Raw genomic sequence first — 72,089 nt, forward strand, 5'->3', positions numbered from 1 at the left:
TGCAGTGTGGTTTCAACAACTACTTAACGAGAGCTTCAAGATAGAAGCTAGGGAGAGGCAACCAGGAGAACACCTTGGAGCGGCAGACACCGTCTCTACAACCCAGACCCAACTTGTAGGCCTAATGCAGTGTGGTTTCAACAACTACTTAACGAGAGCTTCAAGATAGAAGCTAGGGAGAGGCAACCTGGAGAACACCTTGGAGCGGCAGACTCCGTCTCTACAACCCAGACCCAACTTGTAGGCCTAATGCAGTGTTGTTTCAGCAACTACTTAACGGGAGCTTCAAGATAGAAGCTAGGGAGAGGCAACCTGGAGAACACTTTGGAGTGGCAGACTCCGTCTCTACAACCCAGACCCAACTTGCAGGCCTAATGCAGTGTTGTTTCAGCAACTACTTAACGAGAGCTTCAAGATAGAAGCTAGGGAGAGTCAACCTGGAGAACACCTTGGAGCGGCAGACACCGTCTCTACAACCCAGACCCAACTTGTAGGTCTAATGCAGTTTGGTTTCAACAACTACTTAACGAGAGCTTGAAGATAGAAGCTAGGGAGAGGCAATCTGGAGAACACCTTGGAGTGGCAGACACCGTCTCTACAACCCAGACCCAACTTGCAGGCCTAATGCAGTGTGGTTTCAACAACTACTTAACGAGAGCTTCAAGATAGAAGCTAGGGAGAGTCAACCTGGAGAACACCTTGGAGCGGCAGACACCTTCTCTACAACCCAGACCCAACTTGTAGGCCTAATGCAGTGTTGTTTCAACAACTACTTAACGAGAGCTTCAAGATAGAAGCTAGGGAGAGGCAACCTGGCGAACACCTTGGAGCGGCAGACACCGTCTCTACAACCCAGACCCAACTTGTAGGCCTAATGCAGTGTTGTTTCAACAACTACTTAACGAGAGCTTCAAGATAGAAGCTAGGGAGAGGCAACCTGGAGAACACCTTGGAGCGGCAGACTCCGTCTCTACAACCCAGACCCAACTTGTAGGCCTAATGCAGTGTTGTTTCAGCAACTACTTAACGAGAGCTTCAAGATAGAAGCTAGGGAGAGGCAACCTGGAGAACACCTTGGAGTGGCAGACTCCGTCTCTACAACCCAGACCCAACTTGTAGGCCTAATGCAGTGTTGTTTCAGCAACTACTTAACGAGAGCTTCAAGATAGAAGCTAGGGAGAGTCAACCTGGAGAACACCTTGGAGCGGCAGACACCGTCTCTACAACCCAGACCCAACTTGTAGGTCTAATGCAGTTTGGTTTCAACAACTACTTAACGAGAGCTTGAAGATAGAAGCTAGGGAGAGGCAACCTGGAGAACACCTTGGAGTGGCAGACACCGTCTCTACAACCCAGACCCAACTTGCAGGCCTAATGCAGTGTGGTTTCAACAACTACTTAACGAGAGCTTCAAGATAGAAGCTAGGGAGAGTCAACCTGGAGAACACCTTGGAGCGGCAGACACCTTCTCTACAACCCAGACCCAACTTGTAGGCCTGATGCAGTGTTGTTTCAACAACTACTTAACGAGAGCTTCAAGATAGAAGCTAGGGAGAGGCAACCTGGAGAACACCTTGGAGCGGCAGACACCGTCTCTACAACCCAGACCCAACTTGTAGGCCTAATGCAGTGTTGTTTCAACAACTACTTAACGAGAGCTTCAAGATAGAAGCTAGGGAGAGGCAACCTGGAGAACACCTTGGAGCGGCAGACTCCGTCTCTACAACCCAGACCCAACTTGTAGGCCTAATGCAGTGTTGTTTCAGCAACTACTTAACGAGAGCTTCAAGATAGAAGCTAGGGAGAGGCAACCTGGAGAACACCTTGGAGTGGCAGACTCCGTCTCTACAACCCAGACCCAACTTGTAGGCCTAATGCAGTGTTGTTTCAGCAACTACTTAACGAGAGCTTCAAGATAGAAGCTAGGGAGAGTCAACCTGGAGAACACCTTGGAGCGGCAGACACCGTCTCTACAACCCAGACCCAACTTGTAGGTCTAATGCAGTTTGGTTTCAACAACTACTTAACGAGAGCTTGAAGATAGAAGCTAGGGAGAGGCAACCTGGAGAACACCTTGGAGTGGCAGACACCGTCTCTACAACCCAGACCCAACTTGTAGGCCTAATGCAGTGTGGTTTCAACAACTACTTAACGAGAGCTTCAAGATAGAAGCTAGGGAGAGTCAACCTGGAGAACACCTTGGAGCGGCAGACACCGTCTCTACAACCCAGACCCAACTTGTAGGCCTAATGCAGTGTTGTTTCAACAACTACTTAACGAGAGCTTCAAGATAGAAGCTAGGGAGAGGCAACCTGGAGAACACCTTGGAGCGGCAGACACCGTCTCTACAACCCAGACCCAACTTGTCGGCCTAATGCAGTGTTGTTTCAACAACTACTTAACGAGAGCCTGAAAATGGAATTTCAGGACAGGAAACCAGGAGAACAGCACGGAGCGGCATACACCGTTAGTAGGCCCCAACCCAACTAGTAGGCCAAATGCAGTTGTTCCATTTAACAAATATTTAACGAGAGCCTGAAGATTGAAGCTCAGGAAAGGCAACCAGGAGAACACCTTGGAGCGGCAGACACTGTTAGTAGGCCCCAACCAAACTAGTAGCCCCACTGCAGTTGTTTGATTAAAAAACTATTTAACGAGAGCCTGAAGATTGAAGCTCAGGAAATGCAACCAAGAGAACACCTTGGAGCGGCAGACACTGTCAGTAGGCCCCAACCAAACTAGTAGCCCCACTGCAGTTGTTTGATTAAAAAACTATTTAACGAGAGCCTGAAGATTGAAGCTCAGGAAAGGCAACCAGGAAAACACCTTTGAGCGGCAGACACTGTTAGTAGGCCCCAACCGAACTAGTAGCCCCACTGTAGTTGTTCGATTAAAAAACTATTTAACAAGAGCCTGAAGATTGAAGCTCAGGAAAGGCAACCTGGAGAACACCTTGGAGCGGCAGACACCGTCTCTACAACCCAGACCCAACTTGTAGGCCTAATGCAGTGTGGTTTCAACAACTACTTAACGAGAGCTTGAAGATAGAAGCTAGGGAGAGGCAACCTGGAGAACAGCTTGGAGCAGCAGACACCGTCTCTACAACCCAGACCCAACTTGTAGGCCTAATGCAGTGTTGTTTCAACAACTACTTAGGCTACTTTCTCACTAGCGTTAACTGCAATCCGTCACAATGCGTCGTTTTGCAGAAAAAACGCATCCGGCAAAAGTGCTCGCAGGATGCGTTTTTTCCCCATAGACTTGTATTGATGGCGCATTGCGACGGATTGCCACACGTCGCATCCGTCGTGCGACGGATGCGTCGTGCTTTGGCGGACCGTCGGGAGCAAAAAACGCTACTTGTAACGTTTTTTGCTCCTGACAGACTGCTTTTTCCGACCGCGCATGTGCGGCCGGAACTCCGCCCCCACCTCCCCGCACCTCACAATGGGGCAGCGGATGCGTCGGAGAAATGCATCCGCTGCCTCCGTTGTGCAGTGCATTAAACGCTAGCATCGGAATCTCTACCCGATGCATTGCGACGGGGAGATTCCGATGCTAGTGTGAAAGTAGCCTTAACGAGAGCCTGAAAATGGAATTTCAGGACAGGAAATCAGGAGAACAGCATGGAGCGGCATACACCGTTAGTAGGCCCCAACCCAACTAGTAGGCCAAATGCAGTTGTTCCATTTAACAACTATTTAACGAGAGCCTGTAGATTCAAGCTCAGGAAAGGCAACCAGGAGAACACCTTGGAGCGGCAGACACTGTTAGTAGGCCCCAACCAAACTAATAGCCCCACTGCAGTTGTTTGATTAAAAAACTATTTAACGAGAGCCTGAAGATTGAAGCTCAGGAAAGGCAACCAGGAGAACACCTTGGAGTGGCAGACACTGTTAGTAGGCCCCAACCAAGCTAGTAGCCCCACTGCAGTTATTCGATAAAAAAACTATTTAACAAGAGCCTGAAGATCGAAGATCAGGAAAGGCAACTAGGAGAACCCCTTGGAGCGGCAGACATTGTTAGTAGGCCCCAACCAAACTAGTAGCCCCACTGCAGTTGTTTGATTAAAAAACTATTTAACGAGAGCCTGAAGATTGAAGCTCAGGAAAGGCAACCAGGAAAACACCTTTGAGCGGCAGACACTGTTAGTAGGCCCCAACCGAACTAGTAGCCCCACTGTAGTTGTTCGATTAAAAAACTATTTAACAAGAGCCTGAAGATTGAAGCTCAGGAAAGGCAACCTGGAGAACACCTTGGAGCGGCAGACACCGTCTCAACAACCCAGACCCAACTTGTAGGCCTAATGCAGTGTGGTTTCAACAACTACTTAACGAGAGCTTGAAGATAGAAGCTAGGGAGAGGCAACCTGGAGAACAGCTTGGAGCGGCAGACACCGTCTCTACAACCCAGACCCAACTTGTAGGCCTAATGCAGTGTTGTTTCAACAACTACTTAGGCTACTTTCTCACTAGCGTTAACTGCAATCCGTCACAATGCGTCGTTTTGCAGAAAAAACGCATCCGGCAAAAGTGCTCGCAGAATGCGTTTTTTCCCCATAGACTTGTATTGATGGCGCATTGCGACAGATTGCCACACGTCGCATCCGTCGTGCGACGGATGCGTCGTGCTTTGGCGGACCGTCGGGAGCAAAAAACGCTACTTGTAACGTTTTTTTGCTCCTGACAGACTGCTTTTTCCGACCGCGCATGTGCGGCCGGAACTCCGCCCCCACCTCCCCGCACCTCACAATGGGGCAGCAGATGCGCCGGAGAAATGCATCCGCTGCCTCCATTGTGCAGTGCATTAAACGCTAGCATCGGAATCTCTACCCGATGCATTGCGACGGGGAGATTCCGATGCTAGTGTGAAAGTAGCCTTAACGAGAGCCTGAAAATGGAATTTCAGGACAGGAAATCAGGAGAACAGCACGGAGCGGCATACACCGTTAGTAGGCCCCAACCCAACTAGTAGGCCAAATGCAGTTGTTCCATTTAACAACTATTTAACAAGAGCCTGTAGATTCAAGCTCAGGAAAGGCAACCAGGAGAACACCTTGGAGCGGCAGACACTGTTAGTAGGCCCCAACCAAACTAGTAGCCCCACTGCAGTTGTTTGATTAAAAAACTATTTAACGAGAGCCTGAAGATTGAAGCTCAGGAAAGGCAACCAGGAGAACACCTTGGAGCGGCAGACACTGTTAGTAGGCCCCAACCAAGCTAGTAGCCCCACTGCAGTTATTCGATTAAAAAACTATTTAACGATAGCCTTAAGATTGATGCTCAGGAAAGGCAACCAGGAGAACACCTTGGAGTGGCAGACACTGTTAGTAGGCCCCAACCAAACTAGTAGCCCCACTGTAGTTGTTCGATTAAAAAACTATTTAACAAGAGCCTGAAGATCGAAGATCAGGAAAGGCAACCACGAGAACACCTTGGAGCGGCAGACACTGTTAGTAGACCCCAACCAAACTAGTAGCCCCACTGCAGTTGTTTGATTAAAAAATTATTTAACGAGAGCCTGAAGATTGAAGCTCAGGAAAGGCAACCAGGAGAACACCTTGGAGCGGCAGACACTGTTAGTAGGCCCCAACCAAACTAGTAGCCCCACTGCAGTTGTTCGATTAAAAAACTATTTAACAAGAGCCTGAAGATCGAAGATCAGGAAAGGCAACCAGGAGAACACCTTGGAGCGGCAGACACTGTCTCTACAACCCAGACCCAACTTGTAGGCCTAATGCAGTGTTGTTTCAACAACTACTTAACAAGAGCTTCAAGATAGAAGCTAGGGAGAGGCAACAGAGAGAACACCTTGGAGCGGAAGACTAAGTTTGTAGACCACAAAGAAACTTGCGGCCCCAATGCAGTTTTATAATTCTGACAAGCTGAAAATCAGCCTTTTTTTTTTTTAGAGGAGGACAGCTGTATTAAGTGGTGCAGACAGACACTGCTAGTAGGCCTTACACCACAAAGTAGGCTCACTGCAGGTTGAAAAAAGTTACATGGGTACACGGTCGGCATTGGTGTGCTCAGCGGAGGACAAATGGAAGGAGGAACCGCAGACAGACTTATTAGGTCCAAAATTTTAAAATATAGGCTCAAAGCAGTTTGAATTATCTTGCAGGGGTACACAGGCAGCATTGGTGTGGTCAGCGGAGGACAATTTGAAGGAGGGACCGCAGACACACTTAGTAGGCCTAAAATAAAAAAAAAATAGGCTTAAAGCACCTTCGATTATGTAGCAGGGGTACACAGGCAGCATTGGTGTGGTCAGCAGAGGATGATTGGAAGGGGTGTCTGACACAGTTAGTACTCCAAAAAAAGAAATAGATATTAATGTCTCGCAAAACAACAAAACCCCCCAAAAAAGGGTGGCATACTTAGGTACAGGGGTGGGCTCCTCTGCTGAGTTTCAGACATAGTAATTTGGTGCTAATGATTTACTGTTGTCAATATAGGACACTGACCCTGACTATTTTAACTAGCATCATACATGTCAACAAATTGGTATTGTCAGTGCCAGGCATTGAAGGATGTCAGCGCATAGACTAATCATTGGTGGAGCTGTGAGAGATAATTTAGCAAGTGGTAGAGCACTGTTTGAGCTGGGGGGGGGGGAAACTCTCTTGTGGCCGGCGGTACAGGCCCAGGGCCCCTCATGTTACAACGGCGTGTCTGACGTTGGGTGCGCGCCACCACCGCCAGAGACACTTTATTGTACTATGAAGGACCCAGTGGTAGTGCCGTCGACCAAAAGCGGGCACACCCACCTCTTCAGACAAACAGCACTCTCACGGGTGCTTGCGCCAAGTGGCGAGACCACGGCCCCATGGGGGGAGTTAGCCCATTTAGGGAGGTGTAAACATGTTGTATGCTGGACAAACAGCTGCTGCAAATTAAGAGATTGGAACAGTCAGTAAGACCAGTCCACAAGCAAGACCTTTTTATAGGAAAGCTAGGTGTCAGCCGGGAAAGGTGGGGCAAAATAATTAGAAATCCATGAGTGGTTCATTTTAATGAAGGTTAGATCATCAACATTTTGGGTAGCCAGACGAGTCCTTTTTTCGGTCAATATTGAATGAGCAGCACTGAATACTCTTTCTGATAGCACACTAGCTGCTGGGCAAGCAAGCTCCTGCAATGCATATTCTGCCAATTCAGGCCAGGTGTCTATTTTGGACGCCCAGTAATCAAATGGGAATGACGGTTGAGGGAGAACATCCATAAGGGATGAAAAATAGTTAGTAACCATACTGGACAAATGTTGTCTCCTGTCACTTTGAATTGATGCTGCAGTACCTGTCCTGTCTGCGGTCATTGCGAAATCACTCCACAACCTGGTCAGAAAACCCCTCTGTCCAACGCCACTTCTGATTTGTGCACCTCTAACACCTCTGCTTTGTTACCCCCTGCACCTCGTGTGAGAACCATCACCGGCGCTGTGTTCTGGGAATGCCTGAATCAAACGGTCTACAAGACTTGCTTGTTTGGTTGCTAATATTTGTTCGAGGTTCTCATGTGGCATTATATTATGCAATTTGCCTTTATAGCGAGGATCAAGGAGGCAGGCCAACCAGTAATCGTCATTGGTCATCATTTTAATAATGCGTGGGTCCCTTTTGAGGATACGTAAGGCATAATCCGCCATGTGGCCAAAGTTCCAGTTGTGAAATGTGCGGTTGTGCTGGGTTGAGGGGCAGTTTCAGGCAAATCTACGTCACTTGTCTCCCTCCAAAAACCTGAACCCGGCCTTGCAACGCCACCAGTTGCTATTGGCCCCGGAGAAGCTTCCTCATTCAAAAAATACTCATCCCCATCATCCTCCTCGTCCTCCTCCTCTTCACCCGCTATCTCGTCCTGTAGACTGCCCTGACCAGACAATGGCTGACTGTCATCAAGGCTTTCCTCTTCCTCGGCTGCAGACGTCTGTTCCTTTATGTGCGTCAAACTTTGCATCAGCAGACGCATTAGGGGGATGCTCATGCTTATTATGGCGTTGTCTGCACTAACCAGCCGTGTTATAAATAAACTCACAGAAAAGAACATGGGTCCCATGAAATGCTCAATTACAGTCAAATATGACTTAAATACATATGCCCATGTATAGAAAAGGGACTAGTAAGTGTATACTCCCAAGATACATATAACCACAGAGAAAAATGGAGTTCCATACACATATATAAAAATAGTAAACTTTATTGAAAACATATGAAAAAACATACAACAATATAAATGAAGAAAGGACAGAAAACCCAGTGGGAAACAAATAAAGCCTCGGCACAAAAATATCGGTACAAAGTATGTACTGGTAAGAAATAATTATATGGCACTCAATGAGTCAATAATTATATAGTAATTATATGGCACTCAATAAGTCAGCGTTATAGATATCAAAGACATCATTGGATGCAAAACATGCATCCACAGAATGAATCAAGGTACCAATGGAAAATCACTGAGTGCTGGCATAAAAATGTGTGTTTAAAGTGACTGTCATAATGACCAACACACAAAAAAGAAACAAAGCAGTACAACTTAATCAGGAATAGTTTCCTTACCCATAGTGGAAAGACGTAAAGTGCCGAGGTCCCAGGTTAACCCCCCTCTGACGCGCGTTTCGCGTAGGCTTGTTCACAAAGAGGGTAGTGAAGTGAGCCTCTAACGAACAGTTCCCCCCTTATATAGTGGCATCATACGTGACCCGTCTCATGTGCGCACGCGTCCCACGGCCGCGACCGGAAGCGGCGCACATACACAGCTGACCCTAATGAAGCGGACACGTCGGAAAGAAACCCCCCCTGCTGCCGTCACCAAAGGGCGTCTGTGTGTACTCTGTCCATAGTGCGCGTGCGCACCACCGCTATCGCGGGAGGTAACATACCCGCGTTGCCGGCGTTCATCAAGGACGCATGTCAGGGGAAATCCCCTCATGACGTCAAGAGACATGCGTACTCGAAATACTGAAGCCGAAGGCGCGGGGCCCTCCCACGAACGCAGGGCGCACGCGCAAGACAAGATACAAGATGCGGGCAGCAAGACGGGAGATATGCAAATAAACTCCAGCCAAATGTGAGCATATAAAGAAGAGAGACGCCCAGATTATAGCTTAGCCCCACTGATTGTATGAATACAAATATAACCCAATAAATACAGCCACATCAGCTGGAGTGGGGACCAGAACAAATGTACAAAAAATACTGAAAAAGAATAAAAATAAAAATAAAAACAAACAAAAATAACTTGACAAAACCAAAATAATACCAGTGCAATGGAGGACCATTATTATACATATACATGGCAATGTGTTGAAAGTGATACAGCTTAGAACATTGTTATACATATACATGATAATAATTAATAAAACCCATTAACCTTAAAATATCATAAAGATAATAATACCATATCAAAATATTGACATAATTGGCACAATCCATTGTACCACACCTATATCCGTACAGAATTTTTTAAAAGTGATGAAGTGCCAAAGTGCATACATATCCCAAACACACATAAAACATATATATATTTATAAAGGACTAATACATCGCTTCTCCTCCTTTAAACAGAACATCATCCCAAAAACTCAGGAGCGATGCATCTTCCAACGTGTGCACAAAACGCCACCTCAAGGATCAGAACCAGTGTGTTCTCCCGGCCCGCATAATGCCACGAAAAAAGGAAGAAACCACAAGCTGAGAGACTCAAATCTAAGGGTACAAATAAAAAACCATAAGTAAAGAAAAAGACACAAACAGTTTAAAAATATAATAAAATGCAATACTAGATCCACCAGGACCACTAATTGCTGCACAGGCTTGAGATACATGTAGGCAAAGAGAATCATAAGAATGAGGCGAAACTCAATTGCTCATTGAGTCCCACCGGGGTCATTGAGTTCAAAGTCACGATCCACCTACATTCCGTTTGAGCTAGCAGTCGTTTCATATCCCCTCCCCTACTACCACAGTGCACCTGATCGATTCCCAAGATGTGTAGACCCCTGGGATCGCATGCATGTGACATGCGAAAATGCCTTGGGAGAGTTTTTAAGGTACGAATATCCTCAACCTCCCTCGCATTAGCAATGTCCCTTACATGCTCCCTAACGCGAGTACGAAATTGGCGTGACGTAAGTCCTACGTATATCCTGGAGCAGGGACATGTGGCCACATATATAATATGCGTACTTGTGCAGCTTATATGGTGTCGAATCTGAAACCTAGTCTTCCCATCTGATGATGAAAAATGGGTACCCCTGATTAGATGGGTGGGAAGATCTGGCAAGCAATTGCTCCAAGGGCTTTATGGCACTTCTCATTAAATTGAATGAGTTAACCCTTAGTGAGATAGAAAAAGATATTGACAATATCCAGACATCTTTAAAAAGAGATTTAACATCGGAAGCATTAAAGAGGCTCAATGATGATCTGGAAAAAGATTTCTCTAAGTGGGAAGAGGAGATTAAGGCCACCAAAATTAAAAAATTCCAAAGAGATACACTTGATTTTCACAATAATCAAGTGTATAGGTGGAGACAGAGAAGAAGGAGGGGGCGATCTACTTCTAGAGCCCGCACTGGGTCAATGTCATCTGTGACATCAGGGGAGGACCGTGAGATGGATCAGGGCACAGGCCAAGCGTCGAATAGGCAAGGAGGACCGAGCTTTAAGCCCCCCGAATTAGGCAAGGGAAGATTCTCCGTGAAACGAAAAATGCCTACATCAAGTCAATCTGATGATAAAAAAAAGAAAGCGGATACTCTGGAGGTAATTAACCTATCGAGTCATAAACTGACCGATGCACAACTAGAGGTACTTTCGCTCGGTCTTACGTTTGTACCGACTAATCCATTTAATTATTTTTCAGCCGTAAAGGATGTGCACCTGTTTGCTCGTAAATTGGTGTTAAAAAAACTACATAATAAAAGGGAACATGAAGAGCATGGTCTGACCTCTATGGCTGAAAAAGAGGCATTGGATGTTCTTGTGGATTTATTAAAGGAGCAGGAATCTGATGAACAAGGTATGTTCCCGAAGTCAATCCTACCCAAATCAACGACATTCCCTCCCTTGTCTTTATGCCCACAAGTTGAGATCTTCACCAAGTTGGTGCTTGAGGATCTCAAAAAACTTCCCAGTTATGTTGTGAAAGACAACATCACTAAATCTCAGCGTCAGGCCCTTGGTGAACTGGGGGCACTTGATGACGTTGTTATTAAAGCAGCTGACAAGGGGGGGAATGTCGTTGTTTGGCCTACTATAAAATACGAGAGGGAGGTCTTTAGACAGTTGGGTTGTAAAGACACTTATACTAAACTGTCACATTGTCCTTTGGTCACTTATAAGGTAGAGCTGGACCGTATTTTACAAAATGCAATGGACAAAGGTATCATTAATAAAAAGATCTTTGATGGGCTATCGGTGAAATGTCCAAAAATCCCCACAATGTATTTACTGCCTAAGGTGCATAAAGATTCTAAAAATCCTCCCGGGAGACCTATTGTCTCCGGGATAGATGGTCTCTGTGACCCAGTAAGTAAATACATTGATTTCTATCTCAAACCCATGGTTGAGACTCTGCCATCATATGTGCGCGATACGGCGGACATGTTGACTAAGGTGGAGGGTATGGTTTTGGAGCAGGACATGTGGCTTGTCACAGCCGATGTCGAGTCTTTGTACACTTGCATATCCCATGATGACGGTATTGAGGCGGTCCGCTTCTTCCTGGGTAACAGCAACTGGGATGGCCAGGTCAGTGATTTTGTTGTTGAGCTGTTGCGGTTTGTGCTGACCCATAACATGTTCGTTTTTAAGGACAGATATTATTTACAAAAGCGTGGTACTGCCATGGGGGCAGCTTGTGCCCCGGCCTATGCCAACCTGTTTCTTGGTCTATGGGAGAGATCCCTTTTCCAATTGGACGGGGTCTCTTCCGTGGACCGAGTGCAGTGTTGGCATAGGTATATTGATGATATTTTCTTTATTTGGCAAGGCAGTGAAATTGGTATTGATGATTTTATGGGTCAGCTCAACCGCAACTTGCTCAACATCAGATTGACATACAAAGCTCATAGATACAGAATTGATTTTCTGGATATATGTTTAGAGGTTGATGAGATGGGGACGCTGCGTACGGATGTCTATAGAAAAACTACCTCAGTGAACTCCTTACTGCATGCGTCCTCCTCTCATACCGTACATACCATAAAGGCCATCCCAGTTGGGCAATTTCTCAGGATGAAGCGGATCTGCTCTACTGAGCAAAAATTTGAGGTACAAGCCGAAGATCTAAAGGATAGGTTTAAGGCTCGCGGGTACAGTAACCGCTGTATTAAACATGGATATTTAAGGGCAAAAAACACCGAGAGACATCAATTACTCTTTGGGAAGAAAGAAAAAGTAACATCTGACAATTGTATTAGGTTTGTTTCGACCTACAATTGTCAATGGAAACGAATACAGGAAATAATTAATATGCATTGGTCAGTACTACGTACTGATCCAACCCTGGCGTCAAATATTCCCGCAAAACCACAGTTCACGGCAAAACGTGGTAAGAGCATTAAGGATTTGTTGGTGAAGAGCCACTATGTGGCCAAAACCATTAATCCTTTAAATCCAAAGAATCGGGGCCCGACATGGGGATGTTTTCCCTGCGGGGACTGCCTTGCGTGCAAAGAGAAAAATCTAATCAGGGGTACCCATTTTTCATCATCAGATGGGAAGACTAGGTTTCAGATTCGACACCATATAAGCTGCACAAGTACGCATATTATATATGTGGCCACATGTCCCTGCTCCAGGATATACGTAGGACTTACGTCACGCCAATTTCGTACTCGCGTTAGGGAGCATGTAAGGGACATTGCTAATGCGAGGGAGGTTGAGGATATTCGTACCTTAAAAACTCTCCCAAGGCATTTTCGCATGTCACATGCATGCGATCCCAGGGGTCTACACATCTTGGGAATCGATCAGGTGCACTGTGGTAGTAGGGGAGGGGATATGAAACGACTGCTAGCTCAAACGGAATGTAGGTGGATCGTGACTTTGAACTCAATGACCCCGGTGGGACTCAATGAGCAATTGAGTTTCGCCTCATTCTTATGATTCTCTTTGCCTACATGTATCTCAAGCCTGTGCAGCAATTAGTGGTCCTGGTGGATCTAGTATTGCATTTTATTATATTTTTAAACTGTTTGTGTCTTTTTCTTTACTTATGGTTTTTTATTTGTACCCTTAGATTTGAGTCTCTCAGCTTGTGGTTTCTTCCTTTTTTCGTGGCATTATGCGGGCCGGGAGAACACACTGGTTCTGATCCTTGAGGTGGCGTTTTGTGCACATGTTGGAAGATGCATCGCTCCTGAGTTTTTGGGATGATGTTCTGTTTAAAGGAGGAGAAGCGATGTATTAGTCCTTTATAAATATATATATGTTTTATGTGTGTTTGGGATTTGTATGCACTTTGGCACTTCATCACTTTTAAAAAATTCTGTACGGATATAGGTGTGGTACAATGGATTGTGCCAATTATGTCAATATTTTGATATGGTATTATTATCTTTATGATATTTTAAGGTTAATGGGTTTTATTAATTATTATCATGTATATGTATAACAATGTTCTAAGCTGTATCACTTTCAACACATTGCCATGTATATGTATAATAATGGTCCTCCATTGCACTGGTATTATTTTGGTTTTGTCAAGTTATTTTTGTTTGTTTTTATTTTTATTTTTATTCTTTTTCAGTATTTTTTGTACATTTGTTCTGGTCCCCACTCCAGCTGATGTGGCTGTATTTATTGGGTTATATTTGTATTCATACAATCAGTGGGGCTAAGCTATAATCTGGGCGTCTCTCTTCTTTATATGCTCACATTTGGCTGGAGTTTATTTGCATATCTCCCGTCTTGCTGCCCGAATCTTGTATCTTGTCTTGCGCGTGCGCCCTGCGTTCGTGGGAGGGCCCCGCGCCTTCGGCTTCAGTATTTCGAGTACGCATGTCTCTTGACGTCATGAGGGGATTTCCCCTGACATGCGTCCTTGATGAACGCCGGCAACGCGGGTATGTTACCTCCCGCGATAGCGGTGGTGCGCACGCGCACTATGGACAGAGTACACACAGACGCCCTTTGGTGACGGCAGCAGGGGGGGTTTCTTTCCGACGTGTCCGCTTCATTAGGGTCAGCTGTGTATGTGCGCCGCTTCCGGTCGCGGCCGTGGGACGCGTGCGCACATGAGACGGGTCACGTATGATGCCACTATATAAGGGGGGAACTGTTCGTTAGAGGCTCACTTCACTACCCTCTTTGTGAACAAGCCTACGCGAAACGCGCGTCAGAGGGGGGTTAACCTGGGACCTCGGCACTTTACGTCTTTCCACTATGGGTAAGGAAACTATTCCTGATTAAGTTGTACTGCTTTGTTTCTTTTTTGTGTGTTGGTCATTATGACAGTCACTTTAAACACACATTTTTATGCCAGCACTCAGTGATTTTCCATTGGTACCTTGATTCATTCTGTGGATGCATGTTTTGCATCCAATGATGTCTTTGATATCTATAACGCTGACTTATTGAGTGCCATATAATTACTATATAATTATTGACTCATTGAGTGCCATATAATTATTTCTTAGCAGTACATACTTTGTACCGATATTTTTGTGCCGAGGCTATATTTGTTTCCCACTGGGTTTTCTGTCCTTTCTTCATTTATATTGTTGTATGTTTTTTCATATGTTTTCAATAAAGTTTACTATTTTTATATATGTGTATGGAACTCCATTTTTCTCTGTGGTTATAACTAACCAGCCGTGTGCATTCCTCAAAACACTGAAGGACTTGACACAGGTCTTGTACCTTCGACCACTGCACACCTGACAACTCCATGTCTGCCATCCAACTGCCTGCCCGTGTATGTGTATCCTCCCACAAATACATAACAGCATGCCTCTTTTCGCACAGTCTCTAAAGCATGTGCAGTGTGGAGTTCCACCTTGTTGCAACGTCGATGATTAGGCGATGCTGGGGAAGGTTCAAAGACCGCTGATGGTTCTGCATACGGCTGGAGTGTACGGGCGAACGGCGGATATGCGAGCAAAGTCTGCGCACTTGGAGGAGCAGGTCGGGTAACCCCAGATAACTTTTCAAGAAGCACTGCACCACCAGGTTTAAGGTGTGAGCCAGGCAAAGAATGTGTTTCAGTTGTGAAAGGGCTATGGCAGCCATAAAATTCCTTCCATTATCACTCACTACCTTGCCTGCCTCTAGATGTACGGTGCCCAGCCATGACTGAGTTTCTTGCTGCAAGAACTCGGACAGAACTTCCGTGGTGTGTCTGTTGTCGCCCAAACACTGCATTGCCAATACAGCCTGCTGACGCTTGCCACTAGCTGTCCCATAATGGGATTCTTCGTGTGCAACAGTGGCAGCTGCGGATGGAGTGGTTGTGCAACTGCGGTCTGTGGACGAGCTCTCGCTTCTGCAGGAGGACAAGGAGGAGGAGGAGCGGGGCGAACGCCTACAGCCAACTGTTTCCTAGACCGTGGGCTAGGCAGAACTGTCCCAATATTGCTGTCCCCTGTGGACCCTGCATCCACCACATTAACCCAGTGTGCCGTGATGGACACGTAACGTCCCTGGCCATGCCTACTGGTCCATGCATCTGTTGTCAGGTGCACCTTTGTACTCACAGATTGCCTGAGTGCATGGACGATGTGGTCTTTTACATGCTGGTGGAGGGCTGGGATGGCTTTTCTAGAAAAGAAGTGTCGACTGGGTAGCTCGTAGCGTGGTACAGCGTAGTCCATCAGGGCTTTGAAAGCTTCGCTTTTAACTAACCGGTAGGGCATCATCTCTAATGAGATTAGTCTAGCAATGTGGGCGTTCAAACCCTGTGTACGCGGATGCGAGGATGAGTACTTCCTTTTCCTAACGAGAGTCTCATGTAGGGTGAGCTGGACTGGCGAGCTGCAGATCGTGGAACTAGCAGGGGTGCCGGTGGACATGGCAGACTGAGAGAGGGTTGGAGTTGGTATTCTTGCTGGTGCCCTACATGCAGTGTTTCCTACTACGAACCTGGGGATTCCCTGACTGCTTTGGCCTGGCAACAAAACCTGCACATTTACTGCAGGTGGTGCGGGAAATGGTGGGCTTACAGTGAGGGAAGGGATGTAGCGTTGCTGACTAGCTTCATTGGCCGAGGGTGCTACAACCTTAAGGGATGTTTGGTAGTTAGTCCAGGCTTGCAAATGCATGGTGGTTAAATGTCTACGCATGCAACTTGCATTTAGACTTTTAAGATTCTGACCTCTGCTTAAGCTAGTTGAACATTTTTAACAGATGACTTTGCACTGATCATTTGGATGTTGTTTAAAAAAATGCCAGACTGCACTCTTTCTACTATCGGATACCTTTTCAGGCATTGCAGACTGAGCTTCTTTAACCGGATGGCCATGCTGTCCTACAACTGGTTTTGGTTTTGCCACGCGTTTTTGGCCAGATACAGGCCCGGCAGATGGAACCTGTTGCGATGTTGATGCCTGCTGCGGCTCCTCATCCTCCGCTTCAGAGCTACTGCCGCCTGCACCCTGTTCCCCCAATGGCTGCCAATCGGGGTCCACAACTGGGTCATCTATGACTTCCTCTTCTATCTCGTGTGCAACTTCGTCTGTGTCACCGTGTAAGCCGGTGGTATAGCTATCGTGACGGGGCACCATAGTCTCATCAGGGTCTGATTCTGGATCAGTACACTGCGAGGGCAATGTTCTGGTCTGAGTCAAAGGAACAGCATAGTAATATGGCTGTGGCTGTGCATCTGTGCACTCCATGTCCGATTCAAATTGTAATGGGCATGGCCTGTTAACTGTTTCACTTTCTAACCCAGGAACGGTATGTGTAAAGAGCTCCATGGAGTAACCCGTTGTGTCGCCTGACGCATCCTTCTCTGTTGTTCTTGGTGAAGAAGACAAGGAACCGACTTGTCCCTGACCATGAACATCCACTAACGACGCGCTGCTTTTACATTTAGCAGTTTCAGAAGAGGAGGCGAAAGAGCTAGAGGCTGAGTCAGCAAGAAAAGCCAAAACTTGTTCTTGCTGCTCCGGCTTTAAAAGCAGTTTTCCTACTCCCAGAAAAGGGAGCGTTCAAGGCCTTGTGTAGCCAGACGACGAACCTGGCTCAACAACTCGAGACTTAGGTGCTATATTGCTTTTCCCATGACCACCTGATGCTCCACCACCACTACCATCATTACCAGCTGGCAATGACCGCCCACGGCCACGACCTCTTCCACCAGACTTCCTCATTGTTTGAAAAACGTAACCAAACTAATGGTATTTGTTACTGTAAAACCAGTTACAAGGTGAACTCAAACTTCTGTTGGATTTATATATCCCTTTATAGGTGGGTGAGACTGCAGGGAAAATCAGGCCCAATGTATAACAGTACAGAGCTTCAGTGGAAGACAGATATGCCACTAACAGGACTGACGCAGATGGAGACACTACCAATAAAAATCTCCCCTTTTTATTTTTTCTGGGAGAATATTGAAGAAATGTGGCCAACTCTTATACAGTATATGTTCTGTGGCACAAAATTAGAGACAGATGCCAAACACAGCACTGGCAATGAGACAGAATTGCCAATCTTAATCTCCCACTAATTTTTTTTTTCAGGGAGAATTTAAAAGAAATCTGGCCCAGTATTACACACTAGGTTTAAAATGGCACAAAATTTGAGACAGGTGGCACACACAGGACTGGCATTGAAGCAGAAATGCCAATCTCAATCTCCCACTATTTTTTTTCTTTTCAGGGAGAATTTAAAAGAAATCTGGCCCAGTATTACACACTAGGTTTAATGTGGCACAAAATTTGAGACAGGTGGCACACACAGGACTGCCACTGAAGCAGAAATGCCAATCTCAATCTCCCACTATTTTTTTTTCAGTGAGAATTTAAAAGAAATCTGGCCCAGTATTACACACTAGGTTTAATGTGGCACAAAATTTGAGACAGGTGGCACACACAGGACTGGCACTGAAGCAGAAATGCCAATCTCAATCTTCCACTAATTTTTTTTTCAGGGAAAATTTAAAAGAAATCTGGCCCAGTATTACACACCAGGTTTAAGGAGGCACAAAATTTGAGACAGGTGGCACACACAGGACTGGCACTGAAGCAGAAATGCCAATCTCAATCTCCCACTATTTTTTTTCAGGGAGAATTTAAATGAAATCTGGCCCAGTATTACACACTAGGTTTTCTGTGGCACAAAATTAGAGACAGATGCCACACACAGCATTGGCAATGAGGCAGAATTGCCAATCTTAATCTCCCACTATGTTTTTTTCAGGGAGAATTTAAAAGAAATCTGGCCCAGTATTACACACTAGGTTTAATGTGGCACAAAATTTGAGACAAGTGGCACACACAGGACTGGCACTGAAGCAGAAATGCCAATCTCAATCTCCCACTATTTTTTTTTTCCAGGGAGAATTTTAAAAAAACCAGGCCAAGTATTACACACTAGGTTTTCAGTGGCACAAAATTAGAGACAGATGCCACACACAGCACTGGCACTGAAGCAGAAATGCCAATCTTAATCTCTCACTAATTTTTTTTTCAGGGAGAATTTAAAAGAAATCTGGCCCAGTATTACACACTAGGTTTAACGTGGCACAAAATTTGAGACAGGTGGCACACAGAGGACTGGCACTGAAGCAGAAATGCCAATCTTAATCTCCCACTATTTTTTTTCAGGGAGAATTGAAAAGAAATCTGGCCCAGTATTACACACTAGGTTTTCTGTGGCAAAAAATTTGAGACAGGTGGCACTCAGAGGACTGGCACTGAAGCAGAAATGCCAATCTTAATCTCCCACTATTTTTTTTCAGGGGGAATTGAAAAGAAATCTGGCCCAGTATTACACACTAGGTTTTCTGTGGCACAAAATTAGAGACAGATGCCACACACAGCACTGGCACTGAGGCAAAATTGCCAATCTAAATCTCCCACTATTTTTTTTTTATTTATGGGAGAATTGGCAAGAAATCAGGCCCACTGTTAGACTGTATGTTTTCTGTGCCAGAAAATGAGACACAGATGTCACACACAGGACTGCCACTGATGCAGATTTGCCAATTTTAATATGCACCTTTTTTTTTTTTTCTTCAGGGAGACTAGTGAATAAATCTGGGCCACTGTATTAGAGTATATTTTCTGTGGCAGAAAGTGGCTTGAAGAGATATAACGAAACAAAAAAAAAAGGACTGTCCTACAATTACTATCTCCCTGCAGTAATCTTAGCAAAGTATGGCACGCAGCAATAACAAGGAGTGGACTGCGGCACAAAAAAGTCAAAAGTGTGGACAAACAAACAAGATAGCTGTGCAGAAAGGAAGGAGCAACAGGATTTGTGCTTTGAAAAAAGCAGTTGGTATGCACAGCGGCGTACAAACAGCAATGCAGCTATCAGGGAGCCTTCTAGGGCAGCCCAATGAGCTACAGCGCTGAGGGAAAAAAAATGTAGCCTCCACTGTCCCTGCAAACAAAAGGTGGTGTTGGACAGTGGAAATCGCTACAGCACAAGCGGTTTGGGGGTTAATGTACACTGCCTAACGCTATCCCTGCTTCTGACGAAGCGGCAGCAACCTCTCCCTATGCTCAGATCAGCAGCAGTAAGATGGCAGTCGGCGTGCACACCCCTTTATAGCCCCTGTGACGCTGCAGAAAGCAAGCCAATCACTGTAATGCCCTTCTCTAAGATGGTGGGGACCAGGACCTATGTCATCACGCTGCCCACACTCTGCGTCCACCTTCATTTGCTGAGAAATGGCGCTGAACGCGTCATAGAAATGTGACTTTGGCGCGAAGGTCGCCGACCACGTGGCCGACCCCACACAGGGTTCGGGTCGGGTTTCATGAAACCTGACTTTGCCAAAAGTCGGCGACTTATGAAAATGACCGACCCGTTTCGCTCAACTCTACTAACCACCCCTAACCACTACTATCTATATGCAATTATAAAACTATGTATGTACAATAAATGATCAGTATTGATAGAATGTTATTGTCACAATGTTGTGCAGTCTCATTCTTGAGCGCTCAAAATACTCAGTCTTATTGGGAACGGCCGCAGCACACGGGATAGATTTATCCAACCCAAATTTCCATAACAAATGGCGCCTACTGCGAGGCGTGGATGAAACACACGGGGGACCCTGCTGACCGGAGAGACGGAGGTGTTGGCCACGGCCTTGGTTCACGGGATGGATACTGTGCAGCTCCATAAGAAAGGTAAGAAAATGTTATCATCTCACCTGAAAGTCCCCTGTGCCCAGTCCGGGTCTATACCTCTTGCCGGTCAGGTGTGGTCATTCCAAGGTAGTGTAAAAAGTCCAAGCCGTATCCAAAACCCTAGGATCAAGGTGTCTGCTGTGTGCCGTGTATGTGTTCCATGTTTGTGTGAGATCCGGGAGACAGTTGGATGGAACGGTGACTGTTTTGCTTGTGGTTGCTGGGTAACAGACCGCAGGAGGTCAAATCGCTCGATAAGTTATTGCAGGATTCCCGTGTATAGGAGGGGCAGGTAGTTCCGGGGCAGGTGGCTCCAGGCTCCAGGCACAGGTAGTGATAATTTAGAGGGCTACTGCAGATTCCCGTAGTTCCGGCAAGCCAGTCAGGATGACCGGACCGGGGTGGTAGATTTCCCGCTTGTGTTTCTCACTCAGGCGGCCCGGGCATAGGTGTGCCCAGTGCGATTGGCAGTAGTCTGTTCCCAGCGCAACCTGCACATGTCACAGAATAATAAAGAGGGTATATCGAGTCTTCTGGACGTCTGTATCTGTTTTTTGTCCTTGTCATGTATTGCTGCTTTAAGTTACACGACAGTTGTAAATGCATAAAATTGTAAAGGAAAGTTTTTTTTTCCTTTTCTGAACTTCCTCTTTTCTGCTGCTACAAAGATATATCTATTATAAATCACACTGTCACATCTGTTTTTTTTTCCTTTTTTTGCTAAGTTTCCTGTTTCTGTAGTGCTGGCTATGGTGTAGCTATTTTTGAAGAGGTGAAACTAAATGGTATCTATCATTTTTGCTGTGACATACTTGTTTTCAGATACGCGATTTTAGTGTCATTGGAGATAGCAGCATAAGAAAAGGGGAAGTGTGTGTCTGACTGCGTTTGAGCGCAGAGAGTTTTGAAAAAAAAAAAGTTTTTTTCTTTCTGTATCAAGGTTTTAAGCTTTTTTGGTCATGCACCAAGGTTTTTTGATGGTTTTCTATTCTTTTGGTTTCGCCTTCTTGCACCAACTTTTTGAAGTGTTCCTTTCTTTTTTTATTTTTTTTGTGTTTTTATATACCCATCTGTTTGAAGTTTTTTTGTTGTCCTTTTTAGTTTTATTTTTGCAATGGGAAATAAGATGGCCAGGCAACAGGAGGGTCTTTTACTTCCTGATGAGAAAACGGTCCCCAGAGAGTGGCAAAACATGAAGGTGTTAAGTATGTGAAGAAATTTGGAAGGTATAAAGTATGTGAAATCCACAAGAACGGCAGAATTCAAGATGCGGAGTGGCATGACATAAAAAGGAAAATAAGGGAAGTTAGCTGATGTTAAATTGCTGAATACTAGTACATGGTATAAAGTGGCAGCAGAGCTTACATCGTTTAGGAGGTACAGAAAGATATGTGAGCAAACCAGGAAGTGATTTTTGTGTGTATAAAATGGGGAAAAGTATTAAGCCATTAGCGCCTGGCTCTCAGCAGATTTCATGGTATAAGGAGTTTTTTTTTGCACAGTATGTGGTGAGCCCCACCCAACCTTTGTTCAGGGAGATGGCACTGTTGCTCTGACCATGCCGTCTCGGGCTGCATCAAAGAAGAAGGAATTCTCTTCTTGTCTTTCTCCTCCATCTTTCTCCTCTCTATCCTCCTTTTTCTCTGCCACTCTTTCTCTCCTTCACCTCTCTCACTCTACTTTCCTCTCCTCATTCTCCACACTTTTCTCTTCTCTCTCTCTCTCCCTTTCTTCTCTCTCTCTCCCTCTCTCCTCCACACATCTCTCCTCTACTCCTCCTTCTTCTCTCTTCTCCACACCTCCACATCTCTTTCCTCCTTCACTCACCCTTTTTCTCTCCTCCCTCTTCACTCCCCCACCACACCTATCTCCTCCTGCTCTTCCTTCTCCACACCCATCTTTTCTCCTCCTCTTCTTTCTCCTCCACACCTCCCATCTTCTCCCTCTGTTCCTTTTCCCTCACTCCTCACCTCCTCCTCCTATACACCTTTCATCAACCCCTCCTTCTTCTTCTTCTTCTTCTTCATCTTCTCCTTCTTCTCTGCCCCATACATCTCCTCCTGTTTTGGACTCTTCTTCTTCTGTGTTGCCGGCTGGGCCAACGCCCAATTCAAACAATGTGCTGCTTACAGCACAAGGCACCCCTTCTATGTCCCTGGCACAGTTTAGCCTTTGCCAGTTGTGATATCGTGGGAAGAAGGTGAAAATCCCCCTACACTCTATGCAGTAGGCAGCCCCCAGTCACATCAGGCAGCAGACAGCTCAGCCCTGGGTGCAGAGGGGGGAGGACTGACATCATCATCATCTGCTGATAATGTACAAATTCAGCACCGGTCAGAGCTGCCTACGTTCACACCATCATAGAACTATAAGCCTAATCCATCACAGCTTCAGCAAGGGTGGAGACATCATTACATATAAAGGCAACTTCTAAGTCCAAAATCAGCCAGTGTATGACCCCAGCACACGCTATCACAACTATTCCTCTGATGAGGATGAGGAGGAAACACCATACATGCTGCCCAGTACTAGTAAAAGAAACCCACAGGCACCAAAAATGCAGGGGCAGATAGAGGCACCACCATTACACTATGTGCACTTCACCCCAAGTCAGGTGACCAGCATTCTCAATAATCTTTCAGACCCAGGGATGCATCCCATGCCATTTTACCAAAGAATGTAGCAGAACCAGCGAACACATATGTAGCCACCTGGAATGATCTCTGGGCCATAAATGGAAATAAAAGCAGGTGATGCACTCTGGCCAATCATGAAGGAACAATTCAAACTTCCAGCAGAATTACATGTACACGCTTGGAAGTCAGGGTCACAGCTAACTGAACAGCTCAGAGAGTGGGCCAAAGGCAGATTGGCAGGACAAGCCCTCAGCTTACATGACATGAGCCAAGAAAAGACAGAGTCTGTAAGGAAGTTTCATGGCAGAGTAATGCAAGTATTCCAAGACTTGGGCTTCACCATTCATGACCAGATACACAGGCAAATGTTGGAACAGGCCTTTGTGCATGGACTGAGACAGCCAATCAGGAAACCACTGATAGTGGCTAGGCCCGACAACATGTCAATAGCAGTCGACTGACCCAGTTCTTTGCCAATTGTCACCAAAACTGCCGCCATCATAGCGCCACAAAGAGCGCGAAGAAGGAAACGGGTGCCATGCTGCTGAGAACGCCAGAAGGGGAGCCAGAGGTGAAGATGCTGCAAAGTGTCGAGCGACACACCGGAAGAACCGCTGCAGACTCCGCAGAGGAGACACCGACCTCAATAAGGTTAGCAAAGGGGAGAATCTAAGTCAAACCAGGGGGAAGAAGTAGCGGCAGATGCAGCCGCAGCCCCTGTAATGCCCCAAGACCTCGGGTTGGATGCAGCCGCCGTTCTCATGGCACCCCTGGGCCTAATCACGGACGCACCTGCAGGCCCTGCAGCTTCAATCAGCAGGCTGGACCCCGCTGCCGCTACAGTGCCCATCATGCTGTTGTCCAAAGTAGCCAAAGGGATTGAGTCCCAACCAGGAGTGCAGAAGACGGCCCCTCTCATGGTTACCACTGACCTGGAAGCGCAACCACCCTACAAAGACAGAAGAAGTGTCAAGTGTTACAACTGTGGCAAGTTTGTCCATTTTACGGAACCAGTGCAGAGCACCCATGCAACCCAAGAGTTGGTCCAGAGAAACAGGTCAAGGAAGAAGTACAGAAAGCAGTGAAGTACCCCGTCCATAGGACAGGGGCAAGCAAGCCAGGTCCACAAGACACTACGCTCCTGACATGTAAAACCCCATCTGCAGGACCAATACCTAAAATTACGCTGAAAGTGGATGGCGTTGTCAGATGTTTTCTTCTGCACACCGATGCAGCCAGAAGTGCAGCCAGAAGTGTGATGAGACTTGTGGAACTCCCCGATCCCACCTGCCTACCAGAATCCTCTGTGTCACGCATGGGCATTGATGGTCAAGTCAGACATTCTCAGCTTACAAAGAATCTGAGCGTGTGCACTCAGCCAGGACACTCTCTCCTGTCCCAGTTTGTGGTGTCAGGAACCTGCCACTTAATCAGCTGGAAGCGGACCTGCTGCAGAAGCTGAAGGCAACCACAGTGTTCCAGGAAGGGACTGTGACACTTTCTTCATCCCTGACCCAAGACGAATCATGCTGGTGGCCCTACAGGAACCTCAAACAACCGATGGAGGCCTATCCAAGGAGGTACTGGACGTAGTACCAGAAAGTCTATGGTCTAAGGGACCCCAGGACGTGGGGAAAATCTCAAGTTGCCCCAGTGCGGGTATCACTCAAGTCAGGCACTCCATATCCTTGTAAGGCCCAGTATCCCCTGTCCATCGCCTAGAGTCAAGCTGTCTCTGACCAACTGAAGATCTACCTGGAAGAGAAATCATTGTTTCTTGCACATCGCCTTGAAATACCCCGCTTTTCCCGGTCAAGAAAAACACTGTAAAAGGAGAGCCAGCCAAGTTCAAAATGGTAGATGACCTGAGAGATGTGAATGATGCCATGGTGTTTGAAACTCCAATTGTGCCGAATCCGCACACTCTGCTCAAATGTGCCTTCCACAACAAAAGTGTTCACAGTGACTGTCCTGGCTAATACTTTCTCCAGTGTTCCCCTTCACCCGGAAGACCAGTACCTTTTTGCCTTAATGCACCAGGGGGGACACCACACATGGACAGTGATGCCACAGCGGGCCCAGAACAGCCCTTCACAGTTCACCAAAGCAATGTCCACAGTCCTCACCAACTGGGTCACAGAACATGCAGAAGTAACCCTGCTACAATACGTGGACAATCTACTCCTTTGTGCACTTGTAATGCCAATTCCTTGTCTCTCCCACTCTACCTGGCAGAGCAGCACTGCAAGGTCTCAAAGAACAAAGTCCTGTGGTGTGTGAAGTGAGTTACATTCCAGGGACACTGTATTGCTTACCGGATGACCACAGTGGAGAAGATGGCTCCTCCAACAACTCCAAAGGCGCTACGGGCCTTCCTTGGTCTAGTTTTGAATTGCAGAGCCTGGATCCCTGATGCCTCAGTACTAATACAGCCTCTGTATGACTGCATTAATGTAACCCCATTCCTCCTGACAGATGCAGCCTTCAGCTCGTTCAAGAAGTTAAAAGGCTCTGTAGTCTCAGCGCCAGCACTAGGCCTACCTGACTACGAGAAGCCATTCCGTCTCTACCTGATGGAAAAAGAAGGCCTTGCTACTGGAGTACTGACGCAGCTTCAGGGGGGAAAGCGGAGACCTTTAGGCTACTTTTCAGCTCGTCTGGATCCAGTTGCAAGGGGAGCCCTTCCTGCATGAGAGCAGCATCATTCTTGGATATCCATTGGAAATCCTGGATCAGGATCCGCAACCAAACCCAGCCAAAACATCTCTCCACCGCCAGGCATCTTCGCCTCCAGTGCTTTCTACTCCTGCCTGACAGTGTCACCATCTCCAGATGCACAGTCCTCAACCCGTCCACTCTACACCCACTCCCAAGGGGGGATACAGATATGGACCCTCAGATCAAAAGTCTGATCAAAATCTGCATGATACCTTCTGCAGGGATCTGGATTTGCTCTGGACGGATGACCATAATTGCTTCAGCATTATGCAACAAGAAACAGCAGGACTACCCAAGGTGGCCACTGACCAAACCAGAGTTGATCCTTTATGTGGATGGCTCCAGATTGGCAGATGATGAAGGAAGATTCCACACAGGATGTGCAGTGACCAGCAATCAAGAGATCCTATGGTCCAGAAGTCTGCCGCCTAGCCTGTCAGCCCAGGAAGAAGAACTGATAGCGCTGACGAGGGCCTGCCAGATTGCAGAAGGCAAAACTGCAAACATATACACCGATTCAAGGTACTCGCATGGCAAAGCACACGACTTTGGACCCATCTGGGCTGCAAGTGACTTTATCACAGCAAGCAGAACAACCATGAAGCATCATGGAGCCATCACCGACCTGCTGGACACACTCCTACTTCCAAAAATGGTGGCAGTACTAAAAGTCAAAGCACATGGAAAGTTGAACACAGTAGAGGCACGGGGCAACAACATGGCGGATATGACAGCCAAAGAAGCAGCCAAGGGAAGACAATATGGAGAAGTGGGAGAAGTCGTAGAGCCAGACGGCTACTACATGACACTGAAGACAAGAAACCTGACCAGATGACGTCCTGGGATCTGCTCAAAAATCTGCAAGAGCAAACCCCAAAAAAGGACAAGAAGGAATGCTAGATGCGGAAGGGAGCAACACATGAAGAAGGAAGGGTATACGCAATGGACTACAAACCCTGTTTATCCCAAAGCATGTATCCTATGGTGGTCCAGTGGGCACATGGGCCCACACACAGATCAAAGACACAGATGAATGATCTGATATGTGCTTACTGGTTCGCTCCAGGGATCTCCACCCTAACAGCCAAGTTCACTAGCAGCCGTTTAACCTGCGGCAAATGCAACCGTGGAAGAATGGAGAAAGTTCCCACACATCATCTTGCCAGACTACTGTACCCCTTCCAGAGGATCCAGAGAGACCACATCTAGATGCTGCCAAGTGGAGGATTCGAATATGCCCTTGTGGTCGTGGACGTGTTCTCAGGATGGCCAGAAGTTTTCCCAGTGAGGAATCAGTCAGCAAAGACTACTGCAAAGAAGCTACTCTCAGAGATGAGATGTGGAGATACGGAGTCCCAGAAGTGATAGAGAGTGACCAGGGACCCGCATTCACAGCAAATCCCACACGGGAGATCTGGTCAGTAGTAGGGTCAGACTTAGGCCTACACACTCCTTACAATCCACAGAGTAGCGAGAAAGTAGAAAGACTGAATGGGACAGGATGTTGAAAGTTGCCAAAGAGACAGGCAAACCATGGCATGAGACACTCCCAATCACACTACTTAGTTTTAGGCATACTCCTAGAGGCTCAGAAAAGCTGTCACCATATGAAATTTTGCTTGGGTCTAGTCCCAGGTTAGGGGTATTCTTTCCCTCAGCAGCTGACTATGCAATATGATACTTTGTCTGCTTATGTAATCGAACTGACCAAGAAACTTGCTAACATCCATTCATGAGTTTTTTCTTCATTGCCAGATCCAGATTCAGTGTCCGGTATGCACTCCTTGAAGCCAGGAGACATGGTGTTGGTGGAAAAAGTTTGTAAGGAGAACACCACTCGATCCCAGATCTGATGGTCCTGTCCAAGTGCCGCTGATGACACCAACCTCTGTGAAGCTGGAGGGAAGATCCACTTGGATCCATACATCACATTGCAAGAAAGCTCCCCTACCAGAGGATGATACCCAAGCCAGAATGATGTTGTGGATGCCCTGCCTGACCGAATAGATGACCTACCTGATAAAGAATACACAACACATGCTATTGACTAAGAGACTGATTGCAACTAACCCCCGTTAGGGACAGATCTCCTGAGCGCCCATTTACGAAAAGTCTGTACGGAGTGGGGCGTAGGTGCTAGGCTTGCGTCAGTTCACTGGCAGCACAAAAGAGTTGCGGTGCTTTGGGACAGGAGGCTAGGATTAGGGCAAGTGATATCTAAGGGGGGCTTGTGATAGAAATATGTATATCATGTAGATCTCACTTGCATGTATACTCCTCTATAACCATATAGACTCATATAAATGCAAATATATCTATATACATTATAATCAATGGCTTAAAATGGCTGATATAAACTGATATAAGCCAGACAGACTGTATGGGGGGTTTTCCAGGCAAAAAGTGGAACAGTTCCAGATGTGTTAAGTGCTGATCAGATGTCTCAACTTTGTCCTAGATGCAGAAGGATGCAGACAGCTAAAATGTAGTTACTTAATCAGCATTCATATGTTCATTAATCACAATATTCCATATATTTAGATAACCAATAACATTAACTAACCACACCTAACCACTCCTTTCTATATGCAATCACAAAACTATGTATGTACAATAAATTATCAGTATTGATGGAATGTTATTGTCACAATGTTGTGCAGTCTCATTCTTGAGTGCTTAAAATACTCAGTCTTATTGGGAACGGCCGCAGCACACATGGGATAGATTTATCAAACCCAAATTTCCATAACAAGGACAGGTCCTGGGAGCCTGCTGAGCACATTCGAGCTCCGCAGCTCATTGCTGCCTTCGAGCGTAGTGAGGTCCAAGGAGGGGGGGCTGTTATGATAAGGTAATTCAGTACCACAATGGACATAGAGGTCAGAGCACATACAGTGACCTGACAATCACCCAAAAACATAGAACGAGCTCTGAGACGTGGGAACTCTGCTGACCGCAATCCCTAATCCTCTCCAACCACACTAGAGGCAGCCGTGGATTGCGCCTAACGCTCCCTATGCAACTCGGCACAGCCTGAGAAACTAGCTAGCCTGAAGATAGAAAATAAGCCTACCTTGCCTCAGAGAAATACCCCAAAGGAAAAGGCAGCCCCCACATATAATGACTGTGAGTTAAGATGAAAAGACAAACGTAGAGATGAAATAGATTTAGCAAAGTGAGGCCCGACTTTCTGAACAGAGCGAGGATAGGAAAGGTAACTTTGCGGTCGACACAAAACCCTACAAAAACCACGCAAAGGGGGCAAAAAGACCCTCCGTACCGAACTAACGGCACGGAGGTACACCCTCTGTGTCCCAGAGCTTCCAGCAAGCAGGAAAAAACAAATAGACAAGCTGGACAGAAAAAAACAGCAAACAAAATAGCAAAGCGGAACTTAGCTATGCAGAGCAGCAGGCCACAGGAACGATCCAGGAGGAAACAGGTCCAATACTAGAACATTGACTGGAGGCCAGGATCAAAGCACCAGGTGGAGTTAAATAGAGCAGCACCTAACGACTTCACCACATCACCTGAGGAAGGAAACTCAGAAGCCGCAGTACCACTTTCCTCCACCAACGGAAGCTCAAAGAGAGAATCAGCCGAAGTACCACTTGTGACCACAGGAGGGAGCTCTGCCACAGAATTCACAACAGTACCCCCCCCTTGAGGAGGGGTCACCGAACCCTCACCAGAGCCCCCAGGACGACCAGGATGAGCCATATGAAAGGCACGAGCAAGATCGGGAGCATGGACATCAGAGGCAAAGACCCAGGAATTATCTTCCTGAGCATAACCCTTCCACTTAACCAGATACTGGAGTTTCCGTCTAGAAACATGAGAATCCAAAATCTTCTCCACAATATACTCCAACTCCCCCTCCACCAAAACCGGGGCAGGAGGATCAACAGATGGAACCATAGGTGCCACGTATCTCCGCAACAATGACCTATGGAATACGTTATGTATGGAAAAAGAATCTGGAAGGGTCAGACGAAAAGACACAGGATTAAGAACCTCAGAAATCCTATACGGACCAATGAAACGAGGTTTAAACTTAGGAGAGGAAACCTTCATAGGAATATGACGAGAAGATAACCAAACCAAATCCCCAACACGAAGTCGGGGACCCACACAGCGTCTGCGATTAGCGAAACGTTGAGCCTTCTCCTGGGACAAGGTCAAATTGTCCACTACATGAGTCCAAATCTGCTGCAACCTGTCCACCACAGTATCCACACCAGGACAGTCCGAAGACTCAACCTACCCTGAAGAGAAACGAGGATGGAACCCAGAGTTGCAGAAAAACGGCGAAACCAAGGTAGCCGAGCTGGCCCGATTATTAAGGGCGAACTCAGCCAAAGGCAAAAAGGACACCCAGTCATCCTGATCAGCAGAAACAAAGCATCTCAGATATGTTTCCAAGGTCTGATTGGTTCGTTCGGTCTGGCCATTAGTCTGAGAATGGAAAGCCGAGGAAAAAGACAAGTCAATGCCCATCCTAGCACAAAAGGCTCACCAAAACCACGAAACAAACTGGGAACCTCTGTCAGACACGATATTTTCTGGAATGCCATGTAAACGAACCACATGCTGGAAGAACAATGGCACCAAATCAGAGGAGGAAGGTAATTTAGACAAGGGTACCAAATGGACCTTCTTAGAGAAGCGATCACAGACCACCCAAATGACTGACATCTTTTGAGAGACGGGAAGATCTGAAATAAAATCCATAGAGATATGTGTCCAAGGCCTCTTCGGGACCGGCAAGGGCAGAAGCAACCCACTGGCACGAGAACAGCAGGGCTTAGCCCGAGCACAAATCCCACAGGACTGCACAAAAGTACGCACATCCCGCGACAGAGATGGCCACCAAAAGGATCTAGCCACTAACTCTCTGGTACCAAAGATTCCAGGATGACCAGCCAACACCGAACAATGAACCTCAGAGATAACTTTATTCGTCCACCTATCAGGGACAAACAGTTTCTCCGCTGGGCAACGATCAGGTTTATTAGCCTGAAATTTTTGCAGCACCCGCCGCAAATCAGGGGAGATGGCAGACACAATTACTCCCTCTTTGAGGATACCCGCCGGCTCAGATAAACCCGGAGAGTCGGGCACAAAACTCCTAGACAGAGCATCCGCCTTCACATTTTTAGAGCCCGGAAGGTACGAAATCACAAAGTCAAAACGGGCAAAAAACAGCAACCAACGAGCCTGTCTAGGATTCAACCGCTTGGCAGACTCGAGATAAGTCAAGTTCTTATGATCAGTCAAGACCACCACGCGATGCTTAGCTCCTTCAAGCCAATGACGCCACTCCTCGAATGCCCACTTCATGGCCAGCAACTCTCGATTGCCCACATTATAATTTCGCTCAGCAGGCGAAAACTTCCTGGAAAAGAAGGCGCATGGTTTCATCACCGAGCAATCAGAACTTCTCTGCGACAAAACAGCCCCTGCTCCAATCTCAGAAGCATCAACCTCGACCTGGAACGGAAGCGAAACATCTGGTTGACACAACACAGGGGCAGAAGAAAAACTACGCTTCAACTCTTGAAAAGCTTCCACAGCAGCAGAAGACCAATTGAGCACATCAGCACCCTTCTTGGTCAAATCGGTCAATGGTTTAGCAATACTAGAAAAATTGCAGATGAAGCGACGATAAAAATTAGCAAAGCCCAGGAACGTTTGCAGACTTTTCAGAGATGTCGGCAGAGTCCAATCATGGATGGCTTGGACCTTAACAGGGTCCATCTCGATAGTAGAAGGGGAAAAGATGAACCCCAAAAATGAAACCTTCTGAACACCAAAGAGACACTTTGATCCCTTCATAAACAAAGAATTAGCACGCAGGACCTGAAAAACCGTTCTGACCTGCTTCACATGAGACTCCCAATCATCCGAGAAGATCAAAATGTCATCCAAGTACACAATCAGGAATTTATCCAGGTACTCTCGGATGATGTCATGCATAAAGGACTGAAACACTGATGGAGCATTGGCAAGTCCGAATGGCATTACTAGATACTCAAAATGGCCCTCGGGCGTATTAAATGCCGTTTTCCATTCATCGCCTCGCTTAATACTCACAAGATTATACGCACCACGAAGATCTATCTTGGTGAACCAACTAGCCCCCTTAATCCGAGCAAACAAATCAGATAACAACGGCAAGGGGTACTGAAATTTAACTGTGATCTTATTTAGAAGGCGGTAATCTATACAAGGTCTCAGTGAACCATCCATCTTGGCTACAAAAAAGAACCCTGCTCCTAATGGCGACGATGACGGGCGAATATGCCCCTTCTCCAAGGACTCCTTCACATAACTCCGCATAGTGGCGTGCTCAGGCCCAGATAAATTAAATAGTCGACCTTTTGGGAATTTACTACCAGGAATCAAATCGATAGCACAATCACAATCCCTATGCGGAGGTAGGGTATCGGACTTGGGCTCATCAAATACATCCCGGTAATCAGACAAGAACTCTGGAACCTCAGAAGGGGTGGATGACGAAACAGTCAGAAATGGAACATCACCATGTACCCCCTGACAACCCCAGCTGGACACAGACATGGATTTCCAATCTAATACTGGATTATGGACTTGTAGCCATGGCAACCCCAACACGACCACATCATGCAGATTATGCAACACCAGAAAACGAATAACCTCCTGATGTGCAGGAGCCATGCACATGGTCAGCTGGGTCCAGTACTGAGGCTTCTTCTTGGCCAAAGGCGTAGCATCAATTCCTCTCAATGGAATAGGACACTGCAAGGGCTCCAAGAAAAACCCACAACGCCTAGCATACTCCAAGTCCATCAAATTCAGGGCAGCGCCTGAATCCACAAATGCCATGACAGAATATGATGACAAAGAGCAGATCAAGGTAACGGACAGAAGAAATTTTGACTGTACCGTACCAATGGTGGCAGACCTAGCGAACCGCTTAGTGCGCTTAGGACAATCAGAGATAGCATGAGTGGAATCACCACAGTAGAAACACAGCCCATTCAGACGTCTGTGTTCTTGCCGTTCAACTCTGGTTAAAGTCCTATCGCACTGCATAGGCTCAGGTTTAAGCTCAGGTAATACCGCCAAATGGTGCACAGATTTACGCTCACGCAAGCGTCGACCGATCTGAATGGCTAAAGACATAGACTCATTCAGACCAGCAGGCATAGGAAATCCCACCATGACATCCTTAAGGGCTTCAGAGAGACCTTTTCTGAAAATAGCTGCGAGCGCACCTTCATTCCATTGAGTGAGTACGGACCACTTCCTAAATTTCTGACAATATACCTCTATCTCATCCTGACCCTGACACAGAGCCAGCAAATTTTTCTCTGCCTGATCCACTGAATTAGGTTCATCGTACAGCAATCCGAGCGCCAGGAAAAACGCATCGATATTACTTAATGCAGGATCTCCTGACGCAAGAGAAAATGCCCAGTCCTGAGGGTCGCCACGTAAAAAAGAAATAATGATCCTAACTTGTTGAACTGGGTCACCAGAGGAGCGAGGTTTCAAAGCCAGAAATAGTTTACAATTATTTTTGAAACTCAGAAATTTAGTTCTATTTCCAAAAAACAAATCAGGAATAGGAATTCTCGGTTCTAACATAGAATTCTGAACCACAAAGTCTTGAATATTTTGTACTCTTGCCGTGAGCTGATCCACACATGAAGACAGACCTTTAATGTCCATCGCTACACCTGTGTCCTGAACCACCCAAGTGTCTAGGGGAAAAAAAAAGGCAAAACACAGTGCAGAGAAAAAAAAATGGTCTCAGAACTTCTTTTTTCCCTCTATTGAGAATCATTAGTACTTTGGGCCTCCAGTACTGTTATGATAAGTTAATTCAGTACCACAATGGACATAGAGGTCAGAGCACATACAGTGACCTGACAATAACCCAAAAACATAGAACGAGCTCTGAGACGTGGGAACTCTGCTGACCGCAATCCCTAATCCTCTCCAATCACACTAGAGGCAGCCGTGGATTGCGCCTAACGCTCCCTATGCAACTCGGCACAGCCTGAGAGCCTGCACGCGCTCTTGTGCATTTAATTATTGTTTCTGTTTAACTCTGACACCCTAGTAGTGATGTCGAGCGCAAGAGGTCTAGAGGAACTCTTTCCCTAAGCCTTGGGATAGAGTTGTGACTGTGACTCCTTGCTTGTGCTCTTTGTGGCCCTGTGACACAACAGGGTTCACTTCCTTCATGCCGGGCGACGCTAACCCATGTGTGTATCCACATTATGCCGCCATATAGTCCGTCATTACTCAGCAGTAGGTTCCATCTCTGCACGGTGGACCCCGGGCTGCGATTGCACCTTATACCATCTTCCTAATTATTTGGTGCTTTCAGCTAGCCCTAACACTCAATGTCGAACTCACCAAAAATAACAGAAAATGTTCAAGACCAAAACAAATTTTCAACATTCAATGCTTTCCATATTCAAACAGCCTTTGACGAGTCTTTGAAACAACTACACAAGGATATTTTGTCTTTTAAAAGCTGCTTGGCAAACTTTGAGCATATCAAGAGATAAAACATTTTTAAAATAAGAGGTATCCCAGATTCAGTACAACCGTCTCAATTGAAAAAATAAGTCTGAAAAATGGTCTCACGATTACCACCAAGAGTAAAAGAAGAAAATTTAATTGGTAATGTCTAGTGTTGAGCGATACCGTCCGATACTTGAAAGTATCGGTATCGGATAGTATCGGCCGATACCCGAAAAATATCGGATATCGCCGATACCGATATCCGATACCAATACAAGTCAATGGGACATCAAGTATCGGAAGGTATTCTCATGGTTCCCAGGGTCTGAAGGAGAGGAAACTCTCCTTCAGGCCCTGGGATCCATAGGGATGTGTAAAATAAAGAATTAAAATAAAAAATATTGATATATTTACCTCTCCGGCGGCCCCTGAACTCAGCGCGGGTAACCGGCAGGCTTCTTTGTTCAAAATCAGCGCTTTTAGGACCTGAGAATCACGTCCCGGCTTCTGATTGGTCGCGGGCCGCCCATGTGACCGCCACGCGACCAATCACAAGCCGCGACGTCACCGCAAGCTATTAGCGCGCTCATTTTTGAAAAATGAGCGCGTTAATGACTTTCAAAGACGTAGCGGCTTGTGATTGGTCGCGTGGCCGCGACCAATCACAAGCCGCGACGTCTTTGAAAGCCATTAACGCGCTCATTTTTAAAAATGAGCGCGTTAATAGCTTGCGGTGACGTCGCGGCTTGTGATTGGTCGCGGCCACGCGACCAATCACAAGCCGCTACGTCTTTGAAAGTCATTAACGCGCTCATTTTTAAAAATGAGCGCGTTAATAGCTTTCAAAGACGTCGTGGCTTGTGATTGGTCGCGGCCACGCGACCAATCACAAGCCGCTACGTCTTTGAAAGTCATTAACGCGCTCATTTTTAAAAATGAGCGCGTTAATAGCTTGCGGTGATGTCGCGGCTTGTGATTGGTCGCGGCCACGCGACCAATCACAAGCCGCTACGTCTTTGAAAGTCATTAACGCGCTCATTTTTAAAAATGAGCGCGTTAATAGCTTGCGGTGACGTCGCGGCTTGTGATTGGTCGCGTGGCCGCGACCAATCACAAGCCGCTACGTCTTTGAAAGTCATTAACGCGCTCATTTTTGAAAAATGAGCGCGCTAATAGCTTGCGGTGACGTCGCGGCTTGTGATTGGTCGCGTGGCGGTCACATGGGCGGCCCGCGACCAATCAGAAGCCGGGACGTGATTCTCAGGTCCTAAAAGCGCTGATTTTGAACAACGAAGCCTGCCGGTTACCCGCGCTGAGTCCAGGGGCCGCCGGAGAGGTAAATATATCAATATTTTTTATTTTAATTCTTTATTTTACACATCTCTATGTATCCGATACCGATACCCGATACCACAAAAGTATCGGATCTCGGTATCGGAATTCCGATACCGCAAGTATCAGCCGATACCCGATACTTGCGGTATCGGAATGCTCAACACTAGTAATGTCTACTGTATAGAAATCCTAGACCGAGTTTCTTTTAATGGTATAGCAAGAGATGTCATAGTGTCCTTCTACTCTGAGTGGATCAGAAATGATCTACTTGCACTGACAAGAGACTCCAAACAGCTACCGTCTCCATACAACTTAACTTTGTGTAAAGATCTTTCAAAAACCACTATGCAAACAAGGAGATCGTTTTGTCATATTACATGCGAATTTCAACGAGCTAGAATTCGTTATCGCTGGACTCAAACATCCTCCATACAAGTTACATATGCATCGAAATCTTTCATCACTTCATCTCCAGAGGAGGGCATTGATTTTTTAAGACAACTGGGAATCACTACCTCCTTACTTACACAAAGCTTCTCTCCCACATGTCCGCCTCCGCACGGCTTCTTTCCTATATGATGAACCACGTTTGTTGCTCCTAATTTTCATTCCGCTACATTAAAAACCAAAACACCTATAATAAATCCTATATGGTTAACCAAGCAATACAAATACACCTACAAAGAGAGGCACCACACGAGAACAATTTTAAAATTAATGTTTATTCATAGCAAAAAATAAAAGCAAGACCACATATGGTCATAAAAAGCCAAAACAGGCACAGGTAAGAAACCACAAACATAGGAAAAGAAATATGGACGAACCTGGAAACTAATAGTACAAATACCAGTGTATATAACTCTCACTTAGGCAAAAAAGTAGTAAAATTTAGAAACGGACACATGATAGCACCAATTTAGTAATTACTAGCCTGTGCTATAAACTCTTCAGTACAAGTATAGATAAATATTAAGATGAATAGATATATAAATAAAGAAATACAAGGAAAACAGGCATGTATGAGGTATCAGTGAATGAAGCTAAATGTGCCGTATATGACAACATGCACAGTAACCAAGTACAACCATCTTAAACACATGTCCAATACAATGCAAAAGAAACACACACTCATTTACCAGATACAATAGAGAGAGTCCAGGAGTCCACCAAACCCGACGCGCATTTCGCAACGAAATGCTTCGTCCAGGAGTCAACCCTTTTGCACTCAGTGGCTTTTATCACAGTTCTCCCACAGACAGGTTTGCAGATTACACATAGCTGCTTTCAGCTAAGTACTAGCACATATATGGGTTGCAGAGTACACAGTGTTTTTTTGCACAGTGCACTGTCAGCATCTGTCCCTCACTACATCTGCATCTTATACCTTTATGCATTTGTAATTTATACAGGCCAGGTCACACAGTGCACAGGCCAATCACAGCCATGCCAATACTTGTCATGGCTGTGATGGCTTGGGAAAGTGTCCACAGTCTAATAGCATGTTGGTTGGCTGTACAGCAGCCTTTCAACAATCTTTATTAGACTGGTGAAAATGAACAGAAAATCAGATGTACAGTGAAACGTTTGTGTTCCGGTTTGATGATCCCTACTTACTGTTCCCCACTGTACAAACATACAGATTACCATATCAACTTTGTTGGCTTTACTGCATGACTACTCCTGACACCATGGCCACCCTCGTGACTATTCACAGATAATGTTAAATACTTTACTACTTTATTCTCTTCCTTTATTGTGGAAGAAATATCTATTTGTAGCACCCAGGTTACCTGTTGCTGCAGTGATGTTGCTTTTCCTCCGGGGAAGGTAATGTCATGCTTAGAGGCAAAGGAGTTCTCTTCACCAGGTAAGGCATACACATCCAACACATTCTGAATTCAGGCCAGGAGGGGGAGCTCAAGACCCGGATTCAGGGGAGCTTCCCTAGGCTTTATGCTTCCTGGCCTGGAGGAGGAGCGAGTTTAGTTGTTCAGAGACACAGAAGCAGAAGAAGGTCTGCAAATAAGTGCAGACAGAGAGGCCTGGCAGCCACAAGTGAGCTGCAGTCTCTGGAAAAGGAGAGAATCTGTTTGGTTGCATGTGGAGCAGCCGGAAGGGAAGTAGCACAGGAGAGAGACAGAGCTCAGAGGAGAACTGTGACAGGGCACCCTCAGAGCTGAAGTGCAATAGCCGGGAACCAGGAGCCTGAGGCTTTCGTGGACTCTAGGACACGGAGCAGAACTGGAGGGCACTACACTTTATGTCACCTGCCCACACCACGCCTGAGACGCAGCAGCACTGGAGGAGCCCGGGGCATCTGAGAGTCCTTGTAAAAAGGCTCAAGCTGCCCGTCGTGCAGGTACCTATCCCAGGACAGGGGGAAACTGGAGGACTTTGTAGGAAGCTTAAAGCAGCAGGGACCTCACTTAGAAAGGCGCAAGTAGGAAAGGCTCATGGACCTCTACTGGGAAAGGAGAACTCTCACTTGCCTCTGAGCAGGCCGGACCACCATCACCCGTGCGTTGTACCCTGGACTGTGGCCTGTCACCCACAAGTAAACGAGGTAAAGACTTATCACTTGTCTCCTCCATTTATTCACCGGCTACACCATCTACACCACACACCATAGGACCCCTGGGGACCCCATTTCACCTCTGGGAAGTGTAACATCTGGGCTGCTACAACATCCCCCAGGGGACCCCTCTAATGCAGCGTCGGTCCCCCTATTGACCAAACTCCACAGGTGGGGTCACGACAAACTTTGAACATTTAACCCCCTTTAACATTGATGCCCAGGGCCACGTATCGGGTCGCAGCCACCGTGACATCCCCTTTGCGACCAGACCCGGTACTGAATATCCCACTGCCTTGTGGGCACATCATATTTATGTCTACTTATCTCAATAACTATTGCAGGGATCTATACTCACACCACTGTTCTTGAGGTAGGCACATGAAGCGGAATCACTGACATGTCCAAGCAAGTTTATTCAAAAGGCATAAACTTCTCTGGTTATAAAAATACAAATGAGTAGCCTATTCTGGCATAAAGTAACAAGCAGGAAAAAAAAGGTATGCAGCCCTTGTAGTACAGCGGGTCAGCCTGCACAGGTCAGTGTCTTTTACAACACACACAATGGAGGTCTCCAAGCCTCCGGCCACAGACACTGAATGAGGCAATTGGCCTCTATTTTATTCACCAAACCACAACCCTGGGGTCGGATATATGAGCAGTCATTCCCACCTATCTCTTATGACGACTCGTAAAACCTGGCCCTGGAGCAGCCCAAAACAACCCTCTCAGCACTATATGTGATGGAGCATACCTCCGAGCTCACATCACCACAGCTAATAGCCATGATGACACATATCTCCCCTCAAGGGCTTGTCCAGCAGCCATAGTACACAATCTCTCTATCTAACTATAGATAGATCTATATAGACAGAAATAGATAGATACAGCCCTGGCAAAAATTAAGAGACCACTGCAAAATTTTCAGTTTGTCTGATTTTTCTCCTTATAGGCATATTTTTGAGTAAAATGTAAATCATTTTATTCTATAAACTACTGACAACATGTCTCCGAAGTTCCAAGCAATAAATTTTGTATTTATTTTCTGAAAATGAGAAATGGTCAAAAGTACAAAAAATGCATTGCTTGCAGACCTTAAATAATGCAAAAAAAGTTCATAATCATTTAGAAACAACAATACTGATGTTTTAACTCAGAAAGAGTTCAGAAATCAATAGTTTGTGGAATAACCATGATTTTTAGTCACAGCTGTCATGCGTTTTGTCATGCTTTCCATCAGTCTTTCACAATACTTTTGGGTGACCTTATGCCACTCCTGGTTCAAAAATGTAAGCAGTTATTCTTTGTTTGATGGCTTTTGACTATTCATTTTCCTCTTGATTACATTCCACAGGTTTTCAATGGGCTTCAGGTCTGGAGATTGGGCTGGCCATGACAGGAATTTGATGTGGTGGTCCCTCATCCACACCTTGATTGACATAGCTGTGTGGCATGGCGCATTGTCCTGCTGGAAAAAAACAATCCTCAGAGTTGGGGAACATTGCCTGAGCAGAAGGAATCAACTGTTTTTCCATGATAACCTTGTATGCGGCTGGATTCATACTTCCTTCACAAAGATTAACCTGCCCAATTCCAGCTTTGCTGAAACATCCCCAGATCATCACCGATCCTCCACCAAATTTCACAGATGGTGCAAGACACTGTGGCTTGTGCGCTTCGCCAGGTCTCCGACTAACCATTAGATGACCAGGTGTTGGACAAAGCTGAAAATTAGACTCATCAGATAAGATTATTTTACTCCAGTCATCTATGATCCAATCCTATAAAAGGTGAACACTGCCACTTGTTTGTTGCTTGAGAAAGGCTCACAATCCTGAGCCAAAACGTCACAATTTTGGCCAATTAAATAGACACATTTTTCATCCTGAATTGGTGTGCTGCCTTCGTTTTTTGTCTGTATATATATGATAAATAAATAGATATACATTAGATAGACTTATTGTTGCCAAAATGTTGCCACACCACCAGGGCTAGTAAAGTCCTTTTTGCACTTTGAGGAGTATTGGAGTGCTGCCTCTTTTTTTCTACTTTTATGCTGCATTGCAAGGAAGGGATTCCAAGCGTGGGAGGCCGTGCACCCAAAGTATCTTTAAATTTGTGCTGTTCCAGTATTTGTCATAGATAGATTCAAAGTTCAAACAAAGAAATTATCCTAATAAATTGTTAGAATATTGGAGGGATAAGGTGAAGGGTATAGAACATGACAACCTTCTAAATAATGTAACCAAAAAGGACAGGATAATGAAGATAATAACTTTGCTAACCACCTTTTTTAAAGACACAGGAGAGGTTTTCTTCTGATGGCTCTTCCATGAAAGCCATATTTGTGCAGGTGTCTCTAAATAGTAAAACAATGTACCACAACTTCAGAGTCTGCTAAATCTTTCTGAAGGTCTTTTACAGTCAAGTCAGAGATCTGATTTGCCTCTCTAGCAATCCTACCAGCAAATTTTGCATGACTTTCAGACTTTATCTTGACGTCCACTGTTCCTGTTAACTGTCATTTGCTAATTACATTTCAAACTGAGGAAAGGGCAACTTGAAAATGCTTTACTATCTTTTTATAGCCTTCTACAGCTTTATGGGCCTCTACCATTTTTATTTTCAGAGTGCTAGGTGGCCGCTTAGAAGAGCCAAGGGCTGCTGTTTTTATGTACAAGATTTGCGGAGGCTGGGTTTTTATAAAGCTGGGAAATTTGGATCACCTTGCCTTTCCTAATGATGATAGTGAACAAGCCATAACCCTAACAAGCTAATTAAGATCTGAAACCTCAGATAGAGCACAGAAATCTCCAAGGTGTCATCTTTAAATTAAGGTCTTTTTCAGATCATTTAATCTCTAACTTGCTTAACTGTTCACAATAACAGTAATTTTGATCAGGAGTGCACAAACTTTTAAATATCACTGTATAATAGAGATGTGCAGATCAGGCAATATTCAAATTCACCTCCTCAAACTGATTTTGTGGGGAAATTTAATCATTGTAAAAAATTTTAATGTCCCTTATTATGCTTTGTGGTCTCTCCTTTTCCCTGAGCATAATAAATGTGATATACAAAAAAATGAAAAATAAATCCCCATATTCACATCACTGCTCACCCCTGTGGCCACTCCACTCCTCATAGTCACCATTTCCAGTCTAGGTCGTATCTCCTGACCCACACCTCTCAAGTTGAAATTTCAAGGCTTCCAGCTCTAAAGATGTCTGGAAGGAATCTGTGCTAACACTTGGAATGTCATGACATTATGACATAACTTGCAAAACCCTTCCCAGACCTCATCAAAGCCAGAAGTCCTTGTCTAATGTGAAAAGGCAGCTAGGACTGGCGGGTGATTGTGATAAGCAGAGGGGCCAAAAAGATGAGTATAAGGTTTTTTCTTTATTTTTTGATTGCTCTTTGTGCATAATTTTAAAAGCCAGCGGCCGCCATTTTGCTGAGTCTGCAGGATAGGAAATTGCAAAAAAAAACCTATTTCTGAGACTGCAGGCTTTTGTAAAATTCTAGTACAATTCCATTCCACATGAATTTATTTGCTCATCTCTAGAGTATAACTCATTGAGATTTTTCATTGTTTTAATAAGTTCTAGTTAAAGGCTTTAACTTGTGTTTTTGATAAAATCCCATCTAGTCCATGGATATTCAGTTTTTGATTATATTATTACAAGAAATATCCTGTTCTGCTTGAGGACCCAGCGTGCGCTTTTCATAAAGCACAGTCCAGCCACCACTAGTCTTTTTTACTGATGCAGTTTTATATCATAAGAGGCATAATACTATTTAATAAATGTTTTCGCGGTGGGGAAAAAAAACAATTACGGATATATCTCATGAAGCATCCAGATTAAACGCTCAAGTTTATACTTGCAATTTTCATGACTAATAACTTTGTAAAACCTTGCTTGTACAAGGAATGTTTAAGTGATAAATTATAATAGCAAAAAGTCTGCAGTCACATTCATCAAACAAAGTGATGGTTTGTGTTTGCGCTGGCATTTATGCAGCCAGAGAAATAACTATACTTCCTCAACTAACGTGCTGCATTAGCATTGCATTATTCAGGGTAATGACCACATAAGCACTCCAGGATTATGGAGGTCCCTTGTGATGGTCAAGTATTTGTGTCTCAGTTCTTTTGCAGGGAATCTATCACTAGGATAAACCCTCCTAAGCCGTCTATATGGGCATGTATGATATAGGAAGCTGAATAAAATGATACCCTGACTTCTGTGATCAGATGTTTGTTTAGAGGCTAGGAATATAAATGAAATAGGGACTTATGAGTGTTTGGGGATGTTAGAGATACATTTATTGAGCAGGGCTTGCAAGGGGTCTTTTTTAAGGTTAAGGTCAGTGACTGAAAGAATGAGGACATATACCCTGATTCAAAGCCTGCAAACTATGGAGCATAACCACTATATATGGTACATTTCACTGTGGAATTACAGCCTCTAAAACAATTGTTGGGGACTACTTTGGCCACCCTAGCTGGGGTCAGATACCATCTTGTCAGTACTTTGTAATTAGTTTGCAACATTAAGGTATTTAATATTTCTACAGTAGAGGAGGAAAATGTTTAACTTTTTAAACCTGTTTTAATGGCAATTGAGGCCTATTTGATTCTTCTGATTTTGAATATCGGCAGATTCGCTTATCTCTAATTATGAGTTTTCACTCTTTGCACTGATGAGGGCTGACAAGTCGGAAATGGCTTCAGATAGATCCCTATTTATTAGTTAAAAGAAACTAATAAGCTGACATTCATCACACACTTTATGGGCTTCATTTAGTTTTAATTCTCCTATCTTACAATAAAAGATATGGATCTTGCAAATGAAACCCACACACAATTCCTCCTATATCAATATACAACTATAACTCGAAAATGATTAATCGAATGCAAGTAAATCACATTTAAATTATTTCACCATTGAGACACACTATCAGATGTGGGAGTCTTTACTAGTTATAAAAACCACAGACAGCAAACATTTTAGGAGGATACTTGCTTTGAACAGTCTATTTTTATATTGCCAATAAAGCCACGATTAATCAAGACTTGCATTTTATGCTAGTTTTAATGTGGACTCATGCTGGAGTTAGATGCTCCCGATTTATTAAGCAATGCACACCTCTTAATGAACCCAGCACATCTGACAATTGATGAGCACCTTCATGTGCGACTCTCTACAAATCTTACTCCAATCAGGGATTGGAGTAAGATTTGTTGCGCAAGTAATACTGTCACACCCCATTCCGCTTACTGTGTCAAAGCTGGTGAAAAATGGTACAAATTACTGCCAAAATATGTAAAATCATAAAGAAGACTCGCTTTGTGTCCAAATTTCATGACTTTTCAAATATTTTTACACCAGGGTTAAATTTCTGACAGTGCTTGGACGCCAAAAATACAGATAATATATGGAGAAATATGATGGAAAGAGTTAAGTTCATCAGACAGCAGAGTAAATTAAGTGGGTATTCCATCTTTCTACTGTACATCTATGTAGTTTCTGATGAAAAATGTATAAATATCTTCAATTACCGCTTAAAGACTTTGTCCACTACTCAGGCAACCACTTCTCCATCTGAGTGCTTGCCCTCATTAAAATAAAAGCACTTTTACTCACTTGCGGTGCCGTCATCATTCCAGTGGTGTCATCACTCACTCTCCCATTGCTCACATGACATTGTTATGTCATGCAAGTGCAGCGCCCCAGGGTCCTGGTTGTTGCAGTAATACCATTCTCCTCTAGGAGGGAGTGATATTACGTTTGGAGGCAAAGAAAGACAACTGAATCCAGGTATCACAAACATACAACACATTTTGCACTCCAGGCCACCAGGGGGAGCTCTGCTCCTATTTATTAGGGCACTTCTCACACTTAGGTAAAACCGGTTGCCTCGGGAGGAAGTTAGTGAGTTGCTGGCTGAGCTTTGCTCAGGTAGTTGGTCCCTGACAGGGGTGGGATCCTGTCAGAGATCAAGATAGAAGGACATGGACATGGAGCTGTGCGTGCCCTGAGAGCTTCCAGAAAGAGACACTGAAGGAGAACTGTATTGTAGAGAGGGTGAAGAAGTTGTAGCAAATGAGTGGATATCAAAGGAGAAGAGCACTACACAGGCTGCCTCTTTCTGAGGCGCAGGACCCCGGTAGCTGGAACACCGAGGGAACAACGATCCTTTATGCCTTGCTCCAGAGACCAGAAGGACAGCTAATTTCATGTTACCTGTCTGCCTCTACACCCAGGAGGCAAGGTGGCACCCCTTAGAAGCTGGGGCATGATAGAGTCCCTGTAAAATGCCTCAAGCCACCGGTCATATGGGTTTGTCCTATCCATCTGGGGGACTGAGAGACATAACATCTACAACATCTGTGAGGACCTTATGAGAAGCTTAGCAGAAAGGTACTACAACACCACAGCACTAGAGGAAGGCTACTGATTTCTCCCTGGACAAAGGGACTCTGGATTTGCCTCCAAACCGGCCGGACTCTGCCTGCCCTGTGGTCTGGTGCACTGGACTGTGCATGTTGAAACCTTCAGTAAAAGGTAAAGAGAATGCAACCTTGTTTCCTCGTTCTTCACTGCACCTCTCACCATCCACCATCTACTCACTGGGAAGCCCTGGGGACATATGTTATGTTTGCTAATGACAGGTGTTATGAAGGCAATCCAGAAACACAGTGTGCTTAGCGATCAGAGCGCACACAGTGATCTGACAAATACCCAAAAATACAAGAACGAGCTCTGAGACGTGGAAACTCTGTAGATTACACACCTGATCCTATCCTAAACACAACTAAAAGCGGCTGTGGATTGCGCCTAACAACTACCTAGGCAACTCGGCACAGCCTAAGAAACTAGCTAGCCTGAAGATAGAAAAATAGGCCTGACTTGCCCCAGAGAAATTCCCCAAAGGAAAAGGCAGCCCCCCACATATAATGACTGTGAGTAAGATGAAAAGACAAAACGTAGGGATGAAATAGATTCAGCAAAGTGGGGCCCGATATTCTAGGACAGAGCGAGGACAGTAAAGTAAACTTTGCAGTCTACAAAAAACCCTAAAGCAAAACCACGCAAAGGGGGCAAAAAAAACCCCACCGTGCCGAACTAACGGCACGGCGGTACACCCTTTGCGTCTCAGAGCTTCCAGCAAAACAAAAGACAAGCTGGACAGAAAAAAAGCAGCAAAAAAGCAAAAGGCACTTAGCTATACAGAGCAGCAGGTCACAGGAACAATCAGGAGAAGCTCAGATCCAACACTGAAACATTGACAAGGAGCAAGGATAGCAGCATCAGGCGGAGTTAAGTAATGAAGCAGTTAACGAGCTCACCAGAACACCTGAGGGAGGAAGCTCAGAAGCTGCAGTACCGCTTGTGACCACAGGAGTGAATTCAGCCACAGAATTCACAACAGTACCCCCCCCCTTGAGGAGGGGTCACCGAACCCTCACCAGAACCCCCAGGCCGACCAGGATGAGCCGCATGAAAGGCACGAACAAGATCGGAAGCATGAACATCAGAGGCAAAAACCCAGGAATTATCTTCCTGAGCATAACCCTTCCATTTAACCAGATACTGGAGTTTCCGTCTAGAAACACGAGAATCCAAAATCTTCTCCACAATATACTCCAATTCCCCCTCCACCAAAACCGGGGCAGGAGGCTCAACAGATGGAACCATAGGTGCCACGTATCTCCGCAACAACGACCTATGGAATACATTATGTATGGAAAAGGAGTCTGGGAGGGTCAAACGAAAAGACACAGGATTGAGAACCTCAGAAATCCTATACGGACCAATAAAACGAGGTTTAAATTTAGGAGAGGAAACCTTCATAGGAATATGACGAGAAGATAACCAAACCAGATCCCCAACACGAAGTCGGGGACCCACACGGCGTCTGCGATTAGCGAAAAGTTGAGCTTTCTCCTGGGACAAGATCAAATTGTCCACTACCTGAGTCCAGATCTGCTGCAACCTATCCACCACAGAATCCACACCAGGACAGTCCGAAGACTCAACCTGTCCTGAAGAGAAACGAGGATGGAACCCAGAATTGCAAAAAAATGGAGAAACCAAGGTAGCCGAGCTGGCCCGATTATTAAGGGCGAACTCAGCCAACGGCAAAAAGGACACCCAATCATCCTGGTCTGCAGAAACAAAACATCTCAGATATGTTTCCAAGGTCTGATTGGTTCGTTCGGTCTGGCCATTAGTCTGAGGATGGAAAGCCGAGGAAAAGGATAGGTCAATGCCCATCCTACCACAAAAGGCTCGCCAAAACCTTGAAACAAACTGGGAACCTCTGTCAGAAACAATATTCTCAGGAATGCCATGCAACCGAACCACATGCTGAAAGAACAAAGGTACCAAATCAGAGGAGGAAGGCAATTTAGCCAAGGGCACCAGATGGACCATTTTAGAAAAGCGATCACAGACCACCCAAATGACTGACATCTTTTGAGAAACGGGAAGGTCAGAAATGAAATCCATCGAAATATGTGTCCAAGGCCTCTTTGGGACCGGCAAGGGCAAAAGCAACCCACTGGCACGAGAACAGCAGGGCTTAGCCCTAGCACAAATCCCACAGGACTGCACAAAAGTACGTACATCCCGTGACAGAGATGGCCACCAGAAGGATCTAGCCACTAACTCTCTGGTACCAAAGATTCCAGGATGACCAGCCAACACCGAACAATGAAGTTCAGAGATAAGTTTATTAGTCCACCTATCAGGGACGAACAGTTTCTCTGCTGGACAACGATCAGGTTTATTCGCCTGAAATTTTTGCAGCACCCGCCGCAAATCAGGGGAGATGGCAGACACAATGACTCCTTCCTTGAGGATACCCGCTGGCTCAGATAAACCCGGAGAGTCGGGCACAAAACTCCTAGACAGAGCATCCGCCTTCACATTTTTAGAGCCCGGAAGGTACGAAATCACAAAGTCGAAGCGAGCAAAAAATAACGACCAACGGGCCTGTCTAGGATTCAAGCGCTTGGCAGACTCGAGATAAGTCAAGTTCTTATGATCAATCAATACCACCACGCGATGCTTAGCTCCTTCAAGCCAATGACACCACTCCTCGAATGCCCACTTCATGGCCAGCAACTCTCGATTGCCCACATCATAATTACGCTCAGCGTGCGAAAACTTCCTGGAAAAGAAAGCACATGGTTTCATCACTGAGCAATCAGAACCTCTCTGTGACAAAACCGCCCCTGCTCCAATCTCAGAAGCATCAACCTCGACCTGGAACGGAAGAGAAACATCTGGCTGACACAACACAGGGGCAGAACAAAAACGACGCTTCAACTCCTGAAAAGCTTCCACAGCAGCAGAAGACCAATTAACCAAATCAGCACCCTTCTTGGTCAAATCGGTCAATGGTTTGGCAATGCTAGAAAAATTACAGATGAAGCGACGATAAAAATTAGCAAAGCCCAGGAACTTTTGCAGACTTTTCAGAGATGTCGGCTGAATCCAATCCTGGATGGCTTGGACCTTAACTGGATCCATCTCGATAGTAGAAGGGGTAAAGATGAACCCTAAAAATGAAACTTTCTGCACACCGAAGAGACACTTTGATCCCTTCACAAACAAAGAGTTAGCACGCAGGACCTGAAAAACCATTCTGACCTGCTTCACATGAGACTCCCAATCATCTGAGAAGATCAAAATGTCATCCAAGTAAACAATCAGGAATTTATCCAGATACTCACGGAAGATGTCATGCATAAAAGACTGAAACACAGATGGAGCATTGGCAAGTCCGAACGGCATCACTAGATACTCAAAATGACCCTCGGGCGTATTGAATGCAGTTTTCCATTCATCTCCTTGCCTGATTCTCACCAGATTATACGCACCACGAAGATCTATCTTAGTGAACCAACTAGCCCCCTTAATCCGAGCAAACAAGTCAGATAACAATGGCAAGGGATACTGAAATTTAACAGTGATCTTATTAAGAAGGCGGTAATCAATACACGGTCTCAGCGAACCATCCTTCTTGGCTACAAAGAAGAACCCTGCTCCCAGTGGTGATGACGATGGGCGAATATGTCCCTTCTCCAGGGATTCCTTCACATAACTGCGCATAGCGGCGTGTTCGGGCACGGATAAATTAAATAATCGACCTTTAGGGAATTTACTACCAGGAATCAAATTGATAGCACAATCACAATCCCTATGCGGAGGTAGAGCATCGGACTTGGGCTCTTCAAATACATCCTGATAATCAGACAAGAACTCTGGGACCTCAGAAGGGGTGGATGACGAAATCGACAAAAATGGAACATCACCATGTACCCCCTGACAACCCCAGCTGGATACCGACATGGAATTCCAATCCAATACTGGATTATGGGTTTGTAGCCATGGCAACCCCAACACGACCACATCATGCAGATTATGCAACACCAGAAAGCGAATAACTTCCTGATGTGCAGGAGCCATGCACATGGTCAGCTGGGCCCAGTATTGAGGTTTATTCTTGGCCAAAGGTGTAGCATCAATTCCTCTCAATGGAATAGGACACCGCAAAGGCTCCAAGAAAAACCCACAACGTTTAGCATAATCCAAATCCATCAGATTCAGGGCAGCGCCCGAATCCACAAACGCCATGACAGAAAACGACGACAAAGAGCATATCAAGGTAATGGACAGAAGGAATTTGGACTGTACAGTACCAATGACGGCAGACCTAGCGGACCGCTTAGTGCGCTTAGGACAATCAGAAATAGCATGAGTGGAATCACCACAGTAGAAACACAGACCATTCAGATGTCTGTATTCCTGCCGTTCAAATCTAGTCATAGTCCTATCGCACTGCATAGGCTCAGGTTTAACCTCAGGCAGTACCGCCAAATGGTGCACAGATTTACGCTCGCGCAAGCGTCGACCGATCTGAATGGCCAATTACAAAGACTCATTCAAACCAGCAGGCATAGGAAATCCCACCATGACATCCTTAAGAGCCTCAGAGAGACCCTTTCTGAACAAAGCTGCCAGTGCAGATTCATTCCACCGAGTGAGTACTGACCATTTCCTAAATTTCTGACAATATACTTCTATATCATCCTGACCCTGGCACAAAGCCAGCAAATTTTTCTCAGCCTGATCCACTGAATTAGGCTCATCGTACAGCAATCCGAGCGCCAGGAAAAACGCATCGACACTACTCAATGCAGGGTCTCCTGGCGCAAGAGAAAATGCCCAGTCTTGAGGGTCGCCGCGCAAAAAAGAAATAATAATCAAAACCTGTTGAATAGGATTACCAGAAGAATGAGGTTTCAAGGCCAGAAATAGCTTACAATTATTTTTGAAACTTAGAAACTTAGTTCTATCTCCAAAAAACAAATCAGGAATAGGAATTCTTGGTTCTAACATAGATTTCTGATCAATAGTATCTTGAATTTTTTGTACATTTATAACGAGATTATCCATTGAAGAGCACAGACCCTGAATATCCATGTCCACACCTGTGTCCAGAATCACCCAAATGTCTAGGGGAAAAAAAAAAAAGTGAACACAGAGCAGAAAAAAAAAAATGATGTCAGAACTTTTTCTTTCCCTCTATTGAGAATCATTAGTTTGGCTCCTTGTACTGTTATGTTTGCTAATGACAGGTGTTATGAAGGCAATCCAGAAACACAGTGTGCTTAGCGATCAGAGCGCACACAGTGATCTGACAAATACCCAAAAATACAAGAACGAGCTCTGAGACGTGGAAAATCTGTAGATTACACACCTGATCCTATCCTAAACACAACTAAAAGCGGCTGTGGATTGCGCCTAACAACTACCTAGGCAACTCGGCACAGCCTAAGAAACTAGCTAGCCTGAAGATAGAAAAATAGGCCTGACTTGCCCCAGAGAAATTCCCCAAAGGAAAAGGCAGCCCCCCACATATAATGACTGTGAGTAAGATGAAAAGACAAAACATAGGGATGAAATAGATTCAGCAAAGTGGGGCCCGATATTCTAGGACAGAGCGAGGACAGTAAAGTAAACTTTGCAGTCTACAAAAAACCCTAAAGCAAAACCACGCAAAGGGGGCAAAAAAAAACCCACCGTGCCGAACTAACGGCACGGCGGTACACCCTTTGCGTCTCAGAGCTTCCAGCAAAACAAAAGACAAGCTGGACAGAAAAAAAGCAACAAAAAAGCAAAAGGCACTTAGCTATACAGAGCAGCAGGTCACAGGAACAATCAGGAGAAGCTCAGATCCAACACTGAAACATTGACAAGGAGCAAGGATAGCAGCATCAGGCGGAGTTAAGTAATGAAGCAGTTAACGAGCTCACCAGAACACCTGAGGGAGGAAGCTCAGAAGCTGCAGTACCGCTTATGACCACAGGAGTGAATTTAGCCACAGAATTCACAACAGACATACTTCACCTGTGGGAAGGTATACCATCTAGCTGCCATAACATCACCCCAGTGGACCCCTTAAAGCAGCGTCGGTCACCCTGACCGAATACCACAGGTGGTGTCACGAACATATCCCTTTAAAGACCTTTCCCCTTTTATGCGGACGTCCCAGGGCCACGGACCGGGCCAGCCACCGTGACAGCCCCCTGTGAACCGAAGGACCCGGTACTGAGTACCTCACTGCCCTTGGAGGCGATCCACGATCACTGTGCCCAGTCAGCACAACCTTCACTGTTCCCACCTTCGGACAATTCGAACATCAAGAAGTAGTAAGAGAGCAGATGCAGCCATGACTTCCTGCTGATGTTTGATTCGTCCGAAAGTGGGCACAGTGAAGCTGGTGCTGATTGATTGCAGGACTTGCATGACGAAGGAACGTCATGTTAGCACTGAGAGAGAGCGTGCCAACCCCACTGAAACGGCACCAACACAGGAGGTGAGTAGTGATGAGCGATTACATTTGGCACTGTTCCTTAGTAGCACGAATAATACGGTATTCGGGCTAGTTGTTACTCGGTGAGTAATTAGGTATTCGCCTCAGTATTTTCAAGTGGCCTGCTCAGCATGTTTGGCACTTTACTTGCAGCCAATGAACATACTGGGCTTGATTGGCTGGCCTTCCAGCATCATAGGAAATATTTAAAGGCTTCCGGCACCATCTTATGCACAATGCAGCCGGAAACAGCATATGGAGAGCATAGTTTGAGCATAGGGACAGTGCAAGTAGTGTAGGCAGAGTGATAGGAATTTATACTGAACATTTATTCATTCCAAAAAGCTCTTAAGAGCTGAAGATTGTGAAGAGATTAGATTACTTGTTTGTTAGGTAAGAATTTCAGTACTAGTAAGAGATTTAATACTAGGGAGGGTGGGTGAAAAGCAGGCATCTGGGTGGGTGTTTTGATCATTACAAGTACATGCTGCAGATCTCTGCTGTTTTGCACTGTGTTGTATGGTAGTGAATATTAGGAACAAACTGTAGGATTAGGGTGAAATAAGAAGGGTTTCATCCACTACAATAATATCCAAATGATCTATTTGTAGAGGGAAATAAATATTAGTAACAGCATATACAAAACAATTTTTGGGAGCTACATAATATTCCTGCAAAGTATCCTTTTTTTTACGCAAAATAATACTCATCAGTGCCAGCATATAGTAACACCCATTCTTTAATCTAATTACTAAATAATATTCCTCATCTATTGCTTTAATACTATATATTTGCCTAGCAGTTGTGCGACTGTCAAAAAACCTCTTGAGCTATGGAAACATCACTATTTCCCATTAATTTCCCGGGGTCTGCTGTTGGCATGCCTCATGAAGGCGATTTTAAAAAATCCCCCCCCAAAAAAAAACGTTTGTTTAAAAAATAGCATTTCTTTATCTAGCAGTTGTTCGATTGGCGCAATCTGGGCAGAGATAATCTTATGTGACAACTTAGCGGGAGCAAATATTTTTGCTACTCAGCATTTGGAGTGTGTCAGCAAGGTGATTAAAAAAAATCATAATTTCCATTGTTTTAAAAAAAAATAGCATTTCTTTATCTAGCAGTTGTGCAACTGGAACAATCCAGGTACAAATAATCTTACGTGACAATTTAGCGGAGACAATAATCTTCATTGCTCAGCATTTTGAGTGTCTCAGCAAGGCGATTGCAAAAACAATTCATAATTTCTATTGTTTTAAAAAACTGCATTTCTTTGTCTAGCAGTTATGTGACAGGCACAATCTGTGTAGAGATAATCCTACGTGACAATTTAGCAGGGACAATAATCTCAATAATCTTCATTATTCCGCATTTGGAGTGTGTCAGCAGGGTGATTGAAAAAAAATTATCTAGCTTTAAAAAATTGCATATCTTTATTTAGCAGTTGTGCAACTGGCGCAATCTGGGCAGAGATAATTTAACGTGACAATTTAGTGTGGCAATAATCTTGATCCTGATGTGTGTGGCTCTCCCCTGTAATCCTTGTGGGTGAAAAGAGCCGGTACCTCTGCCAGCAGCGTTGTCTGAGGGTAATCTTTTGAGCAAGTCTTCCACTACGGCACTCTGGCATGCATGCACTGAAAATGTCTCATCTGTCTCTGATATGAGAGAAGCAAATCTCTCCTTGTACCGTGGGTCAAGAAATGTGAACAGCCACAATTTCGTGGTGGACTAAATGTCTTTCACGCAAGAGTCTTGGGAAATGCATCTGGACATGAACGCTGCCATGTGTGGCAAACTGCAAAGAGTCAAACATTCAGTGTCCTCATCAGGAAGTACACTAATCATCCTCTCCTCCTCTCGATGCATAGCCTCCACCTCCTTCTCTTCAGGCCATCCATGCTGGACAGGCATGAAACTGAGATTGGGAGTCCCCTCTATAGCGCAGACTAAAAACTCCTGTTCCTCCTCATCATCTCCTCCTGTTCCTCATCATCACACAATGTGGATTGTGAATATTGTGTGAGGCTTAGCTGTACGGCATCAGTCACTGTAAAATCTTGGTCCATAGCCACCTGCTCCCTGAAATTCTGCAGTGAACATTTCAACAGACAGAGCAGCAGTATGGTTACGCTGATAATAGCATCATCAGCGCTTACCATCTTGGTGCAGTACTCAAAGTTTTGAAGAACCTCACACATGTAATCGATCCACATGGCAGTTGTTATGTGTGAGAGCTGAGAGTTATTGTGATGAGCATTGAGAAGCTGAAATTCAGGCACTGCTATGTGCTGCTCTCTCAGCCTTGTCAACATATGAACCGCCTACCGCCTCAACACATTTATCTAAGTATCCCTGTGTTGCCCATTCAAAATTTTCTTCATAACCAGGATCCTAGTATCTTGTTTTCACACATTCAATGCATTTAGTAGCCCTCTGTGTCTGTACATTTACACATACTGGTTGGTAACCAGTATTGTTACCATCCACCTTTCGTGTCTCCCCTATTTCCTCATAGATTGTAAGCTTGCGAGCAGGACTCTCATTAATCTTGGTATCTGCTTATGTGATTATTAGAGTTGAGCGACTTTTACATTTTTAGGATCGAGTCGGGTTTCGCAAAACCCGACTTTCTCAAAAGTCGGGTTGGGTGAAATCGGCCGATTATTGCGAAAAGTCGGGGGTCGTCCGAAACACGAAACCCAATGCAAGTCAATGGGGAATCAAAGTCGGCAGTGAGTGGAGGAAAGGAAATCACCTACAGTGCCCATTTTAATGCCAAAAACATCAATTCTTATTTCTTAAGCTTGTCAATCTTAACTTACTTTATAATAATAGTTAGGCATTGAAAACAGGGGGTCATTTGGCTAAAGTTATGGGGGGGTAGGGCTGGCTCAAGATTTTCGTGGGCCCAGGAAACAAGGAATACGTCGCGGCGGTGGAGAAAGGAAAGTATTTCAACTTTGCAAGTGCTGTGATCCTGAGCAAGCAGGGGGGGCCCACTAGTTGGCACTGGCACAGGGCCCCTCATAGTACGGCGGTGTGTTTGACGACGGGTGGCGCCTCCCATTGCCAGAGACACATTTGCGTACTATGAGGGGCCCTGTGCCAGTGCCAACGAGTATGCCCCCCCACCTGATGAAGGAACCTGCACTTTCATCTGCACCTTCCTCTTTGTCCCCGTGTAAGGTGGTATAGTATGCGGGAAGGGGAACCTGACTTTCAGCAGGGTCAGATTCTGGCTGTGTAGAGTGCAAGGGGAATGTAGTGGTCTGGGTCAATGTACCAGCAGACTCATCTAGCAATGACAGGATGAGGAGGAAACACAAATATAGGCCCAAATAAGAAAGTAAGCTAAATCCGGTTCAAAATTGGTAACAGGACTAAACAGGCGGCATTGCTTTGTTCAGCGGAGGACAACTGTAATGAGACGCTGACACAGTTAGTAGGCCCCAAAAAGTAAGTAGGCTAAATGCAGTTCAAAATTGTTAACAGGACTAAACTGGCGGCATTGCTTTGTTCAGCAGAGGACAACTGTAATGAGGGGCAGACACAGTTAGTAGGCCCAAATAAGAAAGTAGGCTAAATGCAGTTCAAAATTGCTAACAGGACTAAACAGGCGGCATAGCTGTATTCAGTGGAGGACAACTGTAATGAGGCGCAGACACAGTTAGTAGGCCCAAATAAGAAAGTAGGCTAAACGCAGTTTAAAATTGGTAACAGGACTAAACTGGTGGCATTACTTTGTTCAGCGGAGGACAACTGTAATGAGGGGCAGACAGTTACTAGGCCCAAATAAGTAAGTAGGCTAAATGCAGTTCAAAATTGGTAACAGGAGTACACAGGTGGCATAGCTTTATTCAGCGGAGGACAACTGTAAGGAGTGGCTGACACAGTTAGTAGGCCCAAGTAAGTAAGTAGGCTAAATGCAGTTCACAATTGGTAACAGGAGAACACAAGCGGCATTGCTTTGTTCAGTGGAGGACAACTGTAATAAGTAGCTCAAACAGACTTAGTAGGCCTAAAATAAAAAAAGTAGGCTAAATGTAGTTCACAATTGATAACAGGAGTACACAGGCGGCATTGCTTTGTTCAGTGGAGGACAACTGTAATAAATGGCTCAGACAGACTTAGTAGGCCTAAAATAAAAAGTAGGCTAAATGCAGTTCACAATTGGTAACAGGAGTTCACAGGCGGCATTGCTTTGTTCAGTGGAGGACAACTGTAATAAATGGCTCAGACAGACTTAGTAGGCCTAAAATAAAAAAGTAGGCTAAATGCAGTTCACAATTGATAAGAGGAGTACACAGGCGGCATACATTAAGGTATATTTATTAATTTTGTTATTGTGCCACTTTCACCTTAATAAAGGCTATTTGATAATTATCTACTGTGTGGGTACACTCTTTCCGCTGTTCATGCTTTTAGTTGTTGTGGTTGGTTCTCCATTTCTAGTGTTAAGTCACTACTTTCTCACAGTACACCACTAGTATTTTATTAATAAATAGATATACGAGGAGCGATCCAAAAGTAATGTTAATCGGTTATTTCTATTGCACACAGAAATTAAAATAAAATGTTTTCTTCTCTCTTAGGTACCCACTAGTCCAGGAAAAAAAAATCACTTAAATAGACCACGATTCCCGGGAGCTACATTGATTTGAATATGAACTCCCGAGGAGTGAACATCAAAATGGAAAAAAACGAGCTCAGAGCTGTCATCAAATACCTCTGCTTGAAAAAAATGACTACCAAAGACATACACAGCGACTTGGTGGAAACATTGGGGGACTCTTCTCCTCCATATTCCACAGTTGCATGCTAGGCCAAGGAATTTAAGCTGGAAAGAACATCGACGGAAGATGAACATCGTCAAGGAAGCCCATCCACGTCCCTTGCGATGATACCTCCATATTTGCTGCTGGTGGTGTCCTAACTGGTGGGCTTACTGTGAGGGAAGCAATGTAGCGTTGCTGACTACCTTCATTCTGAGCAGGTGCACCAACGGTACGGGACGTTTGGTAGTTAGTCCAGGCTTGCAAGTGCATGCTGGTTAAATATCTACGCATGCACATTGCATTTAAACTTTGGAGATTTTTCCCTCTGCTAAAGGTCTTTGAGCACTTCTTACAGATAACTTTGCACTGATCATTCGGATCTTGGTTAATAAATGCCCACACTGCACTCTTCCTACTATGGATTACCTTTTCAGGCATTGCACGCTGTGCTACTTTCACCGGATGGCCATGGTGTCCTCAAACTGTTTTTGGATTTGACAAACATTTTTGGCCAGATACGGGACTGCCAGATGAAAGCTGTTGTGATGTAGATGGCTGCTGCGGGTCATCCTCCTCTGCTTTGGAGCTACTGGCAGCGGCACCCTCTTCCCCCAATAGCTGCCAATCTGGGTCAACAACTGGGTCATCTATCACCTCCTCTTCAATTTCATGTGCACCTTCTTCTTTGTCACCGTGTAAGGTGCTATAGCGTTCGTGACGGGGCACCATAGTCTCATCAGGGTCAGATTCTGGCTCAGTACACTGCGAGGGCAATGTAGTGATCTGAGTCAATGGAACAGCATAATAATCCAGCTGTGGCTGTGCATCTGTGCACTCCATGTCCGATTCATCTTGTAATGGGCTTTTAACAATTTCCCTCTCTAACCCAGGCTCGGTATGTGTAAAGAGCTCCATGGAGTAAACTGTAGTTTCGCCTGCCGCATCCTTCACTTTTGGTTTTGGTGAATGACACAAGGAAGCGACTTGTTCCTGACCAGGGGCATCCACTGACGACTCGTTGCTTTTAGATTTCAAACCTTCTGAAGAGGAGGCTAAAGAGGTAGAGGCTGAGTCAGCAAGGAAAGCCAAAACTTGTTCCTGCTGCTCCAGCTTTAAAACCTGTTTTCCTACTCCCAGATAAGGGAGCCTTCGAGGCCTTGTGTAGCCAGACGATGACACTGGCTCAACACCTTGAGCCTTTGGTACAATTTTGCTTTTCCCAGTACCACCAGATGCTCCACCACCACCAACACCACCATCAGTACCAGCTGGAAACTCCCGCCCACGGCCTCTTCCACCAGACTTCCTCATTTTTGGAAAAATCTAACCAAAATAACAACCGTTATATGGTACTGTGAAACAAGGTAGAAGGTGTATATAAACTTGTGGAGAATTTTAATCTCCCTTTTTTTTGGGGGGGGGGCTGCAACAAAACTCAGGCGTAGTGTATTACACTACACAATGTAAGTGGCAGAATGTGGCTTGAAGATGTACGACAAACTAACAGAACTGACGTAGATCCACTTAGTGCCAATTTAAATCTCCCTTTTATTTGGGGGAAACTGCAACAATACTCAGGGCCAGTGTATTACACTACACAATGTAAGTGGCAGAACATGGCTGGAAGATGTACGACAAACTAACAGAACTGTGACTTAGATAAACTTAGTGCCAATTTAAATCTCCCTTTTTTGGGGGGGAGACTGCAACAAAACCCAGGCCCAGTGTATTACACTACACAATGTAAGTGGCAGAACGTGGCTGGAAGATGTACGACAAACTGACAGAACTGTGACATAGATCCACTTAGTGCCAATTTAAATCTTCCTTAAATTTGGGGGAGACTGCAACAAAACTCAGGCCCCGTGTATTACGCTACACAATGTAAGTGGCAGAACGTGGCTGGAAGATGTACGACAAACTAACAGAACTGTGATATAGATCCACTTAGTGCAAATTTAAATCTCCCTTTTTTTGGGGGGAGACTGCAACAAAACTCAGGCCCAGTGTATTACACTACACAATGTAAGTGGCATGATGTGGCTGGAAGATACAGTGGGGCAAAAAAGTATTTAGTCAGTCAGCAATAGTGCAAGTTCCACCACTTAAAAAGATGAGAGGCGTTTGTAATTTACATCATAGGTAGACCTCAACTATGGGAGACAAACTGAGAAAAAAAATCCAGAAAATCACATTGTCTGTTTTTTTAACATTTTATTTGCATATTATGGTGGAAAATAAGTAGTTGGTCAGAAACAAAATTTCATCTCAATACTTTGTAATATATCCTTTGTTGGCAATGACAGAGGTCAAACGTTTTCTGTAAGTCTTCACAAGGTTGCCACACACTGTTGTTGGTATGTTGGCCCATTCCTCCATGCAGATCTCCTCTAGAGCAGTGATGTTTTTGGCTTTTCGCTTGGCAACACGGACTTTCAACTCCCTCCAAAGGTTTTCTATAGGGTTGAGATCTGGAGACTGGCTAGGCTACTCCAGGACCTTGAAATGCTTCTTACGAAGCCACTCCTTCATTGCCCTGGCGGTGTGCTTTGGATCATTGTCATGTTGAAAGACCCAGCCATGTTTCATCTTCAATGCCCTTGCTGATGGAAGGAGGTTTGCACTCAAAATCTCACGATACATGGCCCCATTCATTCTTTCATGTACCCGGATCAGTCGTCCTGGCCCCTTTGCAGAGAAACAGCCCCAAAGCATGATGTTTCCACCACCATGCTTTACAGTAGGTATGGTGTTTGATGGATGCAACTCAGTATTCTTTTTCCTCCAAACACGACAAGTTGTGTTTCTACCAAACAGTTCCAGTTTGGTTTCATCAGACCATAGGACATTCTCCCAAAACTCCTCTGGATCATCCAAATGCTCTCTAGCAAACTTCAGACGGGCCCGGACATGTACTGGCTTAAGCAGTGGGACACGTCTGGCATTGCAGGATCTGAGTCCATGGTGGCGTAGTGTGTTACTTATGGTAGGCTTTGTTACATTGGTCCCAGCTCTCTGCAGTTCATTCACTAGGTCCCCCCGCGTGGTTCTGGGATTTTTGCTCACCGTTCTTGTGATCATTCTGACCCCACGGGGTGGGATTTTGCGTGGAGCCCCAGATCGAGGGAGATTATCAGTGGTCTTGTATGTCTTCCATTTTCTAATTATTGCACCCACTGTTGATTTCTTCACTCCAAGCTGGTTGGCTATTGCAGATTCAGTCATCCCAGCCTGGTGCAGGGCTACAATTTTGTTTCTGGTGTCCTTTGACATATCTTTGGTCTTCACCATAGTGGAGTTTGGAGTCAGACTGTTTGAGGGTGTGCACAGGTGTCTTTTTTTACTGATAACAAGTTTAAACAGGTGCCATTACTACAGGTAATGAGTAGTGTTGAGCATTCCGATACCGCAAGTATCGGGTATCGGCCGATACTTGCGGTATCGGAATTCCGATACCGAGATCCGATACTTTTGTGGTATCGGGTATCGGTATCGGATCCATAGGGATGTGTAAAATAATGAATTAAAATAAAAAATATTGATATATTCACCTGTCCGGCGGCCCCTGGACATCACGCTGGTAACCGGCAGGCTTCTTTGTTTAAAATGCGCGCTTCTGATTGGTCGCGTGCCGCTCATGTGACCGCCACGCGACCAATCAGAAGCCGCGACGTCATTCTCATTCACTAAACTCCTAATTCTAGGAATTGAGGACCTGCGAATGACGTCACGGCTTCTGATTGGTCGCGTGGTGGTCACATGGGCGGCAAGCGACCAATCAGAAGCCGGGACGTCATTCGCAGTTCCTAAACGCGCGCATTTTAAAAAAAGAAGCCTGCCGGTTACCAGCGTGATGTCCAGGGGCCGCCGGAGAGGTGAATATATCAATATTTTTTATTATAATTCTTTATTTTACACATTAATATGGATGCCAGGGCCTGAAGGAGAGTTTCCTCTCCTTTAGACCCTGGGAACCATCAGCATACCTTCCGATACTTGGTGTCCCATTGACTTGTATTGGTATCGGATATCGGTATCGGCGATATCCGATATTTTTCGGGTATCGGCCGATACTATCCGATACCGATACTTTCAAGTATCGGACGGTATCGCTCAACACTAGTAATGAGTGGAGGAAAGAGGAGACTCTTAAAGAAGAAGTTACAGGTCTGTGAGAGCCAGAAATCTTGATTGTTTGTTTCTGACCAAATACTTATTTTCCACCATAATATGCAAAAAAAATGATAAAAAAACAGACAATGTGATTTTCTGGATTTTTTTTCTCAGTTTGTCTCCCATAGTTGAGGTCTACCTATGATGTAAATTACAGACGCCTCTCATCTTTTTAAGTGGTGGAACTTGCACTATTGCTGACTGGCTAAATACTTTTTTGCCCCACTGTATATAAAAAAATACAAGGGCTGTAGTACAATTTCAATGTCCCTACAATGATCTCAGGACAAGTATGGCAGCAATAAAAAGGACTGCTGCACACAAAAGTGTGGATCAAGAAACAAGAGAACTGTGCAGAAAGGAGCAACATGATTTTTGCTTTTAATAAAGCAGTTGGTTTGCACAGCGGCGTACAAACAGCAATGCAGCTGTTAGGGAGCCTTATAGGGCAGACTAATAAGCTACAGAGCTGATGCACAAAAAAAACTCCACTGTCCCTGCAAAGAAAAGGTGGTGTTGGACAGTGGAAATCGCTATAGCACAAGCAGTTTTGGGGTTAATCTTCCCTCCCTAACTATATCCCTTCTTCTGATGAAGCTGCAGCAACCTCTCCCTATGCTAAGATCGGCAGAAGTAAGATGGTGGTCGGCGTGCACGCCCCTTTATAGCCCCTGTGATGCCGCAGAAAGCAAGCCAATCACTGTAATGCCCTTCTCTAAGATTGTGGGGACCGAGACCTATGTCATCACGCTGCCCACACTCTGCGTCCTCCTTCATTGGATGAAAAATGGTGCTGAAAGCGTCATACGAAACGCGACTTTGGCTCGAAGATCGCCGACCTCATGGCTGATCCTTCAATAGTATCGGGTCGGGTTTCACGAAACACGACTTTGCCGAAAGTCAGCGACTTTTGAAAATGTCCGATCCGTTTCGCTCAACCCTAGTGATTTTTATTATTCTGTAATGTCTTTTATTGTCTGTACAAGTCCCCTCTAATATTTAAAGTGCAGCATAATATGTTAAGTGCTGCATAATATGTTGACGCTATAGAAATAAAATTATTATAATTTTCTATTATTATTACTATTAAAAGTCGAATTACAGCATGTGGGCAGGTCACAAATCAGTTGGTAAAAAGACAAATTAAAGCACTGCTGTAGCAAAGATAGTCTGGCGAAAGCCTGAGATGACTTTCGCAAATCTGTATTGACACGCCATACCTTGCCAAGTACCTTGGCAAGTCTGGGTATGTTTTGAAAAAACACTGCACAACTAAGTTCAGCACGTGGGCCATGCGTGGAACGTGTTTACCAACTTGCCAAGCTTTAAAGCCGCCACCAAGTTACACCCATTATTACACACAACCAGACCTGGTTGGAGGTTCAGCGGGGAGAGCCGCTCATCAGTCTATTCTTTTATCACCTTCAACCGCACGGCTGCGTTATGAGCTTTATTACAATGTACAATAACAAATTGTATTGTGGTACCGTGTTAGCCAGAAAAATCAATACTTTTCTGACCAATGAAGACAAAAGTATTCTAAGAGTGATACCTTTATTGACTAACCAGAAAATAATATGTTTGCAAGCTTTCAGAGTACAGTGGCTCCTTCTTCAGGCAGGATTACAAATAGGTTAATAAGAAAAAATCACAACATTTAAAGAATACTACAGTAGGACATTTTTTCAAGGGGGTGGGAAGTGTGATGCCTCCTAAAGATAAGCCAAGGAAATCAAATTAGGCACTTTCTTACAAATGGAGAGGCAGTGGGAATAATATTCTTAGTTATTTATGGTGAAACTGGAGGAAGAATTTTTGTCATCTTACTCTGTTAAACCTCTTGCATACTTCCGCTACGTTGATGATCTGCGAATAATATGGACAGGCTCAGAAGATGATCTACTCACATTCCACAATAACATCAAGAAGTACCACCCAACCATCAAGGTCACCCTCAACTTTTCAAAGACCCAAATACATTTTCTGGACATGACCATATACATCAAGGACAACTCCATAGAAACATCAATTTACCATAAGCCCACAGGACATCCAGCTTATCTTAGATGGAACAGTTTTCATCCAAGACACACAAAAAATCCATCATCTACAGTCAAGCTCTGAGGTATATTCGGATCTGTTCAGACAGTAAAGACAGTGAACTACAGCTGCAATTGCTGAGGACTCGGAGTACAGTCCTACAACAAGGATACCATTCACTGGTAATAGATGAACAGATCCACAGGGCTACATGGATCCCAAGAAACAGCCTCCTGGATTACAAGAGGATAACAACAGGGTGCCTCTTGAGGTCACATACAACCTCCACATGATCATCCAAAGGAAAATTGGTGCTGATCTCCAACCCATATTCCACAGAGACCACAAATTGAAAGACATATTCCCAGAACTGCCACTTCAGTCCTATAAACAGCCCCCTAACTTAACCCCTTACTGACCTCCACCGTACTAATACTGTGGAGATCGTTACCCAAGCTTTAATGCGGGCTGCGGCGGTGAGCCTGCATGAAAGCTGGGACATTTCAGCTGTTTTGAACAGCTGACATGTGGCCGCAATAGGGACTGGTGGAATCGCGATTCACCAGCCGCTATTAACTAGTTAAATGCCGCTGTCAAACGCTGACAGCGGCATTTAACTGGCGCTTCCGGCTATCGGGCCGGTTATGAGGGCATCGCTGACCCCGTCACATGATCGGGGGTCAACGAGGCATCGGCATAGCAACCAGAGGTCTCTTTGAGACCTCTATGGTTGTTGATGCCGGCTTGCTGTGAGTGCCACCCTGTGGTCAGCACTTATAGCAAGCCTGTAATTCAGTTACATAGGAGCGATCTGATGATCGCTGCTATGAAGCAGAACCGATCAGGCTATGCCAGCTTCTAGCCTCCCATAGTGGCTATTGAAACATGGCAAAAGTAAAAAAAAGTTTAAAAAATATGAAAAAATAAAAAAAAATGTAAAAGTTTAAATCACCCCCCTTTCGCCCCATTCAAAATAAAACAATAAAAAAAATCAAACTTACACATATTTGGGATTGTCACGTTCAGAATTGCCCGCTCTATCAATGAAAAAAAGCATAAACCTGATCGCTAAACAGCGTAGTGAGAAAAAAATTCGAAATGCCAGAATTAAGTTTTTTTGGTCGCCGCGACATTGCATTAAAGTGTAATAACGGGCGATCAAAACAACGAATCTGCACCAAAATGGTATAATTAAAAACGTCAGCTTAGCATGCAAAAAGTAAGCCCTCACCTGACCTCAGGTCACGAAAAATGGAAACGCTACGGGTATTGGAAAATTACGCAATTTTTTTTTTTTTTTAGCAAAGTTTGGAATTTTTTTTTACCACGTAGATAAAACGTAAACTAGACATGTTTGGTGTCTATGAACTCGTAATGACCTGGAAAATCAAAATGCCAGGTCAGTTTTTGCATTTAGTGAACCTAGCAAAAAAGCCAAACAAAAAACGAGTGTGGGATTGCACTTTTTTTTGCAATTTCACCGCACTAGGAATTTTTTTCCCGTTTTCTAGTACATGACATGCTAAAACCAATGATGTCTTTCAAAAGTGCAACTTGTCTCGCAAAAAAACAAGTCCTCACATGGCCATATTGTCAGAAAAATAAAAAAAGTTATGGGAAGGAAAGGACTGAAAAACGAGAACGCAAAAACGGAAAAGGGCAAGGTCTTGAAGGGGTTAATGAATCTCCTTGTCAGAAGTGTCCTCTCATCACCATCAGTGACTGGCACCTTCCTTTGTAACAATAAAAAATGCAAAACGTGTACCCACATATTACCAACAGATATAGTCCGTGTACCAAACACAAATCAGGACTATAAGGTCATGGGTTCCTTTTCTTGTACATCCTCCAACATGGTGTACATGATACAATGTGTGAGGTGCCCTGGAAGTATCTATATTGGGGAAACTATGCAAAAACTAGAAACTAGGATGAATCTACACCGACACACAATCAGGAATGAAATGGACACATCTGTGGGAAAACATTTCTCTGGAACTGGACACAGTATGACAGATTTCAAAGTCTTAATGGGCAGCACGTTGGCTCAGTGGATAGCACTGCAGCCTTGCAGCGCTGGAGTCCTGGGTTCTAATCCCACCTTGGGCAACATCTGCAAGGAGTTTGTATGTCCTCCCTATGTGTGCGTGGGTTTCCTCCGGGTTCATCCCACATTCCAAAGACATACTGATTGGGAATTTAGATTGTGAGCCCCATCGGTGACAGTGATGATAATGTGTGCAAAACTGTAAAGTACTGTGGAATATGTTAGCGCTATATTAAAATAAAGATTATTGTTAATACTAAAAGGTCATTTTAAGGATGACAGGGAACGAAAAATTTGGGATTTCAAACTAATGAAGATGTTCAATTCTTTGACACTAGGACTCAATTTAACACCTGGATTTATGAGTCACTACATGGATACAATTCACACCTCCACCAGACAGACTCCAGATAACTAAGAACATTATTCCCACTGCCTCTCCATTTGTAAGAAAATGCCTAATTTGATCTCCTTGACTTATCTTTAGGAGGCATCACACTTCCCACCCCCCTGAACAAATATCCTACTGTAGTATTCTTTAAATGTTGAGCTTTTTTCTTATTAATCTATTTGTAATCTTGCCTGAAGATGGAGCCACTGTGCGCTGAAAGCTTGCAAACATATTATTTTCTGGTTAGCCAATAAAGGTATTACTTCTAGAATACTTTTGTCTTCATTGGGCAGAAAAGTATTCACATCAAGCTTTAATACATAAGCAGATGAGCTTCAGCAGAGCATGCTACCACTTGGCCAAGGCTGTTCTGCAGACCTCCCACCTGGTTAGTGATGGGGAGGCTAGTATTGGTGAGCGGGAGAAACAGGAACTGTAATATCAGGAGAATGAAATCCTGATGGAAGTTGGGACCACTAATTTTTGTGTGGGTAAGATATGTGATGTTTCAGCCTCTGACTCTGTCCCAAACTATACCAGGTTCAGCCAATGTAACATAAGGCAAATGTAGCATCCCTGTCCACAAGAATTTGTCCACATGTCTGTGGTAAAGTAGACCTTCCCTGCGACTGCACTGGCCACAGCATGGCTGATATTGTGTAACACGTGCTTGCTTATGTAATGCATTGATGGCACACTGTGAAAGATAGTATCAGATGGGAATTGAGTACCAGGGTGCTACCACTGCAAAAAGGTCGTGGAAATACTCAGTTCCCACTAGTCAAAACAGTAACATTTCCAGGGCTACGTATCTGCCAATGTGGGTGTTTATAGTTTTTGCCGGAGGGTGGGTGGATATTTCTGCTTTATGTTAAATATCTAGGGCAGAGACAAGTGAATGCTGCGTAGGGACATCAAACTGGACGTGGTTGCTGACTGTTATGTCTCTGCAACTGCAGGTTATGGGTAGGAGGTATCAGCGCCTGCTTCATGTACAGAACATTTGAAAGGCTGTACCACAAGGGAAGAGGCAGTGGTTTCCCCATCAGACAAAAATTTTGTAAGCTGGCTTTCCGCCTGCTTACTGGGGTGCTTGGCTTCCATGTGTTTTTGTGCGCTGGTGGTGCTCGGATTGCCAGTGTTCTTGACTGTTTCTTCTTGTTTGGCAAATGATGCAAATTACTGTTTCTTTGCTTGAAGGAATTTCAGAAAAAAACTGCCGTACAGGGGAGCAACACACCCTTGGCCTGTTATCTAGCTGAGGGGGCTCTGTGAAACAGTTGACCAAGTTAACCCTCTGGTCAAACCACTACCTATTCTTGCCTGTTTTTGTGCTAAAAACCCATCCCTGTCTGCACTGCTATGCTCGCTAGGCTTGCCACTGTGCCAGGTTGGATCAGTGGCCTCATCATTGACCACGTCATCTTCCAATTCCTCAATCTGATCCTCCTTCTGAGTTGCGATTTTAGGCTGACCTCATAGCAACTCTGCATCATGATTAGCTTCCGCCTCTTCAGACATGAATTGACCTTCCCCGTTGTGGCTGTCTCCTGGTCGTGGGTGCTCAAATATTTGGGCATCACTGCACTCCACTTCCTTATGACCCTCTTTAATGTTGCATGTTGAGAGGCCTGACAAATTAGTAATAAAAATAATAATAATAATAATCTTTATTTATAGACCTGTAGCACCAACATGTTCCGCAGCACTTTACAGTTAAACAGTTTCAGACACAACAGTCATGACTCATAAGTAACAATATTAACAATAATATAATGCTTAAAGCAAAATAACACAACCCTGCTTGTGAGAGCTTACAATCTACAATGAGGTGGGAGAGATACAAAGTACAGATGTGTATTTACAATGATGTATTTACATTGATGGTCCAGCCTTCTTGAGGGGGTGGGGGATAGGTGGAGATAGTGAATGGGCTTCACACGCACACTTACACATAAAATTACTTTGATTAGGGAAAGTGATAGGCTGCTCTAAACAAATGTGCTTTGAGGGAGCACCTAAAACTGTGCAAATTGTGGCTGGTCCTAATTTCTTGGGGCAGAGCATTCCAGAGAATTGGTGCAACGCTGGAGAAGTCTTGGAGTCGGCAGTGGGATGTACGGATTAGTGAAGAGGTTAGTCGAAAGTAAATTGCAGAGTGCAGCGATCGGCTAGGCCAATAGACAGAAATGAGGGAGGAGATGTAAGGGGTGCCCCACTGTAGAGAGCTTTGTGGGTGAGCGCAAGTACTTTGAATTGGATCCTACAATGAATGGGCAGCCAGTGTAACGACTGACAAAGAGCGGATGTGTCAGAGTACTGATTAGTCAGATGGATGACCCTGGCTGCTGCATTAAGGATGGACTGGAGAGGGGAAAGTCGATTGAGGGCGAGGCCAATTAATAGAGCATTACAGTAGTCCAGGTGCCAGTGGATCAAGGAACAGTGAGGGTATTTGTTGTTTCCATGGTGAGAAAATGGCAGATTCTAGAGATGTTCTCTAGGTGTAAGCAGCAAGAGTGGGCAAGAGATTGTATATGGAAGTTGAAGGAAAGATTGGTGTCAAACATAACACCCAGACAGCGCACCTGCTGCCAGGGTGTTATTATGGTTCCACCCACGGAGAGGGAAATGTCAGATTTAGAGAGGTTAGTAGATGGCAGGATCAGAAGAAGTTAGGTTTTAAAAAGGTTGAGTTTTAGATCGAGAGCGGACATGATGTTGGAGACTGCGGACAGACAGTCACTGGCGTTCTGTAGTACAGCAGGGGAAAGGTCAGGGGATGACGTGTATAGTTGTGTGTCATCAGCATAAAGATAGTACTGAAAGCCAAATCTGCTGATGGTCTGTCCAATTTGGGCCGTGTAGAGGAAGAAGAAAAGGGGGCCAAGGACTGAGCCCTGAGGTACCACAACAGTGAGAAGAAGAGATGAAGTGAAGCCAGCAAACAGAACAATGAAGGAGCGGTCTGAACGATAGGAAGAGAACCACGAGAGAGCAGTGTCCTTAATGCCTAGTGACTGCAGCCTAGAGAGTAGGAGGTGGTGGTCAACAGTGTTGAAAGCTGCAGAAAGGTCGAAAAGAATGAGCAGAGAGTGGTCGTCATCATTAAATTTTGTTGTCAGAAGGTCGTTGGTCACTTTGATGAGTGCAGTTTCTGTTAAATGTAGGGGGTGGAAGCTGGTCTGTGAAGGGTCTAGGAGGGAGTGAGAGGAGAGGTAACTGGTAAGGTGGGAGTAGACTAGGCACTCCAAGAGTTTTGAGATGAAGGGGAGATTGGAGACTGGTCTGTAGTTGTTTGTGCAGGGTGGATCGAGAGAGGGATTCTTTAATACTGGAGTAATGATAGAGTGTTTGAAGGAGGAAGGGAAAATGCCAGAGGAGAGGGAGAGATTAAAGATTGTAGTTAGGTGAGTAGTGACGACTGGAGAGAGACACTGGAGGAGATATGAGGGAATGGGGTCAGAAGTGAATGTATTCAGACGAGAAGAAAAGAGGAGCCTGGAGACTTCTTTTGTGATGGGATCGAATGTGGAGAGTGAGCCAGGGGAAATGCAGGGAGAGATGGGAGTCACTGCCCCCGGGGGCTGGAAGCAGATTTTCTGACATATATTATCTATTTTCTCTATAAAGTGGGAGGCCAGGTCACCAGCACAAATGTATGTGATAGGGGCTTGTGCTTTCGGCCTGAGGAGGGAGTGAAAGGTGTCAAAAAGTTTCTTGGGGTTGTTGGATAGTGAGGAGATAAGGGTGGTGTAGTAGTTCTGTTTGGTGAGGTGAAGGGCTGAATTATAGGTTCTTAACATAAATTTAAAGTGGATGAAGTCTTCTGGTGTGCGAGTTTTCCTCCATAAGCATCCAGCACACCTAGACCATAGCTGGAGAAATCGGGTTTGTGATGTGAGCCTGGGCTGTTCTACTCTGTGTTTGGAGGTTCTGATTGTGGGGGGAGCAACTTGGTCAAGGGTGCTTCTAAGAGTGTCATTGTAGTGATGTACAGCCAGATTGTCATGACACTGACAGGATGGTTCCGTCTCCATCCTGGTCAGGTCAGAGTTAATTCTAGTTCACCTCTCTTTTGTTCTGGGGAGGCAATTTAATGTTAGTAGTTCCTGGGTTTGGTGTCGGTGATGCTTCTGTATACTTGTGGTTGCTGACCCAGCTTACTTGTCAATAATTGTTGTACCTCTGTGTGTGTGAGAGCTTTTGCTGTGTATGACCCAGTTTCTCACCTGACTTTTGCCTCTGTTTCATGCATTGTTCTGCCCCGTCCTTCCTGGTTATCTGATCTCTTGTCCCTAGATACTGCGCTCTCGTCTGGCTTTTGACCCTCAGCTCTACTTTGACTACGTTTACATTCTGTACTCCACACTCCCCGCTGCCTTCCCTGGCTGCACGTGCTGTGACTCTGCCGCCATGTCATCACGAGTATGCTTTGTTTCAGGTCCTGTGCTCACTGCTTAGTCTCAGGTCCTGGTGCACTGCGTGCCTTGTTCCCCCACTCCCTGTGTTCATTCCCGTGCCCTCTGATAGCACCCCCTAGGCTGCATCAGTGACACCATCAGTGTCATTACATTATTACTGACCACTTACATTTTTCCAGGGGGTTTTGTGTGTTGTTGGGGTGTTATGGACCCGCTGCGTGCTCTGTCGGAGCAGACATCTAACCTGACCGAAATGATGCAGAACCTGTCGTTAGAGCAAAGAGCATTGGTTGCTTGTCACCAACAGGTTTAGAGGGAGTTGGCAGATACAGGTAATATTGTTAGGGGGCTCTCTTCTTCATCTGGCAATGTGGAGGGTAATGGAGCACACTCAGACTGGGTAGCGGATAGCAGTGGGGTACCACAGGGGTCTGTATTGGGCCCTCTTCTTTTTAACATATTTATTAATGACCTTGTAGGGGGCATTCAGAGTAGAATTTCAATATTTGCCGATGACACTAAACTCTGCAGGGTAATCAATACAGAGGAGGACAATTTTATATTACAGGATGATTTATGTAAACTAGAAGCTTGGGCTGATACATGGCAAATGAGCTTTAATGGGGATAAATGTAAGGTCATGCACTTGGGTAGAAGAAATAAGATGTATAATTATGTGCTTAATTCTAAAACTCTGGGCAAAACCGTCAATGAAAAAGACCTGGGTGTATGGGTGGATGACAAACTCATATTCAGTGGCCAGTGTCAGGCAGCTGCTACAAAGGCAAATAAAATAATAGGATGCATTAAAAGAGGCATAGATGCTCATGAGGAGAACATAATTTTACCTCTATACAAGTCACTAGTTCGACCACACTTAGAATACTGTGCACAGTTCTGGTCTCCGGTGTATAAGAAAGACATAGCTGAACTAGAGCGGGTGCAGAGAAGAGCGACCAAGGTTATTAGAGGACTAGGGGGACTGCAATACCAAGATAGGTTATTACACTTGGGGCTATTTAGTTTGGAAAAATGAAGACTAAGGGGTGATCTTATGTTAATGTATAAATACATGAGGGGACAGTACAAGGACCTTTCTGATGATCTTTTTAATCATAGACCTGAAACCGGGACTAGGGGGCATCCTCTGCGTTTGGAGGAAAAATGGTTTAAGCATAATAACAGACGTGGATTCTTTACTGTAAGAGCAGTGAGACTATGGAACTCTCTGCCGTATGAAGTTGTAATGAGTGATTCATTACTTAAATTTAAGAGGGGACTGGATACCTTTCTGGAAAAGTATAATGTTACAGGGTATATACACTAGATTCCTTGATAGGGCGTTGATCCAGGGAACTAGTCTGATTGCCGTATGTGGAGTCAGGAAGGAATTTTTTTCCCCAATGTGGTGCTTACTCTTTGCCACATGGTTTTTTTGCCTTCCTCTGGATCAACATGTTAGGGCATGTTAGGTTACGCTATGGGTTGAACTAGATGGACTTATAGTCTTCCTTCAACCTTAATAACTATGTAACTATGTAACTATGTAACTATGTATCTGATGTTTCCCTATCCTCTCCTGAGCCCTCTGTCAAACTTCCGGATACTTTTTGGGGTATAAAAGAAAATTCTGGGTGTTTAGGGAGAGCTGTAATTTATTTTTTTCCCTGCGTCCTCACTTCTTGGGTGATGAGAGTCAAAGGGTGGGGATAGTTATGTGAGGGGCTGCAATTCTGGGCTTTCTCCCTATCCCCTACCTCCCCCTAATAGAATGTCTGTTGATCAGTTCTTCGAGGCCTTGTACCTAATTTACAATTAACCTGATTGAGTGAGATTGGCAGAGGACACAATTATGAGTCTTAACCAGGGAAAGCTCTCTGCTGAGTGGTAGTGTTCCAAGTACAGGCGATGGGCATCAGAAGTATCCTGAAATAACTCGGCACTCAGGGGGATCCAGATGTGGAAGTGGGGCTGTTAATGGGGATGTTGAAGTCTCCCAGGGTAAGGGCTGGTAGTTCTGAGGAAACTACAAGGGAATTACAAGGAAACATAAACAGTTCCTTACAGTGACTAGCATTGGGGTCATATGTTTCCTGGGACTCTTGATGGTGGGAGGAAGGAAGACCAGGTAGAGGATTTAGAGGCCCAGTCTCTTGGCTACTGAGACTGGACCATGTGGAAGACTTTGAGGTGCTGCTTTCAACACATTGGAGCCTTTGTCTGCCATCCAACGCACAACATCCTGGCAATAGTCTGGGTTCATCAGTGGTGTACCTCACTGACCACATTTTGACAGGAAGCTAAAGCGAGAACCTGTCACCTGACATTTGCAACCCTCTTCTCCCACTCTTGACACACTGATAGCAACACCACAGAAGAAATGCTGGCACAGGCTTCCAGTATACGTTGTTTCACATGCTGCACATCTCGTATATTCACAGCATAGACAATTGCCTTCAAATGACCCCAAAGATAAAAGTCTAAGGTGGTCAGATCGGGAGACCTTGGTGGCCATTCAACTGGCCCACAATGACCAATCCACTTTCCAGGAAACTGTTCATGCAGGAATGCTCGGACCTGACACCCAAAATGGTGCACTATCACATTATGGGTGTCAGGTCCGAGCATTCCTGCATGAACAATTTCCTGAAAAGTGGATTGGTCATCGTGGGCCAGTTGAATGGCCACCAAGGTCTCCCAATCTGACCCCCTTAGACTTTTATCTTTGGGGTCATCTGAAGGCAATTGTCTATGATGTGAAGATACGAGATGTGCAGCCTGTGAAACAAAGGATACTGGGAGCCTGTGCTAGCATTTCTTCTGCGGTGTTGGTATCAGTGTGTCAAGAAGGGGAGAAGATGGTTGCATTGACAATCCAACACAATTGGCAGCACTTTGAACACATTATATAAGTAGTCATAAACTTGTAAATAACTCATGAAAGATTAAAGTTTCGTTAAAACCAAGCACACCATTAACATAATAGCATAGTTAGTAAGGCCGAAAAAAGACATTTGTCCATCCAGTTCAGCCTATATTCCATCATAATAAATCCCCAGATCTACGTCCTTCTACAGAACCTAATAATTGTATGATACAATGTTGTTCTGCTCCAGGAAGACATCCAGGCCTCTCTTGAACCCCTCGACTGAGTTCGCCATCACCACCTCCTCAGGCAAGCAATTCCAGATTCTCACTGCCCTAACAGTAAAGAATCCTCTTCTATGTTAGTGGAAAAACCTTCTCTCCTCCAGACGCAAAGA

This window comes from Ranitomeya imitator, chromosome 4, assembly GCF_032444005.1.
Source record: "Ranitomeya imitator isolate aRanImi1 chromosome 4, aRanImi1.pri, whole genome shotgun sequence".
NCBI classification, from domain to species: domain Eukaryota; kingdom Metazoa; phylum Chordata; class Amphibia; order Anura; family Dendrobatidae; genus Ranitomeya; species Ranitomeya imitator.